This window comes from Astatotilapia calliptera, chromosome 9, assembly GCF_964374335.1.
Source record: "Astatotilapia calliptera chromosome 9, fAstCal68.1, whole genome shotgun sequence".
NCBI lineage: Eukaryota > Metazoa > Chordata > Actinopteri > Cichliformes > Cichlidae > Astatotilapia > Astatotilapia calliptera.
The window spans coordinates 24,571,809-24,643,897 of NC_137430.1; positions in this window are offsets into that span (position 1 = coordinate 24,571,809).

Here is a 72,089-nt window from a genome sequence, read left to right on the forward strand (position 1 = left end):
AATATCTGCACATTCATTGCTTTACCTGTGATGCTGAAATGGATTAGGTGTTGTGAAGTCATGTTTTAAAGGAGCAAACCTCTATTTTGATGAGATTCAGACATTTCGCACAGTTATCAGTTACTCATGAGCAAGCCGGAGGCTGTAATTGCTTTCCAAATTGCCTCTTTGAGCAGTGACTGACCCAATTAGTTTTGGGATTGTGTTTGTTACAGTATCACTATGTGTTGCAGCTCATCTCTTTGAATATTTCAAACTCACATCGACAGCCAGTTACATCTGTATTTGTAACGTGTCGGCCAGAATGATTAGTTAATTATGTTTGTGCTCTTTGAAAATGACACTGCCAAGTGTCTTTTGGCCGATTCCCTGTCCCTCATGCTATACTTCTGTCTTACATTCATGCATACACTCACACATCCCCCCAATATTTTAACCTGGAAGTAAAGTCAATACCCAAAATGAAGCTTTATTCATATCTCAACATTTGGGCTGTGGCTCTTTCTAAGATGTCGACAATCCATTACAGGAAAATTTGTCAGAATGGAAAAACAAATGAAACGGAAGGAAGAGCTTATCACAAGGAGATGGATGCTGGTGGATCCTGGACAGTAAAACAACAAAAGCAGTTTTGTCTTTTTAGGAGTATGAAAAAATATGTAATTGGTATATATTTGACTGTAAGATGATAAAACAGCCAGTTGTAGTGACGTCGTATTTAGCACACACACAAGGCTAAATCAATCCTCTTGTCGGTGTCTTTATATCAACACAGATAATCCCGTTTTATCTAATGAGAAACTGTTCCTTTACAACATAGCATAGTGAAGTTGCCGTATGTATAATTTCACAGTAGATTAATGCCATTTTTCTGGCTTTTAACTTTTACTACTTAAGATTTAGTTCTCTCAGCATGACCAACATAAAGACTACAAATTACCAGCTACAGAACAGTTGTGGTCTGGAGCCCCCATATTTTTTTTTCTCGCCTTGTTTAACAATTCAGTGTGACCCAGATCTTTCTTACCATTGTGATATGCTGCATTGAAATGTATCCTGTAGACTGATTAGTAGATTCTTTGAAAAACACTTTGAAAATGCTGACAGAGGTGATGTTAAATCATTAGTTTGCAGTTCTGTGAAAAAGTACTCCCCCCCTTCACAGTTTCTTTGTTCTGAATTTTTGTCACACATGCATGTTTCAGATTGTCAAATAAATTTTGATATTACACAATTAAAGATGTCTTAATTCATTATGGAAAAAAAGTTAACCAAATTTACCTGGTCCTTTGTAAAAAGTAATTGACCCTCTAAACCTAATAACTGGTTGTATCATCCCGTGCAACAAGAACGGTAGTGGAGCATTTGTGATAACTGGCAATGGGTCTTTCACATCACTGTAGGGGAATTTCTGCCCACTCTTCTCTGCAGAATTGTTTTAATTCAGTCACTGTGGGGGACTTTGAGCATGAATGGACAGTTTGAGGTCACATCCTAGCATCTCAATCAGATTTAGGTCTGGACTTTGACTAGGCCACTGTAAAACCTAGTTTTCTGGCCATCTGGTGGACTTGCTCATCTGTTTCAGTTCATCGTCCTGATACATAATCCAAGTGCACTTGAGCTTCAGGACATGAACTGATCCTTGTGGATTATGACAAGTTGTCCAGGTTCTGAAGCAGCAAAGCAGCCCCAGTCCCAAGCACTACCACCATCATATCTGACTGCTGGTATGATGTTTATTTTTATCCTGTGTTTTATGAAAAGTGTAACAGGACTCAAACCTTCCACAAAGTTCAGCTTTAGTCACATAAACTTTGGAAAGGTTTACCAACGTTCTAAGTTTTCTCCATTTGTGGATAATGGATGTGTTTGGGTAGCTTTTATTTACTCCCAGTATTTACACAGGTTATCATTTTTTAATATTAAACATTTTTTGATAATCCGAAACATGTACATGTAAGTGGGACAAATATGCAAAAAAAAAAAAAAAAAAAAGACAGTGTGTGTCTTATATTTCACGCTTTTGTTCTGCTTTATTTATGTTTCATATTTGTTGGCAAACTTCCATTTCAGTGGAAATGTTGGACCACACTGAGAGCAGTACAACAAAACATGGCAATCTTGCTCTATAATATCATAGAGTAATCTAAGCTGAATCAGCCATTTCTGTTGAAAGGCATTTTTCAAGAGAAAATGCCTTACCAATACCATCCCTGAAACCTGTAGTGGCACACATTGATCTTTTTTTTTTCTGAAAAATGAATCAGTAGTTTGCTTCATTGTTGCCAAAGGGCGAACCAAGAGAAAGTACATACAGACCGGACACAGGAAGATGACATCCTGTCATCCTCTATTTCACTCAGAAAAAAAAAAAATACAAATACACACACATACACACTCTCAACACACATACACAGGCCCCAAAATGATTCTTAATTCCCCCTGGCTTTTCACACAATATTCAATAATGATTTAAAAAAAAACAAAAAAAAAAAACGAAACCAACAAACAAACAGTTTTATTATTTCTATAACCCCTGGTCATAAAATTTATAGCACTTCACATTGTTGCAGATTCTAAGGTTGCAGTTGAGCGCCACTGGCTCTACATTTAGTTAAACACAACAAATCATTTCATTCAGTTTATGCTGGTGATGGTGAATTAAAAATAACTGAAAAGCAATAGGATATTCAAAATTAATTTGCATTCATAAACAGTTCCTCAGTGTTGAGGCCTTAATGTGGCAACAAGTAGGCCTGCAGTGTGAGAGCAAAGTGCTCTAATAGGGTGATATGGTACTACAAGGTCATTAAGATAAGATGGGGCCTGATTATTTAAGACCTTGTATGTGAGGAGTAGAATTTTGAATTTAATTCTGGATTTAACAGGAAGCCAATGAAGGGAAGCCAAAACAGGAGAAATCTGCTCTCTCTTTCTAGTCCCTGTCAGGACTCTTGTTGCAGCATTTTGGATTAGCTGAAGGCTTTCCAGCGAGTTTTTTGGACATCCTGATAATAATGAATTGCAGTAGTCCAGCCTGGAAGTAATAAATGCATGAACTAGTTTTTCAGCGTCACTAAGAGACAGGATATTTCTAACTTTAGAGATGTTGCGCAAATGGAAGAAAGCAGTCCTACATATTTCTTTAATATCTGCATTGAAGGCATGTCCTGGTCAAAAATGACTCCAAGGTTCCTCACAGCGTTACTGGAGGCCAAGGTAATGCCATCCAGAGTAAGAATCTGGTTAGCTACCATATTTCTAAGATTTTCAGGGCCGAGTACAATAACCTCAGTTTTATCTGAATTAAGAAGCAGAAAGTTAGCGGCCGTCCAGGTCTTTATGTCTTTAAGACATTCCAGCAGTTTAACTAATTGGTGTGTGTTATCTGGCTTCATAGATAGATAGAGCTGCATGTCATCTGCATAGCAGTGAAAATGTATGCTATGTCTTCTAATGATGTTGCCTAGGGGAAACATGTATAGTGTAAACAGAATTGGTCCTAGCACTATAGCACTATAATTCAGGTGTCTGTATTATCACTAGAACCCCTTCTACTTGCCACATCACTCCTGTTCTGCAACAGTGTCACTGGCATGAAAATTAAAATCCACATCAACTTTAAAATTCTCCTACTGACATCAAGGCCATCCATAACCCATACGTATCGTAACCCATATCTATCTGACATTCTCCATGCTACCACTTCCTCTCCTGCACGCTTAGATCCTCCTCCTCCCTCAACCTGACAGTTCCCTCTGCTTCCCTCACAACCATGGGGCTCAGAGCTTTCAGTTCCTCTGCTCACTATCTCTGGAACTTTTGATTCACTACCACTTTTCAAAACCCGGCTCAAAACCCATCTATTTAAAACTTCTTTTTCCCTGTAATCACATTTGCACTGCCTAATTTTGACTTTTCTTGTTTTTTGTTCATTTATTGTACAGTGTCCTTGGGTGTTTTGAAGGCACCTACAAATAAAATGTGTTATTGTTATTAATGATAACAAAGTGGAAGATGTGGACTAACATCAAACAGATTTTGGTGTTTTCAGGAGATCTGCTAAGAAAAAAAAGAGTCAAATTGAAATGTAATTGTACTATACAAATGCATTACCCTAGCATGCATAAACAAATAACAAACAATTAAATACATCTGACAGCAACAAGCGTTCAGCAATCAGAAGGTTTTAAAAATGCCAAAATGTATTACTAGGGCACAATCAAGCCACCTCAGGTAGAATTTGCAAAAAAATTATCTGGTTCAGTTCATTTCCTGAAGCTCATCTGCATAGGTATTATGACTTCTGTATTCGGGTGCATAGTGCTAAATTGTCAGTTCTTGTAAGTGTAATATACACACATGAGCTCACACAGGCGCTTGCTGTAACACTCGAATGAACCCATGCTTATTGCTACATCAACAGAAAACAAGTGCTTGACTGACAGCATGTGTACAAAGCTGTAGTGCAGAAACATGAGTTCTACACGAACAACATGACTCCAGCACGAGATATTTTCCGAGTAGTTCCATTTCCTTGAACTGATAAGTGGCATTTCTGAAGTTAATATTTCATGTCATTACCCACATAAAGCTATTTTCAGACCTTGGTGTTTCAAGAAAGATGAGAGATCAGACCATTAGGAAGACATTTGGAATAGCTGATCCCTGCTGAACCAGTATGAGGCTGACCCAAACAAGTATGCTCAACTGTAGGCAGGTAATCTAGGCAAGACTTTATCTGCTTTGCTGCTTCCTGGCAGCATCTGGATATCTACGCCTCTTTTTCCACATTATTTTTTTCCCCCTTCTTTCTTTGTTTTGCTAAACGTTACATTTAGCTATGTCAGATGTGCTCTCAAAAGTCATGTATCAATTTTGCTGGCTCTTTATTCCCTTTTATTTATCCCACAACTGAGGCGCAATTTCTAAGATTAAAATAATGCATAGATAAAAGAATCACTTTGTCTTGACGTTATTTAGGTGATTTATAAGTACCATTTTGGTTCCACGGATTTAAAGACTGTTGAGAAAGTACACGCATGACATTGAAAGCCTTTTAACTTCAATTATTTCCTTGCATCTGAATTAATCCTGAATAAAAATATAAGTGATGGGAGAACTTTTCAAGATTTATAATTTGCAGCTCACTGACCACAGCATGACCAATCTTCAAAGCAACTTTGGTGTGGCAATATAGTGATTAACCCTTTAAAGCCTGCACCAGGGGCGATTCTAGGATCAGAGCTTAGGGGGTGCTGAGCACCAGGAGAGCTGCCCAGCCAGGCAAGATAAACTTTACTTGTCACAGAGACCTCATCTCTGTCAGTCCCTGCATCCCTAAATGTCACCAGTTGTCCTTTTTTTTTTTTTTTTTTTTTTTTGCCTGTCCCATTTGGTTCTTTAGCCATCAGAATTGTTGTCTGAAGACCAACAAGGATACCCAATGGATTTACTTTGCCAAATGGATCATCGTGGCATTGCCGTATTGGTCCATTTGGTCGATCTTTGTTTTTATTATTTATTATATTTTGTTTTCAGATGTTACAGACGGGACAGACATGAGTGAGGGATAGGAAAGGGAGAAAGAAAGAGGAAGGAAAGGAAAAACAGAAGGGGAGAGGGACAGTGAGAAAGGGGGGGGAGAAAAACAATAAAAATCTCCTGGATCACCTGTTGAGAGAAGAATAGAAAACAAGCAAAAAAAAAACAAAGCAACATACTAAACACAACACCATCGCATTAATCTAGCTAAGTGTAAACAGCAGTAAATACTAAATATTCAATGTTGTTGTGCAGCACGCAGGACAGATGTGCTTCGGAGTAGCAGCCAAGAAAGGTGTAATTTGGGTCTACGAGCAGTGAACACCCGTGTGCATACCTGTGTGGATCAGCGCACTTGTATTCCAAAGGTTTCTCCATGTAACGATCTGCTAGGGAGTGTGGGGGGGCCACAGCCCCGTCCTCCGGGGTGTGAAGCGGGTATGGAGGAGATCAAAACTCCAGACATCCAGAGGCCCCCAGAACACAAGAGACCATGGAAGACCAACAGAGGGGCAGCCGCGCCACTGTTCCAGTAAGAGCCGAGGAGAGTCCCAGATGAGGGTTCACTCAGCAGCCGCGGAGCAGAAGCCAGGGGGAGTTGCAGTGACGCGCCCATGAGCTCCGCCGGCCCCCAGCTGTGCCTGAGTGACCGAGCCCCAGGCCGAGAGGCCGGGGGCACCCCACCTCCGAAGGGGCCCAAGAGAGCCCCAGGCTCCAGGTCCCGATAAGCGGCCGCCAAGGAGTGAGCCGGTGTGTACCTGGACGCCCACCCCCAGACACAAAGAACCACCAACGCACCGACACCTGAGGGAGTCTGCCACTGGCAGGGGAAGTGGTGGTGGGCGGAGATAGGCCTCCAAACCTTGGAGGGCCTGAGGTGTCCCCAGAGAGGTGGCGTCTGATACCCAACCTGACATATAGACACAGACATACAGGCACACACAGACACAAACATCCATCCCCCCCCCCCCCCCCCCCCCCCCCCCCCCATGCTCTCATATGCACTCACTCCACACTCAACCAACGTGGAGACAGACATAAAGAGACGCTGTACACACGATCACACTCCCCAAGCGTACTCTACAAACCGGGTCTAGGTACCCTTGCCCCTGGAGGGGGGAACTGCACCCAGACCCAGGTGGTGGTCTCCAGTTGTCCTGAGTTCTCTCTGACTGTCTCCTTGGTGCATTTAAACCCCTGTTCCTCCCTGTCTCCGTTATCAGTCATCATAATTTTACCATCTCTGTGCAAGTCTGCAAATTTCTTTATTAAATCATAAGATTCTTAAATCCATCAAGTATCTCTGTGCCTGGGTCCTTGTCACAAAACATGAGATCACTGTTTTGTACATTTTAACACAATTTATTAAGCATATGCTTCAGCCAATACCTTTTGATTAGCCTTGTCTTGTGGTTTCTTGCTTTGTGGTAATCTTTATTCTGTTTTCACTGAGATATTTGAATGCTAATCAATAAATCAATATTCAATTCTAAAAAAAAAATTCTAATCCCCACATTTGTGAAAGAAAAGCAAAACACTTTTTTGAAAAGTTTGTAACAAAACCACCAAATCTGATAAAGGTTATTTAAATGCTGCAAAAGAAGAATGGAGTGGAATAAAAAAAATACATATCCTAACCTTAACTACTGAGGGAGAATAATGAATGATGCTCATAGTGAGTAAGAACGGAGATTCACTTTTAAAGTGTATGTATAATATAATACAGATACATAAAAATACACTCCAAAAATAGAAGAGTCCTTTAAATGTACAAATGTACAAAATATTAATTAAAAAATTATAAAAATGGAGGCAACTGTGCCTATGGTACAATGTATGAAAAGATCTTTACTGCAGATACTTCTAAAATGGCGTTGCAGATTTTTTCTTTTATTTTAATCTATGTCGCCTCACCTTGAGGTTGGCAAATCTATCACTGTTTGGTGGTCAACTCTCTCAAGCAGTTTACAGTTTCTGTTGTGCCTGTCACTGTTCCCTGTCTGTTTTCTTACCTGGTTCTTCTTGAACTTGTACTTTCTCCTCACGTTCCCCTCTTTCCTCTCTCCCTCTGTGGACTGACAATCATACACAAATAGATTGTATTAGATGAAAAAATTTAATTAATATGAAAAAAATACTATTGAAATCACTAATAAAAAAGTCCTCTCTCAGTGTACTTTCAACCAAAAGGCAAATAACCAAACCACATGTACATCTAATAAAAGATATAAACACTGAAACTCTGATCCAACATTATCCTTTATTAACGGATCATTTGTTCTTACACTTTTACCTGAATGTGGCTCCTTTTTTGAAAAAAACTTCCTTATATCCATTATGAACCTGGCTGTCTCTCTGTACACAAACACACACATACACACCAGGAGTTATACGGTTAATGGGAATCCAGTCAGTTAGCTAGTAAGTACCTTGGGTTTAATATCAGCACATATGACAAAATAAGCAGCTTCTCTCATTCCTTTTCAAACAGGACAGTAGTAACAACAGCAGCCTACAGATAATTTTAAGTTATGTAGAATTTAAATAAGCTATATAAATTTCAATGGGAGCAACAGGACGGTCAAATGTCACTGATTTTACTACAGAGCAGGACGGATTGTAGGGTAGCAAACATCGTCGGAAAACACGTTTTCAACACTACAGGTTACCTGGTGTAGTGTTTTTCAGCTAAAAAGAAACATGGCCTGACTCCTACCTAACTATATAAAGAGTAACTGAAGGTTAAATGCAGCTAACATTTCCTGTTTTAAGCCAGGCACTTCCACCTCCGCTCTGGCACAAAGGGCACCAGAGCCAGAGCAGAGGAGAGGCGAGCTGGAACAAACCATTTTGGGGGAGGGGCATCTATACTTTTGTTGTTAAAATATTACATCTCAACCAAGTACTGTATGCTTTTTATATTTTTTTTGTTGTGTATCACACAAACACCAAATATTGTCAAAAAAGTAAGAAATCTTTGGGGGTGCTTTGATTCATTTTGGGCTAAAATCACCCCTGGCCTGCACCCTGAAAAAATTGCCAGAAACGTTTTTTTTTAAATAGAGTTTATTGAACCAGCTGGCAAATTTGCTTAATTTATTTGTTTGTTGCCGTTGAAGGAAAGGACATAAGAAAATCTACTAAATCATGAAAAATAAAACACTTCCGAGAAAACTAAGCAAAGACACAGAGCTTTGATGTCAGTGCGGCTTCCGCTGTACGCTGTGTGCACTCGCAGCATGTCAGCCTCGTCACAGCACAGGTGGCAGATTCAACGTCAGCATGCACACAGAACACAGACAGGGAGCAGTCACTGTCGGCCCCGTAATGTGTCAAAACAACAACCACCTTCAAAACAAGCCAGTCATACTTACGGATAACTTTGGAAAGAATAAACAGCCATGATTGTTACTTCCTGAAATATTTATAGCTGCTGCAGTTGGAGCAGTGAGTTCTGCAGTGCTTCCTGACAGATCCTTACTATTTCCAAGTCTGTCAACAGTACAGAGTGTGAGAAAGACTGCTGCTGTCATCTGCATCAGTGGCAGCTCGCTTCCCCATGAGACCCAATGCAAGCCTTTCACGCTAATAAAGATTTTTCCGAGGGCAAATATGATAAACTGACAAGTGTAGGTACAGTACACGGGAAATGCGTGCGCGCTCTGAGCAAGACAAATCATTCCCCAGAATGACATTCAGCCTGATCTTGCAGGGGATGCTGCTGTAATACGCTGTGAAATTGATTCCATGAAATGAATCATGATCTAATCTTGTCTACCAAAACAAGGTGGCTTGTTCCATGGAAAGAACATCAAGACAGAAACAGTCACAAAATGTACCATCCCATTTCTGCTATTACGAAGCTCTTTTTGAGGATACACAGAAAGCAGTCTTGAAGGGTTACCCGAACAGCTCTTAAAAGTTTGCACGGATTTCCTGTTAGGTATAACATGTACCAGAATTATCTCTCTTTTTAAGGTGAATATAGATATGCTTCCTCTTTTGAGTGATTTATTGTTTTTTCTTGGATGCAGTTATCACAACATGATGTTCACTTTTTTGGAAAGCAATATGAATCACAGTGACTAAAGCTTACATCATGAATGTCTAATCACAAAGGTCAGTGACATGCCCTTAGCATATTTTTTCCTACTGAGCTGTGATCACACCAGTGACTCACTCACTGCAATCAAATACTGCTAGAAATGTAATAGAAATAAGCCTGCTCTGCTTTTGAGGACCATTTGAGAGTCCAAATAAAGTGATAATAATCCGAGTATTTTTCCAATAGTTTGTAGACCTCATGTCTGTGGAGGGGAAACATTCATCACTATTAAACGAGCCCTGGTTGACCCAGCTGTCAGGAGGCAATGACGTTTGACTGATAGCTCTGCTGCTTCTGTTTCTCCAAGTTGTTCTATCGCCTCATAGTTCTTCATTTTTCAGGCTGGGATAGGGCAAAGAGCGTGTGGGTGGTGGTTTGGAACGCCGGTCAGCAAAGTCATTGTAGCCAAAGCCCTATCTGATGCCTACCTAAGTAAGTTTAATGCAAAGAAAGTTTTTTGTTTGTGTGCGTAGCTTTTGTTTTCTTTTGAATGTAATCCCCCCCCCCCCCCTTTTTTTTGGTTAATCTTTCAAGATTAAAAATTAACGCAACTCAAAGAAAACCCAAAGTCCTCTGAGACCCAGTCCTCATGATTACATCCAGCCTAATTGCGTTGAGTAGATTATAACTGCACCTCCACGCGGCACGAGTGTGCGTGTCAATAAATGCATTAAAGTAATGGATGCAATCCGATCATGTGGTGAAGGCACAGTGATGCTCAGCTATTGTAGCTTGTTAATTGGAAACATTGTCGGCATCTTTGCTCTGTTTAGGTCTGTTCTGGTTGACCACATTTTGGATCAAGTGTAATTAGTCTCAAGTCTGTTCCATTTCTGCTTTATTGAGATTAATTTATGCACCACGAGCATCTGACGGTAACACAAGCAAAAAAAACCAAAAAAAAATGAGGCTTACTTTATTAGGAAGAAATGTGATTGTGATCTTAATCAGATGCCAGACACTTTATTAGGTACATCTTGCTAGCATCCTGTTGGATCTAATGCATCATGCAGTTGATTCCAATTTCACTGCAGGTGCAAAGTTGCATGTGACAAATAAAGGTTTGATTGATTGATTGATTGTTGGACATTCGGAGATGCTCTTGTGCATACCTTGGCTGTAAGTGTTTATTTGAGGTATTGTTGCCCTCCTGTCAACAAAGGTGTCTGGCCAACCATTTTACCCCAGAGAACTGAAGCTCACTGCATATTTTCTTGTTTTTGGTCCATTCTCTGTAAACTCTAGAGATGGTTGTCCATGTGACTGCCATGTGATTGGCTTATTGGATATTTTTGTATACAAGCATTTGAACAGGTATAATAGTAGCTCGAGGGTTTAGTTAGATCAAAAAATAAAAGCAGTTAAATGTGAGAAGTTAATCAGACTATTGTGTCATTTACATATGACAAAAAAGTACGATGTTGATTAATTTATGTGCAAAGATGCAATAAAAATGTTATGTAACAATAGTTTAAATTGAAATTTTCAGATTTGGAAGATAAAAACAAGACAATCCATTCAGTTATACATCAGTTGTGTTCAATTGTTTTTTTTGCTGACATATCCTCTTAGAGTATTTGTGGGAATTACTGGACCAGATCCTTAGATAATACTGAAGGATTCCTTTAATGTGAAAAAAGTCATAATCAACAAGTAGACTACATTTATGGTAAAGTCTGTTTCTCAGTATTTGACATTTATGGTAAAGTCTGTTTCTCAGTATTTGATCTAAAATTAGTTGAAGTATAAATACTCAATGGCAAGATATTGGTGATAGCTCTGTGACAATAATGGCTCATTTCACCAGGGTGGTTCCACATAATGGGCATTAAAAAGCCTCCCAGACAAACCCTATTCTTCAGATATGGGTTTAATTGTCCAGAATATGATTGCTAAGTGAGAGGTCCCCTCACTTATCAAATTAACGGCTTTAAAATTGGGACAGTGAAGTACTTAGCTCTTATTAAAGTGGAAAGGGTCATGCCAAAGGTAAGCTGTTTATCTCATGAAGGAGAGCATAGAGGAGAGGAGAAACATCCCATTGACAGAAAATAAGTTAAAAAAAAGAGCCTTCTTTAAACCTGAAAGTCAGTCATGCTTTGAGAGCCAGACTGTGATATTAGAACACAAATTGGAAATAAATGCAAATTTTCATGTGTGGAAGAGAAACAGGAATAGTGATGAAGATAGACACAGTAATTGGAGAGATTCACATGTATTTCTTGCAGAAACTGTCCATATTTCTTCATGTTTTATTCATGAGAGTAAAGATAGTGTATAGCCACACATGAGCTATCACATATCACAGTGCTCATTTATAGCTCTCCTGCATGAGTCTGGCTTAGCCTAGATAACAGTGAAACCGCCTGGAGGCCAGACACAACTCCCCAAAGAGTAATACAGGCCGCCATGACACCCAGATAGAAGCATGGAAATGCAGGTCAACCCAAACTCTTATCAAAATGCCATACACCTTTCAAAATAGTGAATGAGCAGTATGGACTGGCTGCCAGTTAGTCTGATAACAGTGGGGACCTCTTATGTTCAAGTGTGCCATGTTTAAGGGACACTGGCTTATTATAGGCAAGGAAAATGAAGACATTTAGTGGAGTGATTTTCATTCAAATCTATCATAGCATGGTTTCTTCTTCAGGTCTGCACATCCAACTACTACTGCATCCAAAGAGCTACTGAATAGCACACACTGTAAGTTGTAGTGCTTTGAATGAAGCAATATTAAATCAATTTATTGGTACCATGTAGAATAAGGATAATGTCATTTGCAATGTAATGTCCTGCTGGGTTGTTACTTTGACACACATCTACCCTCTAAATATTTTTCCGGCCAAACAACCCACACCCACTTCTTTAATTCATTCATGCTTGAGTCATTTTAAGCTGTGCAGTACGTTTCTTCTACTGAGCACAAGGTTGCTAATTGTGGCGACTGAGGCATTTAAACGTTATGGCGTGGCATCAGGGCAAAACTCTTGTTTAAAAAAAATGGAACACTGCGCAGAAAAATAGCATTAGTGGGATTTTCGTGAGAGTGTAATTTCCATATTTTTCACACCCTTCCCCAAGATAATCATAGATCAATTGCGCTGGGATTTGTGCAGACAACACTTGCTGGTTAAGTAGTTTGCAGAAAAGAATTTAAGACCTTTACTTAACCTTCAGAAGCAACATGCAAATATTTCAAAAATTATTCCTTGTAATACATTTGAGTTCTCTCACTCATGCAGTCGCTGACAATAATTCAATACAGCCACTAATCTCTTTCTAATATTACAAACCATGTGTTAACAGAGATAAGTGTGTTTGGCAGGGTGGTCATTTGGAATCTCTAACACTCGGGGCAAGTTTTGCCTTGTGGGTTGTCCTGGAGCCATTTGGCTTAAAAAAAATGAGTCTCCGAAGTTTCTGCAGATGCCTCAGTGTCACAACTTTAATGGACACAAAGATTTGGATTTCTTTTGCCATCCAAAGTCAGTAGCAAAACGGGACCTTCAGACAGCAGTAGTAATGAACCAAGAAGAACTAAAAACAAACCAATATTTTCCATCCTTTCTCCTGTTTTCCCACATAAATGATAACTGAGAGAGTAGAATATTTTTATCTATCAGCATTTGAAACAGAATATAAAAAAAGAGCTCAGAGCTGTACTCTTTATCAAGCAGCAATTATAGACAATTTGTTCAAAAAGGACTTGCAGACTTTTCGGCCACCCTTAACACTTTTTTTCCATGTGTATACGTGTTTTGCTCTTCCTCATAAACACAGAAGGAGGCATGTGGGACAAAATAAATATTCAACAGGTTGCTTTAATGCACAAAGAAACCAATTAATTTACCAGCATCAGGCTGGGAAAAAAGACAAACAACAAGGTTGTGTTGCCAACTGGGCAAAGTAGACAACTCCACAGGGGTAAACTTTCACACCATATGAATTCTGTTTATGCAATCTTATTAGTATCAGCTAAGACAGGTGCATAGATATCTTAAAGAGGGGTCTCTGTGACAAATGGTAGTTTTAAGACCTGCCAAGTTTCTCTGCCAGCGTGAGAGGGGGGAGGATGAGGTTTAAGGTTATGTGAAAAATTGGCAAAAGAAGAATGTTGCAAAACATGGGAATAGGCCATGGAATAAAATATGCTCTCCAAGAATTAATTTACATTGGTCTTATTTACTCTTTGACCTTGGACCATCTCTTAGTTAGCTGCTATAGTCTCATGCTGCTCCTCATGCTTTTATATGTCCCTACTGCATGTTATTAGCTTTTGTCCACTTTCTTCCAAAGTTTGTCTTTATATCTGTATGCTCTCCTTTTCTTGCTTCTCTTACTCTGAACCCCCTCAGCTGGTCATGACAGATGGCTGACCCCCCCTCCCTCTGGATCAAAAACTGGTTCAGAAATCTTCAGGTTCTTTCCTTTTAAAAATAATGCGCTGCAAAAAACGTTTAGTAAGAAAACCCAAAAAAATGACATACAAATCATGAGTTAAAGGACTGTTCAGTTGTTAGTTGTTGGGGAAAATCAAGAAGTAGATTGAAAGCAGGCCAAAAACGTAGAACTGGCAGCACAGAACATGTCTGAATAGACTCACAATACAGGCACAATAATTAGAGTGCTTAATATCCCTTAATCTGTACTCTTAGAATTAATGAGTGTGCAGAATACAAACACAATCAGGTGATCGACAAAAGGTGGGAAATGCCTGGGAGAATGTGGTGGACAGGTAGGAAATGGCAACGTCAAGGTCAATCAGTTCAAAATCAGTTTTATAATAATAGGCTGATGGGTTGAGAAATGATAGGTTTATGCACTGCTTTGTTTTGGATCTTTGATATCCAGAAATAAAATAGATTTAGTGATAGTTCTCTTCAGATGCAGTCCCTGAGCTGATCCTTATTCTCCTGAATTTGCCAGAAGTTTTCAATTTCATGATGGTTTTACAGCAGCAGAATTGCTCTGCATGGATAGGACTTTATAGGCCGCAGATATGAGTAAGATTAGAAAAAAAATGATTATCTAAGCAGCAGCACACAGCTTCAGAAAAAATCTATTATCTGTGTGAACAGGGAAATGAACCCAGCGGTATCACCACCCTTTTTCCCTCCTCTTCTTCTTTCAGGTGCAAGTAAGAGCATCTGGCTCGTTAGTTGTCCCTCAGCAAAGTGTCAAAGCAACAGTGCAGGAAACTGAGTAAGTCAACTGCATACTGGAAAGACAAGATTAATTTCCCAGAATGATTCTCCAATTGGTCTCACCTGAACCGAGGGTTTGGTATAGAAAGTGTTTCTCTTGCAACAAAAAAATTAAAGATTTATTTGCTTGAAGGGATTCGGGGACGATTTTTTTGCACTTAGATATTGAGACGAAGCCCCATTTAGCTAACACGGAAAGTTCTCACTCTTGTTTGATAGATCATGATCATGTCTAACAAGATAATTTTGGTCTACTGGAAATGAAGGAAGGAAGGAAAGAAAACAACTAAGGGATCAAGGTCCAGGTTTAAGGCAGGTTTTAAGATTTAAGGCAAACTTTTATTTTAATTATTTCATATTTACTTTTAATTTACCCGTGTTTTCATTTTCATTTTCTTTATTCCTCAGTTTTAATTTCCTTTTGCTTGCAGTATTCCTGTGCTTCATATTGTTTCACTTTAATCTTGAATGTTTTATTTGCTGTTTGTTATTTCTTTGTAACTCAAAGGTGCTTATAAATATATAAATATTATTATTATTGTATTTGCTGTTTGTGATTAGTCTTATGGTGTGTTGTTAAATGGAAAAAGGAACCTTCACATTCAGATTTTCAAATGCTCATTATGCAATTCATTTGACCATCTGTAATACTAGAAGGCCTGCTGTACTCAGCCAAATTTCAACAGTAACCGTAACAACCCAGTACATAATTCAGCGGCTCGTATCCCCTGCAGCTATTTAAGGCTCTCACAAACAAAAAAGAATTTGAGAAAGAGATTTACTCTGGAACTAATTTCGCCACTGAAAACAACTTGCTAGAGTTGCTATAGAACAAGATTTTTAGTTTGAATAACATGGAGTTTTTATTTAACTTTGAATAACGCTGTGATTAATAATTGATTGGTCAAAGGGTTGCATACTTTCTCAGCCATCTGCCTCTGCTATCCTCATGTTGCCTGTCTAAAATAATTTGTTGTGGTATGAGAGTATTCAATCAAAATACAAAAAAATAATAAATAAATAAATGATAAAAATGATAAAAAAAAAATGGACACCTCAACTCAAGAGAAATGATGAAATTATATATATTGTGATTAGGTTTGGCCATGTATGAAGAAATCCATGCAGCATTATAATCATGCGTGTATCTGTGCTTCTTGAGAAAGTAAGCTCAAGTCACTGTGTGCAGATCACAAACACATCTTCAATCTTAACCTGTTAAGCAATTTCAGTGAGTCACATATGTCACTGCTTAGATCAAAAACGGCTCTTAGACTTGCACGTTCAGGGGTAAGTAGCCACTGGACAGATTTCCTTAAGAATGTCTTTAGCAGCTTTTTAAAATATTTTTAGTGTACAGCTTCCCAATATGTCTGTGAAGGTTGTCAGTCATCCAGGTCATTGTAGTCTAGTCTCAGTAAATCACAAGATAGGGTGGGGCTAGGCTTCACAATGTGTTCACTTGAAACCTTGGTTGATTGTGACCTAGACCCGTTTTCATACCTTGGTTTGTGCAAATAGGTAGAGGGTCAAAATGGGGTCCATGACCCTCTTGGGGACACTGCCATTGGGCTTAAAATCTGGGACTATCCACCAGTTGCTCTTAGAACTGAAGAAGCTTCTTGGATGAGAGGTGAAACGTCTTTAAGGAAACTTAAAGAAGTCCAGACGCTTTTCTTTCCAAGCTCCTAAGGTGAAACGAATTTGGGATGCTTGATGGTACTGACATAGTCTCCAAAACTGTGTAGAAAGAGCTATTTATGCCTTACAACAATCAATAAATAAACAGATAAATAAATAAATAAATAAATAACTGTCTGTCATTCTATTTCAGCTTATTAATTTTCTATCTAGAGTGCTTCACTTTGTTTGGACAGCCCAGGTAGGCAGGAAAATAATGCTATAATTTCAATCATATATGTATAAACAGCCTCGACTTCACTGTCAGTCCCTTATTGTCAGTTGTATTGTGGTGTTCATCTTTAAGTTATCTGGTTCCACAGCTAACGTGAAAGTTCTTCTATAATGTTTTCATCATGTCCTTAGAGATGGTAGACATTGATTACTCAGGGTTTTCTTTTGTTAGAAAGTTCACATAATCAAGATTCTTTAAGAACCTATTACTTCTGAAAGAAGTGCAACCCTACTTCCAAAAAGTTGGCAGATTTGTGCAAAATGTAAATAAAAAGAAACCAAAAAATTTAATTTGGAAATCTCATAAAACTATAATAGAAGATATAGCTTAGAACAGCAGTTAAATCAAGAAAAGCTACCATTTTGACCCCCCCCCCCCCCCCCAAAAAAAAAAAATAGATTGATTGATGGCAACAATACATTTCACAAAATTTGGGAAAGGCCCATGTTTATCACTCTTCTTTTAACAATAGTACATAAATTTCTGGGAACTTTGGAGATCAGTTGCTGGAATTTTGTCCCATTTTCTAGCTGATCAACAGTCCTGGGTCTTCTTTGTTGTATTTTTGCTTTATTGTGTGTCGAATGTTTTCCACTGGTGAAATGTCCAGATGGACAACTAGCCTTTCCTGAAAAAGATGCCTGAATGGGTGCATCTGTTGCCCAATGCTGAAAGGTAAATCTGCGTATTGACATTTCATGCTCACTTCTTCTTTGCATGATAGAGCTTTAACCTACATTTGAGGGTCACACCATTTCTTCTTGCCTCTCATCCACATTTACACATTTGGCTTTAGCAAGCAATGCAGCAGTTTGTGTAAGAACAAAGCGACTCTCTTCAACCCTTTAAAGCCAGTCGGAGCGGGCACGCTCCGTTTTGCGTAACTATTTTTAAATCCCTGTAGAACCGGAACCACGTAAAAATTCAAAACACTTACAAAATACAAAACACGTACAAAATACAAAACACATGCAAACTCCAAAACACTTACAAATTCCAAAGCAGTTACAAATTCCAAAGCACTTACAAACCCCAAAACACAGGCAAAACCCCAAAACACATGCAAACTCCAAAACACAACGGAAGTGCTCCAGGACGCTAGGGGCAGTGTTGAGCTTTTGGTACCTAGTAACTACACAAGCCAGGAAGTACCTGGCTTGTGTACTTACTAGGTACCAAAGGCTGCTCGAAATGCGGCCCTCAAATGCGACCTTCATTTCCCTGAATTTTAAGGATGGGTCGGTGTAGCCTTCATGGCCCAACATATCCCAGACTTCATAGCGCGGTGGTGGGTGTGGATAATTTTGCCGAAAAAAACGGTTGAAGCGGGGCGGCTGAACAGTAAACTTTCAAAAGTCAGTTCTGAATATTATGTCAGTTATTTATGCGCAAATGTTTAATAATGAAGAACATTAAAACATGTTCGCCACATGTCGGGAAAGTTATGTGCCATTAGCGATGTTTGTACTAACTTGGTTTTAAAGCCTTTACTTGAAAATATGCACCGTTCAATAGTTGGCCTTAATCTTACAGAGAATGTGATGATTTTATGGATAATTAAAGTCAGTCATATATCCACAAACAAAACAAGCTGAAAGTCAGTGATGCTGCTCGGTTTGCAGTCCTGAATATCACGGCACAAGCAGGATTCACTGCACTGTTAATGTTAGCTATGTTATATTGCTGCCTCTGTTCGGTGGTGTCGAGCCAAACTGACTTTAACGTGTTTGAACGAGCTGACAGTTCACTCGTTAAGCTGAAAGAAAGATGCTTTGATCACAGGAGTCACACATGTGTCCACTGTACCATCTGGGAACTCTTCTTGTTTAGCACTCATAATAACACAAACACTACATCTTCCTTCCCTTGTGCTGTTTTGTAGCAGTGTATACACCTGAGACTGCCACCTGTCTGTCTGTCCTGCACTCTCTCTCTGTTTCTTTCTCTCTGATTGTGGAATAAAAGTATGAACATGTGTTTATAAGTCACACTTGTGTTTGAATCCTGCAGCTTATCACACATTTGATTTCCATGTGACAACTGCAAGTGTCCAGAGTGAGGACAGACTGAGGGACCCACTGCTGCACATCATCTGTGAGATTTTGCACCCCTGATGATCCGCCAGGACAAACTCAGCAGTGTGTGAGGAAGAGGAGGAGGAAGAGCAAGCAGCAGCTGACAGATGGAGAGAATAGACAGACTGTTCCCTGTTTGTGAAGGACTGCTAGAAAAGTTTAACAAAACCTTTTGTCTGTCCTGAATCAGTCTTATTAGGTAATGTTCAAATCATTTTATCATTCCAGTGTTTTCAGTGTGGGAGAAAGTACTCAGGGCCTTCAAGTTACACACTATGAAAGGCAGAAACAAGTTTAATATTCAGAAACCTAAAGTATGTATCAGCAGCAGAATGGACCTAAAAATAAATGTTTGTTTCAGTTCTATGAAGCTTTGAGTATTTTTGGATTAGTAGTACTGCTGTGTTTGTTGCATCATATTGCTGTAATTGTTTATATGCTTCATATATTCTGAGGTAAGTTGATCTATAGTGTTACATCATATTCTATAAGGATGTTATGTGTTTGTATACTTTCTGCCCAGTTTGACCCATTTAGAAGACGTCAGCCTGTTTAGTTTGAGGCTCTAAAATATTCACTGCTGTAATAACTAATAATGATTAATATAATAACTATAATATTGGCCATATTATATTTACATTACCAAAGTGAGAAGACTTTAGTCTCATGAACAACATTAACTAATTGTTATTTACTAGCTAATCTTTAAATGACTGTTCAGTACAGAAATGAAGCCCAAAAATCATGTTTTACAGTCCCGTGGTCTCAGCCTCAGATACTTATTAAATCACACAGCTCATGTAGAAACAAACAAACAAATGAACAAAACATGTTCTCCTTCATTTCTGTCAAACAAAGCTGTTTCCAGCGGTTAGTATCATGGTTGCTAGGCAACCTGGGCAGCGCCACGGAGACTAGACTGTCCCATTTCACAAGCCTCGCGCTTTCGGCCTTAGCGGTCTTTGAGTACGCGCCACTTGTGGACCGTTAAGGCTGCGTACTTTAACCTCCTAGGACCTGGCGTTTACATATGTGGACATCACATTTTGGTTTGTCTAGACCACAATACAATTTTTTTTTTATATATTTTTTCTGATATCCGAGGATATTACGAGGACATTATACTGCCTCCTGGTGGTGGCAGAATATAATTTCTCATTCCACATTAGATTCAAGATGGCTGACAACACACCCTGAAGTTCAGATGGCAACTCCCGAGCCAAACTTCGACCAGGTAAAAAATTCAATCACATTTCATGGCTCATTCTTGTTCAGATATGGATAAAAGTGTTCAATGTTTGTTATGGAATTCAAATTTTACAAAAGTTAGTAACTGTAATGATTTAACATGCTGCTAAACATGTGGTACATGTGTGTGAACAGAGGGACTTAGTTTTGTTAGCTTTGTTTACAATGTGGAAAGAGGGAGTTAGCAACATGTGCTAGCAAATTGTGACAATGAAATAGTATTTTTGGATGATTTAGGTAGAAAAAAATAGTTTACTACAGTACACGCAGATATAGCAAGTTTTACAAAAAAAAATCTCCATAGGTTTTTATTTGATCTTTCTTATGATGTTTTTTCCAGAGCGTTTTTCTTTCGCAAGAGCAATGGAGTTACTGGGGTTAATTGGAGACAACTCAGATGTGGAAGATTTGTCAGACATTGATGATCCTGTTGGGGATGCTGAATATTTTGATGCCTTGCGTACCATATCCTGCAATCAGGATGTACTGGTCCAAAACCTTGAGATTCCCTGCCATCACCAAAAGGTTCACACGTGACAGATTCTTCAGGCTCAGGCAATCACTCAAAGTGCTCATTGACGATGATGTTCCAGAGGATCTGAAAGAGCGTGATCAATTCTGGAAAGTGAGGCCTTTTCTGAACCGCATTCTGAAAGGCTGCAAATCTCAAGCTCGCCCAGAATGCGTTTCCATTGACGAGCAGATGATTCCATTCACAGGAGCTTGTCCGTATCGACAATATCTGCCAATGAAGCCAAACCCAGTTGGCATACAAAACTTTGTTTGTGCAACAGCAGATGGTATTGTGCTGGACTTTGAAATTTATCAAGGGGCACCTGCACTCCTTGAGCAGGTTGAAGAACCAGGGGATCTGGGTTTGGGAGGCTTGGTCATAGATCGTCTGTCTCAAACGCTGCATCCTAATACAAAGGTTTACTGTGATCGGTTCTTCATTTCCATCCAAGTTGTGGAACGCATGATGAAGAAGCAGATATATGTAACTGGTACAGTTATGAAGAATCGGGTCGCTGCAGCAGTACAGAAGCTACCAAATGACAAAACAATGAAAAAGAAAGGAAGAGGGACCTCAGCACAAGTTACCACTGAGGATGGAAAGATTTGTGTGGTGAAGTGGTATGACAATAAACCCATACGGGGCGATCATGGCTCAAGAGTTGGGAGTTCGCCTTGTAATCGGAAGGTTGCCGGTTCGAGCCCCGGCTTGGACAGTCTCGGTCATTGTGTCCTTGGGCAAGACACTTCACCCGTTGCCTACTGGTGGTGGTCAGAGGGCCCGGTGGCGCCAGTGTCCGGCAGCCTCGCCTCTGTCAGTGCGCCCCAGGGTGGCTGTGGCTACAATGAAGCTTGCCATCACCAGTGTGTGAATGGGTGGATGACTGGATATGTAAAGCGCTTTGGGGTCCTTAGGGACTAGTAAAGCGCTATACAAATACAGGCCATTTACCATATTGATGATGTCTGCTGTTCATGCTAGCGAGCCAGAAGACACCTGCCAGAGATGGGACAAAAAACGAAAACGATATGTGACCATCTCGCGACCAAGTATTGTCCGTGAATACAACTCCAAGATGGGTGGAGTTGACCTTGTCGATAGAATGATGAGTTACTATCGCATGAGTGGCCGTACGAAGAAATGGACACTGCGGATGCTAATGTACTTTATGGATCTGGCTTTAGCCAACAGCTGGCTACTGTACCGTAAAGACCTTACTGTATGTGGCACACCAAAGAAGGACATCATGCAGTTTCTTGAATTTCGCATGGAAGTGGCCATGACCTTCTTGGCTCAGTATGCCAATGACAGCTCTGACTTTTCAGTGCAGGAAGATGACCCAGACGTGTTAGTCCAAGGGAAAAGGCGTCCAGTGAAGGCAGTGCCCCATGTCTCATTCCGCAGGAAGGCTAATGCACATCTGCCAGAGGTGGCAAAATTGAAGAATGCAGCACACTGCAGAGCAAAAGGCTGCTCAGTGAAAATTCGAGTACAGTGTGTTACATGCAAGGTGTTCCTCTGCTTACAGGCAGATCGGAACTGTTACACAGCCTTTCACACATAGGTGTAAACATGGGGGAAAAAATTTGAAGTAGCAGTTTTGAAGTGTTAGGTTTCCTGCTACATCCAATGTTCATAATTCTATTACTTTTTGGACTTTGTTACAGACATCTGTCTTCCTGTAACTGTTAGCAGAACTTCAAATGAGCCATATTGGTCAAAGGGGAACAACTGTTGTTTCTAATTTTCTTTTTGTACTCAGGAAAATTGCTGCTGTGTTCAGACAAAAAATAAAGAGTTTTGCACATCATTACTTACTTGTGACTTTATAGTGGTCTATTGGAATTTAAAACGAATGTCCTAATATGTGGCCATCATTTTTCTCAGAAACTACATCAGGTAAAAAGATCATTCTTTGTTTTTACATTCATCAGGTCCCAATCAGCCCAAATAGCAAAAAGAAATTAAAAATGCATGTCATGAAAGAGTTCGGGTCATAGGAGGTTAAAGCTGCAGACCCTGAATTGTCAACATTGCGACATTCAATATATTTGAATGATACGGTAAGCGCCCAGTTAGCTCCTAGCATTTCTCAGCAGCTCTGCCTCCTTTTCGACTACCGGGACATTTAAACAATGGATAATCCGTTTACAAACAAATTCATGCTTTTCTCCTCAACAGAGAGCGTCGTACAATAAGAAGAATGGCGCCTAATTACAGAGTTAATAATACAGACTTTGTAATATCTCACGTGTAGATTCATCAGCCAGATTAAGTGTTTACTGACAATTGACAGTGTAAGCGGACATCATCATCACTATTCCAATCAATCTTCTCCACACAGACAAGCATAAACACACTCGACTATCACTAAATCAAATTTAACACACGTTTGTAATGACGCTAATTCAGTTTACAATAGGGTTCATTCGCTTGGTAAGCAGGTGGCAGTATCCTCTTATACTGGGGAGTAAACTGCCATTAAACGAAGAGAAGAAGAAGAAAACCCCTGCACATGCGCGGTACGGATCGGGTAGACCTGATTTGTACGGTCCGACTTTGCACATGCGCAGTAAGGATCGGGGAGTCCTGATCCGTAACTATCTTTTTATTTTTCGTTTTTGTCTACATTATTTTGAAATGCTTCATCATTGGAAACATGTTAAGAGATACTTATTATTCTTAACATCTTAACAGATACTCTGACCCGTAACTATCGTAAAACGCTTGTGTTTTACGATAGTTTGCATGTGTTTTGGATTTTGTACGTGTTTTGGAGTTTGTACGTGCTATTTGGAATTTGTAAGTGTTTTGGAGTTTGTACATGCTTTGTCTCTAGGGGCCACCGTAGTTTCCTGTCTATAAATCAGTTTTCTTCATTATTCGCTTGCTTGTTACGCACAAGTCTACCGTTGTTTACAGCGCCGTCGGCCGCTGTTTTTTCCGTTTACTTACTTCCAAAAAGAAAACCTAATTTCTGCCGTTCAATACTGAACAAATTTAAAAAATTTTAAATTTATGCAAAATTGTAAAACGCTTAGTTGTGTCTCTAATCAAACCTCTGTAACTTTGCTCTTCTTCACTTCAGCAGCATCAGGTAATGTTCATGTGTTGATTAATGGTTTTCTTTTGTTGAAATAGAGGTCAGCGCCAATGATCGCATGTCCGCCATTACCTGCCCGAAACCGGAAGTGATGCCATTTTCGCGGAAAATGTAGTTTTTTACTTGTAGGCCTTAAAAGCCTATACTGGTGTTTTTAAAAGTCATGTTTGATTTTATGCTCTGCTGAATAGTTTCTGGGATGCTTAGAACTCAAATTGCACTGCTTTAAATTGTTTATTTTGATGCACATGCTGTTTTCTTTGCAAATTTGTATTATGGGATTGTTTTTCGTTTTTTCTGCAGTATATAAAAATTGGTCTATCTCAAAAATAAAACCATGAAGACACTCAAAATAAATTTCCTGTGGTTGGAAACTATTTTTTGCAACTTTTTTGTATTTAAAGTTTTGAGGGATAAACCTCTTAAATTTCTCTAATTAGAAACATATGTAAAAAAACAAAACAAAAACGATTTTCAATTTTTCTGCAGTTTATTGCACTTTTTTGCAATTTATGTGGTTACTATGGATTTAATGCATAAATATTATAAAAATTTGGCCTATAACAGTTGTATGGATGTATAGCAACTTGAAATGCTCCCACAAATGGCACTAGAGCACGTAAAAATATAAAGTAAGCTCTGGTGGACTTGGTTCTATGGTAGGTCTTAAAGGGTAAAGGGTTAAGAGTTTCCCTGTCATGTCATATAAAAAAGTGTGTTCCAGTAAAGCACCAGACAGGCCCTGAGGTCAGTCATCCAGGGGCAAATAAGGGAGTGTCTCAGTGCACTTTCTAATCGAATGACTTTCAGAAGAGCTTTTTGTGGCAGTCAGAATGTCCATGAGACAGCAGAGCTGCACATCAAAATGCAGAAGGAAATCCAAGTCAAGTCAAGCCTATCCCACTGCTTGTCTCTCATTAGACTGAAAATCATGACTGGGGCCCTTCTGTTAGTGTCATATCCAGGGGTCCAGGATACAACGACTAGAAATGAGACATGCAAACAGTACAAATGAATATATATTTAATCCCCATCCTAAATTATTTTATTGCTTAGCATTTTATATGTTTATATTCATTTCAAATAGAAATCTTAATGTTCCATTTGCAAATGCATTCAACTGATTAACTTCATTTAAGTACACAATGCTGCTTAAGAAGGAACCTAATTAGTTTGGTGATTCATAATGAATGTTTAAGGGTTTCAGTATAACACACACTGTTTTAGAATGGTTAATATAATGCTCAGAATTTTCCATAGTAAGTTGAAGGACAATTTATATCAAGCCAGAGATACAAAAGAAATGCAATTGTTTCAGTTGAGTCTGAACTGCATGATGACATCACTGTCTGCTTGTGTTCTCACTCGGTTCTTTGTGCGCTGTCCTCTTTCTGTCTTGCAGTTACACATGAGCTGACAACAAGCTGGCATATAAACTGATCATGAATAAAGCAGAGTATTTGTAATGTAAAAAAAATATGTAAGAGAGACTGGGGAAGGGCCACAAATAAAATACTATGTGTCAACACACTGCTTAATTACGTGCAATCATTGCCATGGAAGTGTGAATGTGCGGACTGTCTTTCCATTTTGTGGCTCCCCCTCCCCCAATTTTTTTCTGCCTTCAGCCAAAATGTGCAACTATATATAGAATTTAAAGTCTAATAATAATAACAGGTAGAAATAAATCCATATCAAACATAGAGGTGTATTCTAATTGCATACGGGGTTACAGTTGCACTGAGAAGCTGATGAGAAGTGCAACTTCTTTTGATGACTGCATTACATTAAAAGCCTAAAATAACTAATGTGATCAGCTGGAATGAGAAAGTTATGAAACTAAATTAATAAGACACAAAAAAGCAAAAATGACAGATAAGTAACTTCAAGTTTCTGGCCAAGTGGTCAACTGGGTCCAATAAATTATTCATGCGTGCATTTTTTTATTTTTAAAAAGTGTTCTTTCTTTTAGCTGGACTCACAGCTTCCCTCAGTCTATGCAAATTTTAGTATGAAGGTCAGACCAAGATGCAACCTCCAAGCTGAAGAGTAAAAAAACATATTTAGAGTCTGGATCAAAGAAATGCTATCGATCCACTCCTCTATGGATAGTTTCCCCTTCATAACATCTCTAACTGAAGTGTGAACTCTTCTCGATTGACAGGTGTCCCGATTAGCCTTTCCATAACCTCATCCACTATTCCTTCACTGTAAGCATGCTGTCGTAGCATTTTAATAGATTATCTGGCTATTATTATGACTTGATGTGTGGTGCAAAATTTTGTGCTTCTCTTTCAGTGTGTGAAATTCCAAATATTTTATTTTTTATGCAACTTTGCATAAGTAAAATAGGGTCTAATTATTGATATTCTTACCTGCTACATGATCTGCAACATTGCAAAATTGGAAGATCCATCCATCCATCACTCATCCAGGTTCAGGTTGTGGGGACAGCAGTTTAAGCTGGAATCAATGTATGCTCGAACCCCAAACCTCCCTCCCTCACCTCCCTCAGCCCTTCCAAGGAACACTGAAGTGCTGCAGAGCCAGCTGAGAGATATAGACTCTCAAGCAATGTCTTCGGGTCTTCCCTGGGACGTTTTTTCAGTAGGATTTTCCCAAAACATCCCGCCTAGGAGACAGGAAGCATCCTAGTCAGATAGTGGAACTGCCTTAACTGACTCCTTTTAGTGTAAGGGTAACAGCTCTAAAGTCCTTTTGTAAATGTGAGGATCAGGTCATCTGCCTCTGACTGCTGCCCAAACCACAATGAACCAAAGCCTTATGCAGGTGATGGGCCAGGCTAACTCTGACTGGAGTTTTCTGAATCACTCTTCATCTGGGCTTTCACCCAGGACAAATTTGATTTTGAAGACACCCTCGTCGACAACACGGTGGCGATTCAAAGAGGGGAAAAGTGAAAGATTCACTAGCCAAAAATTTGCCTTTGCCTTTTACACTGGAAAGAAGTTTAGTCTGCACTGACTCATTAATGGAAGATGGAAGCAGCGTGACTGTACATAATAGCAAAGAATTAAACAACCCTGACATCTGTCAGACTTTACCTTGGTGTCCAAGGATTTTCAACAGCTTTTATATAAAGGACTTCACTCGCCATTAAGTTTCATAATTCCATTTGCTCTGGCATGCAGAGATCTTATTAAAAAATGAAACAAAACAAAAAATGTATGTGGTATAGGACAATCTAATAGTAATGTTTGTGATGGGATGAAAATAGTCGCAGCATAATTTCTCACAAAAGCTGAAGTTTTAGTTATGCACCATTAATAGAGAATAGGAAAGGCTATAAAGCAGAATTTAAGCAACATTTTTTAATATCTAACACCAAAAGTCCTGACTCTTCATTTTTGCTATGTAATCGGGCATTTTACAGTGGCATGCAAATGTGGATGCTTCTGGTACTGGATACAGTGGAGAAAGTCAAGACGTCTGGACCTCAGAGACAGCTAGTTTTTCTTCTTTCCTTCAAAAGAAAACTCACAAGGTAATGAAAGTATATAAAGAATTCGAGGCAACTCCAGGTATAAAAAAAAGATTAGGTAACAGTTTTCATTGTTCACGATAAAATATAAAATTAAAGCATAACTAGAGAACCTCAGATAACAATTTCCAACAGGTAAACATTTGATATTTACTTAAAACCCAATACTGTTATGATTGCAGAGAGATTGAAGTGAGATTCAAAGCAGTAATTTTTGCAGTAAAATACAAAAGAGCAGATGCACAAACTTAAAAAAAAAAAGCCAGCGATGATAACCACAAACACTGCTTTGATTTTTTTTTTTTAAAACCTAACAAAGAAGTAATAGATAAGAAAACGAAGGACTTTTGATTATGTGTCAGGATGATTTTGTGCTTTTGGTATTGTCTTCTCTCATATAAAAACAGAAATTTGTTGTGGAGTGGAGAAAGAGGGTGGGGGAGGGCAAAACTTCAGCAGAAGTTTTTTTCTTTGCTGTTTTTTTTCTGATTTTCATCAGAGTTGATGTGTAATGTATCTTTTAAAGACTTCATCTATTCTGATAAACAAGTGAGGAATGTGCTATGAAACCATCAAAAAGCTCCACAGACAGAAGGCGGTGCATGTGTTGGTGTTTTGCAGTCTCTTAACGTTTACATCAAAAAATAGAAGGACATGTCCTCCTTGTCTCTTCAAGGAGCAGCCAGGTACGGAAACAGAAGATGACAACCAATCACATGATGACATTTCATTTACATATGTTTATCTCTGCTGCGGACCTTAGAAACATACACTGTTTTATTCAGAACATTGAATATTTTACACACAGACACACAAAAAGTAAGATACCACATAAGATAAGTTTGCTCAACTTAGCTGGTCTGGCCACTTGCAAATGTTAACATTAATAACGGAATCTGCAAAATCACTGTTTTGAACAGTAGCCAACATGAGAGACAACATTTTAAACACAAACATACTGCAGGTGTGTAAATTTTGTTGTTCAGCAAGGAAACATATAACCGATATTGCAGAGCTAGTCATATATAGGGACTGGTGTAGAGCAACTAAACACATCAACTTAAATACTTTGTATATATAATATAGTTTTTTGGAGGTTTGCACTTTTCATGAAAAATGCACGTATTACATACTGTTTTTTGTTGCTATAATTTAAATCTTTTTAAATTTGATATAAAAATAAAAAATACCATTTCGTGCTTTCAAAGATTTTAGCTGGAGACCCCTTATAGAAAAGACAAGAAGTGGACAAGAAGACACGTCTTCATTGGCTACAGTTTTTGCAGCATCTATCTATCTACCTGAAATTTATATTTCAAGACTGCTTTTAGTTAAATTTGCTTATGCTATATTTGAAACTACAATGGGTAATTTTGCACTTTACACAGTAACCAAACCACCAAAACATCAGACATCTCATGCCAACCCTGTATCACGGCAAAGCAGGCCGGTCCACCGTGTCCATTTCACACTTTGCGTGCAGAAGTTGCAGTAAGCTGCAGTACCAGAAAAGGGAGATATTTTATTTCAAGCTAACATGAAAATAAACACAGGAAAGTGTTTAAAGAGATTTTATCAACCCATATACATGTAAATACATATTAGCCACCTTTATTGTTCGTGTCATAGAAGGACACTAGCAACTTCTTGGCTGTAAATATATTATCTCTTTCTGCTGGTACTGCAATGTGACATGGACACGGTGGACCAGCACGTCTATTACACGCTTTGCCGTACTAGTGGGTTGCTCATGCAAATAATACAGTTACTGCTAAACTTGTCCAATTTTTGTTTAAAAGGGCATTTTACTGGGTTAATAACTTGCACGCAAACCAATTGTGTATACATGGTGTTAACACTACACACAGTGAAAGCCCTGCAATTTTATGCAACAATAAGGCAGATCAGGCAGATCACACAGAAGGCAGATCTTGCCTTCTTTGTGGCTCAGATCACAGACTTCATCTACAGTTATATAGCCTTAGATCAGTGGTTCTTAACCTGGGTTCGGTGAGTCGGTCTCAGGGGTTCGGCAGAGCCTTCGCCATGACATGCATGGCTCATTTTGTGCACCAGTAAAAAAAATCACATTTTATTTTTCACTAAAGAGGGGTTCAGTGAATGCGCATATGAAGCTGGTGGGGTTCGGTACCTCCAACAAGGTTAAGAACCACTGCCTTAGATATATATATTTTTTTGCCTGCAGGGCTTGTGGTTTGCAAATTTGAAATTATGAAAGTGAGTGAGAAGCTGAGAATAAACTCAGTTCAGTTTGTTATGCTTGGCAAATGCATTTTCCACAAATATTAATGATGTCACAGATAACATGTAACATTTCAAGTTCAATAATGTAACATTGTTGCATTAGTACTAACTCTACCAGTGCCGTTTGTTAATGCTGGTCACATGGGCCATCATAATCTGCTCTCAGGTATCAAACATTCATGTACTTGTAATATTGCAGAAAAACAAACTCTCTGTTTTGCACTCTTCATTTTGCCATTAAATTGAATTAATGACACACGGCGCTGCCCGTAATAGTCAACCTTCTAGGAGCCTGTCATTTAATTTCCTTAATTTCTAACCCTTCAGGTGCTAACAGGTGCTAGCGACTCTTCACATCTTATCACATGCACAGTTGTGATGAAGTGTGTACATTTCATGTCCATTTTCTGACTATATTAAATCTGCTTTCACAGCAGGTTAATCCCCTAATGCATCACCTGTTAAGAACACAGACTTTTGAAAACCCCCACGAGGCTGCGCTTGATTTAAGGGCCACGTGTTGCTGCAAATGCTTGTTCACAGCAGGAAAAAGGAATCTAAGCCATTTGCAGCTTAAAAGGATTTCAGTAATCATCACTGTTACTTGCATCAACTTCTTGTTTTAGAAGCTTGGTGTGAAAAAAAGACATTTTGACAAAAAAAAAAGAAAAAAAAATCGAGAACGAGCCGAGGTAGAAACTCTGTGACAGGTGAAACGGGAACATGCTCCGCTTTGGTCTCAAGTCTTTGATTTTTGATTCACTTTTTATATGGAACCGTCTAGACTGTAAACTTCACTTTTCTTTTCATCGCTGTCAGATCCTCTTTGACTTCTTTTAAAATGATAACAGGTGGAATCAATGCCTGCCTTGTTTTTTCATTTATTCCTGATTGTTCTGCACACTTTACCTTAAATTGCCTCATCAAAACTATCATTTAAATCCTTACAATAACATATCTGGGATTTTTTTCTTTTGGGTGCAGACACCTAAAAAAAATAATAAAATCTGGCCCAGTGTTAGGTGACTGCTATTCTTTAAAATGTGTGAAATCAAGTCATAAAAATGAGATTATCCCATTTGACTTGACACTTTAAAGTAATACATTTTTGAATAGTAACATTATTGTAGGAGGCCAAAATGTGGCAGGCACTCAACTGATGAAATGCATTGCTTTTTTATAGTTACACTACCATAAAAAACACTAAGTAGGTTTTCAATCATTTTATACCTGCTGAACTGTTGAATCCACACCAAATGACTGCCAAGACACGTAGACTATTTGTAGATCCTCTAGGACACTCTATTTTTTATGAAAGGGTGGCTGAGTAATATATTAACAAAAGGGAATTAACATCTTTAATGTTTAGCTATGTTCATCCATTTCATTCATCCATTTATCAATCCGTTACCTTGGCACATTTTAAGGATTTATCACAGTCTAGTGCCTAAGAGGGAACCAAGCACGATGGCAGTATTTTTCCTGGTTTTTGTTGGAGTTCAATAGGTGATTCCGGGCCAGCTGGGAAATGCTGTCTCCTGGATTTGCCCTCAAGTTTTCTCCCATTTATACGAGACCTCGGGGGAATCTTTACATGATGGAGAGATCAGCCTGTTGATTTATAAATCCTCCTGGGTCATCCACACAATGGTATGTGTGCCAGTCAAGGCACCAAATTCAGTAGTCAGTTTAGCATTTTGTATTTTCTTTTAAACTTTGATCAAAAGACTGCTCAGGAAATGGGGATTTCTTCTTTGAGACAATATTCAATGACTTCAGCTACTGCTAGCAATCTCATAGATTTTTACATGTGATTCATGACACACACTGACAGAAAATGATTACTACCAAGGAGGATCAGTTTGGGCAGATTTTTCAGAATGGGCTATAGAAATGCACAACAAGCAGCTTGGGTGAGAAGTTGCTGAGAAATTTCAGCCTTGAAGGCAGATTTTGCGATTTCCTCCTGTATCTGAGATCATTGTTTTCTTAGATTTAGTTCAATTTTCATATGTGAGTTAGTACCTTTGAGTGTGGGGTATTTCACAACCACTGACTACAGGTATGTGTGCAGTCTGAGTTAATTATGCGCAGCAGAGATCTCTGTGTGTTTGCACTTTGAACAGGATGCAAAGAAGTGAAAGACCACAGCTGCCCTAACTTACCACTATTGGTAATTTCACTTTCTTTTTTATGTTTCTGTAATGATTATTCCACCATTATGCTCAAGCTCTTTAATCAAAATTATATTTTTCATTCTAGAATATAATTGGTGTTGTTATCCACTAATTTTCAAATTTACTGCTTTACAAAAAAGCGAAAAAAAAGTAAATCACATTGTCATTTTTTGATTGTAGTTACAGTTTCCTCATTGCATTCCTGAACAGTCAAATTAATTTTAGTGATTGAATGCTGTGCTTGATTAATTTTTGATGTCTCAAAGAGGTCCAGAGTGCTGGCTCAAATTTGGGTATAAAAACATTCATTCAGTTCAGTGAATGCAGCAAAGTTATTGAAAAAGTTCTATAATGTGTGGTTTTTTTACTGACATGTGGTCTAATACATCTGTAAAACAATGTATATTAAAACCAGCAATATTCATTTTTATATATAAAAAATCAAAAAAAGAAAAACAGGCACAGTCTGTTTTTAGACATGCTGACTGTTTAATATGTTCAGACCTTCTTGTTGTTTGATTGTGCTAAGCAACCTTCTAATGATTTGAGAATTTTACAGGACCTTCCTTTTAATGAAATTAATTTTGTCATTAAACATGTCAAAATATGGCACTGTATAAGATGTCTTTAAACTTGCCTGCATGACTCTAGTGGATCTACAGACCAGTATTCCCATAGAAACCCTGAGACCATTGTCTTCGGCCTTTTTTCTCCCCATTCACACAGCATATATAGAAAGGATTAACAAGCTCCCTTGGCTCTTACTTTATCTGATAAAGACTGGTCTACTCTTCCGTGACCAGGACAAAATCTACATTTTATTTCCCCCTGAAACAGAGACTCTGCCAGGCTCTCCCCCCCTCTCTCTCAGGAAACCTTGACAAAGTATCTCCCAGAGATACTTTGTGCATAGTTCAGGACATATGTATGCTACTCAGGTGAAATGATGGAATAGTTTGAGTGTTGTTTCAAAAAATAAATGCATATATTTGTAAATTATGTTTGCAAAAGCACTGGGTTGTTTACATGAGTGAACCGTCTTCTCACAAACACACATCCATATTCAACTCACATGCTCAGCAGTCTGAACTGAAAGTATACTATACAAATTTGATCAGGTGGTAGGCAGTTCTTTCTTACTTGTTAAAAAACAAACAGCTGTAGACGTACGCCATCTTTAGTAAACATGCACTTGTCATCCAAGAGTAAAAAGCATATGTGATGAGCAGAGATGGGCAGTAACGCGTTACTTGTAACGCGTTACTGTAATCTGATTACTTTTTTCAAGTAACGAGTAAAGTAAGGGATTACTATTGCAAAATCAGTAATTAGATTACCGTTACTTTCCCGTAGGAACGCTGCGTTACTGCGTTACTAAAACCGTGATTTTTTTTGCGAGAATGTCTCATGACAGTGACGTAAGCAAGTGCGACGTTGGTGACAGCAGCTGTGTGCACATCAACAATGGATAATATATCGAGTGCGGGAGAGAGTATGAGCGTGCAGCGTTTAAAGTGTGGAAGTACTGACCTTACTTTGAGTTTGATTCCATAAAAAGTGACAAAAACATTAGCGTCCATCGTGCGTGGGAAGAAAACTTCTTTTTACAGCGAAAAAAACCCCTAAACTTCCGAGCAAGCACCGAGTAGCTACGACGTGATGGGAAACTCACAGAGACACTCGCGCGGATTCTTCAACTGACCGCAGCACACCTGCACCAGGGTAACCCTCCGCCTACCCTGCTCCTGCTTTACAGGTGAAAATAGAGCAAAAGGACCGCTGAGTCTTTGACTTTATTTATTTTCTGCTGTGTTTTACTTGCATCTGTTTGAAAGAGTGAGTGAAAACACAAAAAATATTTTATTTTATGTGCTGGAATGTGTAGAAAATAGGTTTAAATGTTAAACTAATTTATTCAAGTCAGAGAATGTTGCATATAATTAAATGTTTTGCTTGATGCATAAAGTTAAAAGATTAAAACTGATAAAACAAGTTAAAAAAAGAGACTTTTCCATTTGATTACATTTTGTATGATGGATTATGTAGAAAAAGTAGAATTGGGCTGAAAGATCTATCACTTTATCACCTCTTCAGGTTGTAAATCGTGTTTTTAAAAAGTAACTAAGTAATTAAGTAATTAAGTAATTAATTACTTTTGAAAATAAGTAATCAGTAAAGTAACGGGATTACTTTTTTGGGGGAGTAATCAGTAATTAGTTACTGATTACTTTTTTCAAGTAACTTGACCAACACTGGTGATGAGTAACAGCTGCTTCGCTCACAACATGTTTTGTTTCTTGCTGCTGACTGGATATGTCATGAATCTAGCTAGCCAGAAATCATGAGGTTTTGTAATTTAAGCTAAAGGAGACATTACTGCTCATCATCAAAGTGAGCACAACAAAGATCGTGGTGTGTCACAGAAAAGACTGTTCACCAACACACAATGACGCTTCACATCAGACTGAGACTATGACGTGCAGTTTTTGCATCTTGACTTAGTGTATGTGGACTTTTTGTTTCAGTAAAATAAGCGCTCACTGTTTCTTTTCAAAGGGCTTAAGTTCTGCAGCTTGGGGACCGACATTATATCACAAGCAAGACACACAAGCAACCGAGTCTTCTGCTTGTCTCTGATGAAAAAAGCAGTCAACAAAACTTTTCTTTTTGTGTGTGTGTTTTGGGGATTTTTTTGCATTCCCTTACCAGTTTGGTATTTTTGTTTCCATCCTCAGGCACAACTGATACAATAACAAGGAGACGTTGCTTTAAGCCTTACAGTTTATTTTATTTTATTTTTTTGGGGGGGGGCTGCTTGTATGAATTCTAGTCTGGTAAAAGTCTCTCTGTATTCGAGAGTTGCCAATTATTTTAGCTCAATGGGAATTCATTTATTTCTAACTCTATTTTTGTGCAGGCTTCAAGAGGACCTTGGGCATTTTCAAGTTTTTTGCCAACACAGAAGTGAATAATTTACTCGTGTTTTATTTTCTAATTGGAAAACGGATGCAGTCACAAACATAAACTGGAGAGGTTGGAGACAAATTATAAAACAATGAGAGGCAGCATATTTCAAAACCAAAACCCTTTCACACTTTAACCGTGCACAGATATGGCCCTTATCTCTTGACTGGCTGCCTCTAAGCTGTAAAATTGACTTTAAGGTGCATATAATTGTTTTCAAATCACTTCTCAGATTACATCAGTGACCTCTTCAAAAGTTTATGCTGTTAACAGATGTGTGCAAATGCACACTCACTGTTTCTCACTTCAGTGCTAAAGCCTCCCTACAGTCTCCCTGTAGATTTCAGGGTGTGTGCTTTTCTTTGAACTTTTAAAAGAAAAGAATATTTTCCCACTAGCTTTTACCCAGACTCTTATACTGTACCCATTCTCACCAAAGTACTTCTCTTAGATTGGATATTTAACAGCCTTGCATTAAGCTGGTTAGTGACCAGAAAATGACCAGAAAAACAGAAAATATCCAGTAAGCAGCAGTTATCTGATGACAAAGGAGAATAACCAGACTACTTCAAGCTGATAGGAAAGGAACATTAATTTAAATAAACACGTTTTCCAACCAAGGTATGCAGAAGAGAATCTCTGAATGCACAACACATATAAACCATGAAGCAGATAACCTGCAGCAGTAGACCGCACTGGGTGTGGCTGGGCTGGGGAAACTGGCAAACATTGCCTGGTTTGGTGAGTCTTTATTTCTCTTGCAACATTCAGGTGAACGTGTCAGAATTTGGTGTAAACATGAAAGCCTGGATTCAGGTGGTAATCTAAGATGGTGTGGGACATATATTCTCTGCACCGTCTGGGCTCCCTTATACCAATACAGCATTTTTGTCCTCCCATTCCTTCAGGACCACATCTTCTCATGGCTGCTTGCAGCAAGATAATGCACCATCTTTTTGAACCTCTTTTTTTGAACATGACAGTGAGTTCACTGTACTCAAATGGCCTCCACAGTCACTGGTTCTCAATCCAATAGATCACCTTTGGAATGTGGTGGAACAGGGGATTCAATTAATTAACAAACAGCCGACAAATGCAGCAAATGTGCGACGCAATCATGTCAATATGGACCAAAATCTCTGAGGAATGTTGCTAGCACCTTGTCGAATCTGCACCATGAAGAATTAAGAGAGTTCTGGAGGGAAAATAAGGTCCAACTTGATACCAACAAAGTGTGCTTAAAGTGGCTGGTGAATGTATTTCCCAATGTGTATGAGTTCAGGAACATCTTTTACTGTGTTTGTTTGCTTTACTCTTTCTTGTTTTTACAGTTTTCTTCACATATGTTAAAAAAGAAAGAAACAAACAAAATCTAACAATCACAGTTGATAACTCTTAAAAATATTTCATCTTTCAAAGGAAAGAGACATTGGGGCCTTTGCCTGTGTTTCCCTCTCACATTCTCAGTAGGGGTTACAGTAAGTGGAAAATGACAAAGTTTGACATTGGAACATTTATAAAAAAATAAATAAAGAACAGTGCAGAATAGGAGCAGGCTGCTGCAGTGGAGACAGCCTCTTGATGATGTACACTAGAGCATCAGTGACATTTCACACTCCTGCCTGGATTTTCTGGCCTTCCATTCTTTAATGTGACACTCTCAAGATGATAGTACGTGTGATGTACAAGGAGCTCTAACCTCTGTCTTCTCTACCTGATTTGGTGTCAAATCCATGTTCTCCCAATTTACTTTATGCAGCCATCCCTTCCCTTCCCCCATATAATAATTGCAGGCCTTCAGGTTTCCATGGTAACATGTGGAGGAGCTAATATAAGGGCAGAGGTTTTTTTTTGTTTTTTTGTGATTTTCTGGAGATTAATATAGACATAACATAAGCTCCGCATGGGATAAAGAGAATGTGACAATGGAGGCGGAGCTGACTTAACTTCCTTATTGTCACTAAGATGACAAATATTGGCTCATAATTCATTACACTGCTGCAAAGCATCTGTTCAATATTTGTCATTTTAAAAATTAGAATCATTCTGACGTGAGATGGCAGTAATGGCAGACACATTGTACACATTATATTTATTTAGCTCAAGTGTATTGATGTACTGTAGCTGGTAATGCTCATTAGTCTTAATTACACTGTAAAAAGGCCAACAAGCTAACACTTCTGATTTAACTAGTTAGAAAATACTGCTGCTATAGTGCATTGTAGTGAAAGTGATGCAAATGTCGATTTTAATTTGAAGTTATATTCATAAAGGTCTAGGTAATGACTGATTCAGTCCACTAAAGTGATATTTTTGAACTGTTGATGATTACAATAAAAATCTTAAACACACAAATTTAGCACACACTCAAGCTCAACCACATCTGCAATAGCACAAAATTTCCTACCAATTCTTCTCTGTAAACACCACAATGACGACACAACACATCCGAGATCAATGTTGGATTAGCATTAGCAATGCCTTTGACACTAAAAATACATTCTTCTCCTGTCTGACTTAGAATTGCTGGTGGCCTCTTCCCCCCCCCCATAGGTATGCTGATGGAAAACTGTATCGCAATATGCAATCAGCTTTTTGGTTGTTATTAGCATATCTGCTAGGCATGTGCGCTCTGCAGAGGAAAGTTCAACACCATTTCTCCTATCAGTCGTCTCCAGTGCGCTTGTGAGATAGAGAATGCCCCCGGGGCATTGTGGGAAGTATAGTTCCCACGTCTTCATTGTTCACGATAGAATGATTGTCAATCGTAATGCAAAGGGAGAGGAAAGTCAAGACAGGCATGTAACTCCCTGGCAGCTAGTTCTTTCTTAATTTCATCACTTAAATTGTCTAGGAAAGCCCCCTGCTGAGGGTTTTCCTCCCAACTTTGTGTCCTCCGCCAGGATCCAGAAATAAATAGAAAAATTGGCCACAATTAGCCTCCCTTGTTCCTTCCCTAGGAATAGGTGGTATGCAGCAGCATCAGGATTAGGGTCTTTAACATACACTCAGTTTTGAATTTGCCGCGTTGTGTGACAAAGCCAGCACTGTTTTCCAACTTACCTGTGAAAACATCGGAAGTTGGTAACGGCCCCTACGGGAGCTTTGATACTCGAAGGGGGTCATTTTCCACAGGCGGCAGAGGCATTGGAACCTGAGAGGGTGGTGGATTACCGAATACCAGGCTGAGAGGACTCAAGAGCAGGCTTCTGGGAGGTCAAGTTAATTGTGTTTATTTACAGTGAACACCAATGTGATATATACAGTGGGGCAAAAAAGTATTTAGTCAGCCACTGATTGTGCAAGTTCCCCCACTTAAAATGATGACAGAGGTCAGTAATTTGCACCAGAGGTACACTTCAACTGTGAGAGACAGAATGTGAAAAAAAAATCCATGAATCCACATGGTAGGATTTGTAAAGAATTTATTCGTAAATTAGGGTGGAAAATAAGTATTTGGTCACCTCAAACAAGGAAAATCTCTGGCTCTCACAGACCTGTAACGTCTTCTGTAAGAAGCTTTTCTGTCCCCCACTCGTTACCTGTATGAATGGCACCTGTTTGAACTCATCATCTGTATAAAAGACACCTGTCCACAGCCTCAAACAGTCAGACTCCAAACTCCGCCATGGCCAAGACCAAAGAGCTTTCGAAGGACACCAGGAAAAGTATTGTAGACCTGCACCAGACTGGGAAGAGTGAATCTACAATAGGCAAGCAGCTTGGTGTGAAAAAATCAACTGTGGGAGCAATCATCAGAAAATGGAAGACATACAAGACCACTGATAATCTCCCTCGATCTGGGGCTCCACGCAAGATCTCATCCCGTGGGGTCAAAATGATCATGAGAACGGTGAGCAAAGATCCCAGAACCACACGGGGGGACCTGGTGAATGACCTGCAGAGAGCTGGGACCAAAGTAACAAAGGTCACCATCAGTAACACACTACAACGGCAGGGAATCAAATCCCGCAGTGCCAGACGTGTTCCGCTGCTGAAGCCAGTGCATGTCCAGGCCCGTCTGAAGTTTGCCAGAGAGCACATGGATGATACAGCAGAGGATTGGGAGAATGTCATGTGGTCAGATGAAACCAAAGTAGAACTTTTTGGTATAAACTCAACTCGTCGTGTTTGGAGGAAGAAGAATACTGAGTTGCATCCCAAGAACACCATACCTACTGTGAAGCATGGGGGTGGAAACATCATGCTATGGGGCTGTTTTTCTGCCAAGGGGACAGGAGGACTGATCTGTGTTAAGGACAGAATGAATGGGGCCATGTATCGTGAGATTTTGAGCCAAAACCTCCTTCCATCAGTGAGAACTTTGAAGATGAAACGAGGCTGGGTCTTCCAACATGACAATGATCCAAAACACACCGCCCGGGCAACAAAGGAGTGGCTCCGTAAGAAGCATTTGAAAGTCCTGGAGTGGCCTAGCCAGTCTCCAGACCTCAACCCCATAGAAAATCTGTGGCGGGAGTTGAAAGTCCGTGTTGCTCGGCGACAGCCCCAAAACATCACTGCTCTCGAGAAGATCTGCATGGAGGAATGGGCCAAAATACCAGCTACTGTGTGTGAAAACCTGGTAAAGACCTATAGTAAACGTTTGACCTCTGTTATTGCCAACAAAGGTTATGTTACAAAGTATTGAGTTGTATTTTTGTTATTGACCAAATACTTATTTTCCACCCTGATTTACGAATAAATTCTTTACAAATCCTACCATGTGGATTCATGGATTTTTTTTTCACATTCTGTCTCTCACAGCTGAAGTGTACCTCTGGTGCAAATTACTGACCTCTGTCATCATTTTAGGTGGGGGAACTTGCACAATCAGTGGCTGACTAAATACTTTTTTGCCCCACTGTATATATAAATTAGTGGCGGGGGAAAAACTGGGCTCCTGGGAGAAGGGGGTCCAAACATCCGAAAACACTCCACACTTAGTCAGCTCAGGCACCCTCACCAAACACTACAGGGAGGGAAATCCATGGAAGATCTGTACAAAGGGAGAAACACAGGGAGAAGAAGCGAGGTCTATACTTTTAAACTAAAGAGCCGGAGTTTTCCTACCTGTGTAGTTCGACATTCTAGCAAAAAATGCCAGCCAGCCTCAATTATTGACCACAGATGAGATCATTGCAGACAGGTGCATAAATTACCACAGGTAACTGCAACTGCAATTATGGCCATACTAAAACCAAAAAAGAGTAGTATCAAGTTATGCTCACTAGCTAACGACTCATTAAAAGAAAAGGACTAGCTCAGTCATTGTGTAATGAGTTTAACTGTCTGATCCACCTCTTCCTCATCACATCGACTTTAAAACACCAAGATGAAGATGGTGAAAAACCTCAGCTCACAATTTGCAAAAAAAAAAAAAAGTGACTTCATTATTGTGACATCCATCTTTTGTACCATGTTAATTCACTTATTTAATCCAGGTAAGTGAAGAAGTAAGCAGTTTGGTGCGGTGTTAGTTCAAGTAAATTAAATGAGCATGTTCACAGTCGAGCAATATGTTTACCTTACATAACACAAAGTCACTTTGAACAAAAACACGTGAATTGTAAAGGAAAAAAGAAAAAAATATGGTATATTTTAGGCCAGTAACAATAATAACAATAATGCAATTTGATAATAAAACTGAAAAATAATAAATAACTAAAATAATATCAAAATAAGAGTGGAGAAATGAACCAAGAACAACAACAACAAAACTATCCTTATTGTATTTGTTTCTAAAGTACTTTTTGATCTTCTGAATCGACTTGCTTATGATGATGTGACCCTTCACAACTGCAGCTTCAAAGAGCTCAATCCCCAAACTTCAGCTTTAAATTACCATAGAAATGACAAATCATTCCTGAAATCTCCTGCAGCTTTTCACCCAACAGTCCCGAGCACACGGAGTGAATGCTAGAGTGATTTAGCCTACGGTCACAGTCTGATCATGCCTGTGAGGCTGTCGTCTTCAAAGGAAATCGCTGCTGAAGTTTAGGTAATTAGACACAAGCGCTATCTACACGAGGCATCATCATACAGTACAGACTGTTGAAAGCCTAGGTCGTCTCATCTCTCCTCTCCTTCTCCTCTCAGTAACACATATCAAAGAGAATTTCAAGGGTGATTAAAAGTTAAACTGGATCCTTAAAGAGGTATGCCAATGCTTTTCAGCTTCATGTTTTTCACTTTTGACCACAGCCTTTGCTCACTTCATTAGGGCGAGATGTGCTAAGCCTTCCAATGCTGCATACTGTACATGCAACCTAACACTTATTTAATTTCAATTCACAGCTCTAGTGTGAAAAAATGTATTTATATATTATCCATTTATTCATGGCTGTGAAAGCACAATAGCCTTGCTTTACAAGTTTTTTTGTTACTTGTGTTATTTTGCTCTTGTTTGACAACCACTGAAACAATTTTCCCTTCAATTCCGCTGCTGGACAGGGCACTCAAAAATGCTTCTGTTTCCGTCAGTAAAGTGCACTCAATACCACATTGTGGAGGTAATTTCCCCAAGGATGTTATTCTTTTCCCTCCATTTCTCACTCTGAAACATCCACAATCAGAAGCACACACATGCACACACGCTCTACATGCGTGCTTACGTACTTTATTTATCTTTGTGCTGAGCATACACCCTGCTGTGTCTCACGTGTTTCTTGTGTCATGATGATGAAAGGCACCTGCTGTTCTCAGCAGAAACCCCTCTCCACCCTATGTTACTGACATCCTGCCTGCATTATTCACAAGTCGAGTGGTTGCTCAGTCACTTCTCGGAGAGGCTTAACTTTTGTGACATGGGCTGAAGTGAAATGCAGGACAGTCGAGTGGGGTCCGTGACCTCAGGTAACCTTTCCCAAAGTCAAGAAGATTGTGGAGGATTTTATAGTCACTTTGTGCTCACCTTGTGAAATGTTAACATTATTCTCCCTGTACACTTTCAGATAAGCCTTCTTCTTCAGACTGCAGGAAATAATTTCTTTTCTTTTTTTGCAACCTGTAACTTAATAATATTTCTGTGTTGCATGGCAGAAATTACAGCACCAAACGTGAATCAACCAGCTTCTGTGCAAGATTTATTGTTAGTGGTTTATTTGTGTCATATTTCGTTGAGTAAGAACGTGCAGAGGTGTTTCTCAATCCAGGTAACAATGGGGTTCAATCTGATTTTAAAGATGAACAACCAACACAAACAGTGGACAGCCCTTATAAATGTAAACGCCTGTGTTTGTGTGCATGCTGTGATGTAATTTTTGGCTTTCTGGGCTTATTACTAACAACATTTGTACATAAACGGTGCAGAGTAGCATATACATAGAACAGCAGCAGCTTTATTGCTGTCTGTCTGTTTCTACACAGAATAGCTTTATGTTCCATTAAGTCCCCCAGTGGAGCCTATATACATTCTAAGAGCAGATGATATGAAACAGATACACTGTTAGATACTGAAAAAATGCAGTTAGGTAAGTTTTTAGTAGTTTGGCCTCTCTATGCCTCCACAGAGGATTTTAAACCCGACAACTACAGATTTTCAGCTTTAATTCAAGGAATTGCATTAACTTTTTAGGGATTAAAGCTCTTTTAATGCAGTCTACAATTTTCAGAGCCTGAAAAATAATTGGATAACTAATGTTATCTAATATCCTGAAAATCCTTGTCTGATGATGTCTAGAACCCATGGTCATCACCCAATCCGCATTTTCTCCCTTGATATGCTCTGCAATGTTTTTGATGTGGCCATCTTCAGTTGCTTCTTGTTTTGTTTTCAGTAACTGAAGAGCATGCTCTATTTGTGTTACAACTAAAGGTTGCTTTTGTTGTATGCTTTGGGTCACTATCCCTTTGAACTATCAAGAGCCATTATCGGTTTTCAGACTTTGGCTGAATCAGACAGTTTAGCTCTGTAAACTTCAGAGTTCATCCTGCTGCTTCAATGCCAGCCAGATCAACACTAAATGCAATCCACTGCCAATCATACATGCCCTTGCCATAGCATTGCCTCCACCATGTTTTACAGATAATGTGGTAAGCTTTGGATCATGACCTGCTCCTTTCCTTCTCTATGATTATCTTTTTATGTAGTTCTATTTCATGTAATCAGTCTTTGTTTTAGCTGTACAAAGAATATGTTACATAACTCTGCAAGCACTTGCCTTCTGGAAATTAAAAAAAAAGAAGTTATTTCTCGTGGTTTTTCAGGTCTTCTGATGGTGTTGATGGTATCTATCTCTCTGATAAGATTATTTTGGGTTTTCAATCTATCGACAGCCCCCATTTCTTGCTCTGATATCTCTTTGAACCCTATATTGAACGTTCCAGCGGAGAGCTTCCAACTCAAAGTTTTAGCATGTGGAATCAACTCCATATATTTTCTATATTTCATTTTTAATGGAATAATAAGGAAAAAATATCTGATAATGTCAGTAAATTGCCCAACTTGTAAAAAAAGAATGCATTTCCTATATAGGTAATTCAACATTTTTATTCAATTAAAGCTCAAATTCTACACTTGAATGATAACGATTTACAGATGATGGAGACCCTCCCCATTATACCTTTCTCCTAACCCTGAAGCATACATACTGACAATCACTTGACGCAAAAATTACAAATTTAGACTATTACTCTATGATGACATGATGCAACTAATTTTTGTGTAATTTGACATAACATTTTCTCCCTGTTCCTTAAGAATGGCTTCTTAAGAGCAATACTTCCACTGAGATAATTTCTTTTGAGGCTTTGGTGAACAGTAGATGCATCAACTGAAGGGCTAGATGCGTCTCTCAGGTCCTGTACAAGCACCAGACTAAAAATGAGTGAAAAAGAAGTCAGTGTCTGAAGCCTAGAGACCAGTTTGAAAAATTACAGGAAAATCTGTCTCCCTAACAGCAAACTATCAATAAATGCACAGGAGTGTAAATATAGTTTTCCTATATGTACTCATTTCATTCTAATTTAGATTCATACACATATAACCCACTCTGATGAGTATGTAATTGGGGCACAGCAAACGTTAGCTGTGTTTCAAGTCTTTTTGATTGACTGAACAGGAATGCCTTTTCATTTTCTAACCTTGCAGCTACATAATTTATTCAAAAGACAATATAGGTCAATATACATTATGTTTAAATGTATGTTCTATACAGCTGTTCGCTCATGTTGCAGTACACAGGGAAATGAAACAGACATTTTTGTCTCACACTGTGACTGTTTGAGTGACAGACTGATGTAGAGATAGAGCAGAGCAAGGTAATAGTTGAAAGCTAATGTTTAGTGATGCTCCTCTTCGACATTTAAATAAGGTGTCAAGGACTGAAGAGAGGTTCATCTGTCCTTCTGTCATCACGGAGTCAAGAGCCTCCCTGTGCTAATATTAGACATCTCTCTTCCACCTGAGCTTTGCCTGCATTCTGATGCTTGAATTTGTGCATCACTGACAGTTTTGTGTCCACTTTAAAGCATTAAGAATCAGAAAATGCATTATGTCCTTCGTAACCAAGAGTCTTATTGTGCATTTTTGAGTGCTGCTTTGATTTAAAACTTTTGAATGTCAAATAAATTCAAACCCTATCTGTATTTCTCTTCTCTAGTTGACACACAGGTTACGGTACATAAAACATGAATAGTTTTTGATTTGTACTCATGCTGTACGTCCACATTACAACTCATCAACACAACAGCGCCAATGATGCAAACAGCCTAATGTGTTTTTCTCTTGTATTTTATGAGATTCTCAGCAGGTCACAAAAAGACTCCTCCACCTCCACACCTACCACATTCACTGCTATGTTTTTTTTCTCACTCCTTTTTCATTTAAATGTATGCAAAAATGGCTTAAAGACATGCACCAGCAGACACAGTTTGCCACAAGTGAAAATGCAGGTGCGGAGATGAGAGAGCAGCTAATGTGTCATTCTGTCCTCTGAGGCTCGCTTTGGGGAAGAGACAAAACCCGAGTTCAGTGTAAACACAACTTCAGGTAAAAATTCTTCTTCCTATTCAGAACTTATTGTTTACACCCTTAAATGGTTACTGAAAAAAACAACAACTATGAAACCTGCCACTTTGCAGGCTTAAAAGTATTTTGACGTTATGACTTTTATGGTCAGTTGTCAGGTCTGTAATTATAGAGTGATAATGCTTATAGTTCTAAGATTTTACATATCACAACATAATAATAAATCAGCTGGTTTTTAGGGGCTCCTAAAATTACTTAAATCAAACCCCAGGTGTAAAGCAGCAAACCAGATTCCACTGTTTCGTGATTTGTTTAAAAAAAGATGAAGCCAAAATGGAGAGGCAGTGTGTAAAAAGCTAAGAGCAACCCACTATGTTTTTTTCTCTATCACTATATCAATCTCTCACATCTTTGTTGAAGAGTTTTGACTTTTCACAATGCTGCTTCAGTTCACTGATGTTTGTGAGCATTCATTTATGCACAGCTCTCTTAAGACATTTCAATCTGGTTGAGGCTGGACTTTGACTAGGCTATTGCAATGCCTTGATTCTTTTAATTTTCATCCATTCTGTTTTAGATTGTTGTATATTTTTTCTACTACTTCTACTTCTATACCTTTTCTATGCCTTAATAGTTCTACTGCATGACCCAATGTAGGCCGAACTTTAGCAGTGAGACAAATGGCTTCATATCTGGCTCTAGAATAATTTCGTATACTGAGGAGTTCATGGTCAACTCAATGACTGCAGGATGCCTAGGTCCTATGGCTTCAAAACAAGTGCAAATTAATAGCCCTCCACCTCCTTGCTTGACAATTGGTGTGAAGCTTGTGAGTGTCTGGGCAGGCTGGGGCAGTTATTTTTGGTTTCTTTTTTGCTTTCCTCCATGACCAAATGCACTTGTGAAGAGGTTTGTCTTCCTCAGCTGTGTCTGACCTCTATCATCAGGAGAGAGTATTTAAGAAGCAGACCAAGTGGCAGTTCATCGTCAGATTGTCATTGTGTGGTAATGTTTAGATCTCTCTAGTTTATGATCTTATTTCCATGCTACAAGTTGTACCTTTATCCTCCTTTGGTTTCCCATTCATTTAGCTTTTTCCAGATTCACAAAATCATGTTCAAACTCTCAGAAAAACTGTAAACCTTAATCCTCCTGGATTAACCCATCTGGCTTTCCTGCTCACCTGTCTTCCTGCTCTCAGTTGCTCATCTCCCTGCCCTCTCTTTGCAACCCTTTTCCTCTCATACTACAGTGTGACACCTAAGTGCTATTTGTTTTTCCTCTGTTTAATTTAGTTACAGCCAATCCTTTATTTCGAGCTCTGGTTTTCTCCCTCTTTCAGATTATCTCGCTATATCTGCTTCTATTGTGCCTCACTAACTTTAGTAGTTGTTTCACTGTATGCAAATGAAATTGTTTTCAGTGTTCTCCATTTGTGTGAGTCGGCCTCTTGGGTCCACCTTTTGGTTCATTCTGATCAGGAGTTTTTGCCTATATGCTGTATTTTGGTTTCTTCAAATATCACGCTGTGCATTACTGTCAAGCATCTGCACTTTAGTCTTGTCTGTCCAAAGGACATTGTTTTAGAAGTCCTTTTTCAGTTTTTTCAGATGCAATATTGTGATGCTAAGAATTGCAGCAATGCTCTTTTTAGAGAAAAGAGGCTTTCTTCTTGCAACCTTTCCAAACAAGTTCAACTTATTCAGCTGTTTTAACATTTAACATGCTAACCAAGCCTGCTGAATCTGAAATATAGCTCTTTGGATTTTTGCAGTTTCTCTGAACATTACATGGGCTGACCTTACTGGGACATCCATTACTAGGAAGAGTGGCAACTATCTGGAATGTTTTCCAGTTGAATAATTCTTCTCACTGATTCTTTGGAAATAGCCTTCACTCTTCACAGATAGATGGGTATCAGTTCTCTAATATCATTGGTGTAGTCTTTTCTCCCTGGCAGTGTGAACAATGATCAACAAATCAGCAGTGTCATCAACCCTCAAATTTATCATGTGTTGTTCATTAGAAGAGGTTGAATTTATCTAATTTTATGATTTGCTAAGGACCAAATTCATTTTTTTTATTATTATGTTTGATATGTAAAACTTAAGAATGATAATAGGGTGCACTTTCCATGACTTCCAAGAAAATAACAGTGATGCCAAACAGCAACAATGTATTTATTCTATTTTGGCACAAATAAGAGATGTGATTTGAAGTACTGGATTTGCATTAGCAGAAAGGGAAAAAAGTAAATACATGTAAAATCTTTGGCACAAATGTTGATGATTTCAGTGTGTTTGCTGTTTTGCGAGTCAAAACTACAGAAAGTATCACAGAAGCCAGAAGGTGTTGACTCCACTGACTTATTTCAAGTATTCAAGATGATTCTGTAACGTTCCTGTCAGAAGTCAGTTCTCTAGACTCCCCCATCAATACTCCCAATTGCCTTTGTGAAGAAATCCACACGCAATGTGGGTGTAATAACTGCATGTTCAATTGCTTTTTCAGTTCTTCAGTTGGAGAATGCTACGGCTCAGCAGTGCACACATTTATCATAACAAACTTGAAAAAAAAAATAAGATGGTAAATAACCAGAATGATCCAAGAACAACTAAGCCAAGTGGTAATGCCAACTAGAGGGATAATTTTCATGGTAGAGTCTCTGGTGAAAATCATGAATATTTATTGTAAGTAGGAGCACCAGAGGAAGAGGGATATGCGGCTTTTATGTCACATTAACCTACACACATATTACAAGATTACATTGTCATCTTTCAGTTGGTAGAGTGGTGAATGACTGAAAAGATGAACATACTGTCAGGTTTGTCATATCGGTCAAAGCAATGCAGCATATTCTGGTTCACTGTAGCAGATGCAAGGAAGTGTGAACTTAAACTAATTGTCCTGGCAGTTCAACTACATTTTGCAGCATCATATTAGCATATTCAATCCATGTACTTTAATTGTTTGGGTTTTTTAAGGAAAAAAGGCACATTTTTATTTAGCATTATTTCCATTATCCTGACTGTATTTTAATTACCTTCCACAACATAAGATGCTGGCCATTGGGTCTACTGTAGGCACATACAGTAACATTTTTTTTTTCATTTGTAGGAGTGTTTGTTCTTTTGAAAGTTACATAATTTAATTGCACTTTAAAAGTAAGCTCTTGGGCTTTGTTTTTGGTAGCAGATTAGTGCACGCACCAAGCCAGTCCCACAAGACCAAGTTGTTAATTGTTATATCATTAAATTCTTTTGGTTATTGCTATTTTCCACATTGCTTACAAGTGATTCCAGTTATATTTACTCTGGCTTTCCATACTTTACTGTTTCTGTCAATGGATTCTTAGACAACTAGCTACCAACCAATTCCAGACGCTCAAAATATTTTTTTTTTCCTTTGGGGCAGAATCAAAAGTGCAGAAGTAGTTCAACATGATTGCATTAAAAGTGGAACTTTTACAATGGTCTCATCTGTATGAAGCCATATATCATTTGTTCACACCTTCTGCAATTGAATCGCGCTGCTAAAGTGACTCTCTGTGGTGCCTTGTTGCAGCAGCATTTTCCCATCTGACTTGCAGGGAATGAGCAACGTTATTGCCCTGCCTGGTTCCTCCAGAGGCATGCTAATGGAACTATTTGGCAGCTTGCCTCCAGAGGGAGGAGGGATGGACTTGTTTCACTTGATGTCAGTGTGGGGATCTGGAGGAGAGAAGAGAATTACAGGTTGGCATTGCTTCAATTGGCAGGAAGGGAGCAAAAGAAAAGACACCATGCAATATTTCACCCACTAGAAAGAGCCAAGTGCAGATTATTTGGGGGGATTGTTTTAGTTCAATTATTTTGGGTGGCTTACGGTTTTGCCACCAAGTTGGATCCGTGAACTTCATTCCCCCCGATCAAAAAGACATAAACAGCTCGATTTAAATGCAACTCCACCATCTGTTAAAGGTGAGTCAGGAGTATGAATTTTCACATTTTCCATCACAGTATAGTAACAGTCTGGATTTGTATAGTGATTAAACCATTGAGCACTAATAGCTCACACATATGGTGCTGGCTGGTTGTTAGTACCACTCGGTGTCTTCCCTGGAGTAAACAGCTGTGTGTTGATTACCAGGAACGGCCTTGAAATGACTTGCCAGATTTTTTTTCCCTTCTTGCCGTCACCTTGCCTGATTTGAAACAAGTGTTGACACTTTTTTTCTGAACTGACTTATACTTTTTGTCTTATTTCAATGACTTCAAAATTACAGAATTTGCAATGCCCCCCAGATTATGACTTTCTAAATGAGCCAAGACTAATGCTCGTTCTTACGACTGCTGCCGGACACAAGAGTATTATGTTGGCTAAGTGACGAGACCCCTCTTGTCTACAACTGGCTGTGGCAGTCGTGATGAGAATATTGATGTGTTACCTGTCTGTCTTTCCCTAAAGCACTGGCACTGTGTCTGAATGTAGCTGCATATATTTTCATTTAAAGTGGACCATCTTGAAGTGTGTATGTGTCTTTCCCAAGTACAATTCTCTGTGGTACAAGCTTATAATGACATTATAATCTCTGAGAATACTGATAGTGCTCCAGTAGCTCGCCTCTTTGGTGTAACCTAGGGCTTCAAGCATGAGACTCGAGTGAGCTGAGCGGTGATGCTTGGCAGTCCTAGATGCCTGCAGCTCTCAACCATCTATCAGCTCAGCTTAGGCAGTTTTTGCTGCTCAGCACTGAAGCACAGGCTGACACATACTGCCCTGATGGGAAATTTGGGGACATATAACTCTTATATATGTTAAGTTTTATTACCCAACAGGAAGCATTTTCCTGAAACGGTCTGATATTCTTCTTAGGAAAGTGACACAGTGAATGCTGAAATACTAAAATATCTGTGAGTAGACTTGTGAATACAGTTGACTTCCTGGTGAAATGCCTGTGCTGTAACTAGCTATGGTTCTGGTCCCCTTTTGGAAAGGTTTACCACAGTTTGTGTGAAGTATCATTTCCCTTTTAAGGGGTTTGACAATCAGTCCTAACACTGACTCTCAATCTGCTGGAGTAGGAAGAAAAAAATCGAAGTTCATTACTAAGAGCAACCACAGCCTGAAGAAAATTAAGCCTCGATATCACAGGGAGCCAAGATGAGAGGATTACTAGCCTGTCGGCATGCTTAGACGAAATCAGACAGCCCAGAGAAGCTGACTGTGGCATCAAAAGGTCGTCCTTATTAAAGATTATTATGAAAGGGCTCGAAGATACTGTCAGATGAGTGGATTACTGTGAAAATATAGTTTGAAATGGCAACATGAGCCAAGAAGGTGGAGGAAGGTCAGGGTAGCTGGTTGATCAACAGTGGGGAGTGGATGTCATGTTGGGTGCACACAGCGCCTCTGTCGAATGTGCCCCAAAGGTGCTCCTAAGTATATTTGTCACTGATGATTAGGAATCGCTGAAATATAGAGCAGGGTTTATGACTGCCAATACCGACTGCTTAAGGTGCTTCATCAGTGTTTACTTAGAATCCAATTTATTATCGACCTGCAACGGGAAAGTCAGCAAAATTGTCCACTTATACGGAAAGTGCTGCATCAGAGAAACCCTAATGGCTGCTCTAATGCCTGGAGCTGGAAAATGGCTCTATCATTGAGCATTGATCAAGATGAACTAAATATAGAGAACTCCATTGTTGCATAAGTGATATTGCTTAAATATGAGGCATCTTCAGCGGAAAAAGACATATAATTCAGTTTGTAAAATGTGTCTTCTCATAAAAGTTCAAATCTGCCTTAAAAAAGAGGAGTCAGAAAAAGAAGATCAAAGTTTAACAGTTATGATGTTAGCCATTTGAAGACACCACTGAATCGAATCCAAGCGGTAATAGTATATTTCATTTTATGTCCTAAGGATGCTTCCAAAATGCAAAAGAGGACTGGAGGCATAGCAGCTTTGTAGAGATTATCTGGCTTGTATTAGAGTCTGTTTTTTTTTTTTTTTGAATAGCGCTGTGCTACAGCTGCAAATTAGAGTCTGTAATGGGATGCAGAACATTGACAAATAGCGTCTTTTACAGTATATAGGCTTGTCTCCCTGACTTTGCTTCTGCCCTTGACATTTACTGTTGGAGGCCAATGTTCATTATAGTTTGACTTATAATGGCAGGGTGTTATAACACTTAAGCCTTTTTCATTTTTTCCTGTATGTCCACCTAAACATCTTCATCAGGATTGTCTCCCTGCTCAGTATTTCTATTCCTGAACTTATATTTGTCTCACTCATAAATTTCTGGCCCTAGTTTTTATCACCACTAGACTGACGTCAACAGTTATCGATATCCATCCATCCATTTTCTTAACTGCTTCTCCAATTCATGGTCATGGTTATGGATGTCTAGTCACATGTATGGAACAAATAGCCAGCTAACACAGTAATATAATCAAATATGCTACTTAAGCCATACTGTTTGTATCTGGGTATGTTATCTTGATTTTATCTTTGCATTTACATCTGATATTAATAAGCATCCTTGTTATCTTGATTCTGCCAGCAATCTAATCATAAATCTTTATGCAAATTAGTTAGGTGATGCTGGCAGACTTGTCAACACATGAACAAAGCAGGGAAATAATGCAGCTGCATGAAATGTATTTTCTTTCTTTTGTGGGTAAAATATATAGATTTATATATATGTACACATATATATGTATGTAATGTAATGTATATACAAGTATAAGCATCTTGACAGACAAGCAGGGCATGCAAGTGATCATGTGACCAGAGTGAATCAGGGAGAGATGTTCTATAATGTGCTACTTAAGACCAAAACTTGCACCACTACAAGCAATACAAGTCAGTTTCATGAACATTAATATGCAAATCATCATGACCACTAATCAATGGCCATAAGTGCCATTTACAGAAAGCTGGGGAATGGCTGCAATGTAAGATTTGCCCTTAAACCCCCTCCTCAGTTCAGAGATGGCCTTTCCCTGTTCTCATGCTGTAAATGGGCTCTTTGACTCCCCGCTTGAGCCAGCGTCCCTCTCTGTCCAGAATATGTACGTCCTCATCATTGAAAGTGTGTCCACTGTCCTATCAGTGTAAACAGACTGGAGAGTCCTGGCCCGATGAGGTAGCTCTTCTGTGTTGTGCCATCTCCTAAGCCAGAGGTTGTTTGGCTTCCCCAAAGTAAATCACTGTAATCCTGCTGGCACTTAACAGCGTACACTATATTACTCTGTTTGTGCCGGGGGGACCCAATCCTTGGGGTGGATCAATTTTAGTGTGTTTTAAGCTTTGGAGTTTGGAAATAGAGTAACGTTTAAATCCATGAACTCTACGCCATTCAGTCAGATATGAAGCACAGTACTAGATCCATAACTAGACTATAAGTCACTACATATACATTACCTACAAAATACATTCAAAACTACTATTATACAAACAAGCCATGCCCTGTGGAATTTGCAGTGCATTGTGGGTTCCTTCACTCTTAAAAGTGATAAACATGCACAGTTTTGTATCTTTTTACTTTTTTTGTTTGACTTTATTATCTATTTATTATATTATTTTTTATCCAAATCAAATCTTTTTATAATTATGACTGACCTTGTAGCTGGCTGGCTTTGTTCAAAGCTTAAAACCATTTTTTTCATAAACATCAGTGGAGAAAATAAATGGGAAATCCACTTCAAAGCCCTTGAAAGGTGGATGGTCACTGTTGCACTTTAGGAAACAGAAATTATAGACTATAAAAGGACATCATTGCCATAGGAGCACTTTGCCATTCCCCTATTTTTGTGTCAAAGAGCAACATTCTGTCAAAGCTGCTAACGCACAATGTATCCTTTGGTGACGGTCCCGTGAAGAACCAGGTTAATGTAAAGGACCTCTGTGAGGTTTCTTATGATAGATTAATCTTTTGAAAGTGTATATCAAGACTTAAGATACAAAAACTTCTAAGTCAGTCTGACTATTTCGGTGTCACATGATCTGGTTTGCATCTTTTCATTAGAGGTGCTGTAGTGGCTTTTCCTGACAAATGCTAGTGGCATTTAGAGTTAATTGGTGATGTTTGAATGAAAAGCATCTGATTACTCTATACTTCCACTTGATATTTTTTTCTGATTTTTGACAGAAGTGGAGTTCAGAGGGTTTTACATCTGAAGTCTTTATATTGTAATCTAACCCTACATCGTTATCTAAACCTCTCCAAGTAGTTTTTGGGAACCTAAACAGCCAGTGAAAGCTGGAGAAATGGGAATTTACAGCAAGTGTGGTTTATTCTCTAATCATACTATCACCGAGGCTACAATGGAGACATTTTCTGTTACTGGAATAGGATAAGCACCTTTTCATATCATCCAACACAATTTCAGAGTGTTTTGCATTTGATTAATCTGATAAAATATTTTATTTAATGATTTTTGTGAGACCCGAAGAAGGGCACCAGTCTGATGTTCAGGTTTTCACTACATCAAAACGTTTTCTTCTTCTTTTTCTTCCACTTGTCTCTTTCCCCAGGGCAATTTGGTCATTAAAGTGAACTAAAGGAGATGCAGACTATAAAGCCTTTGTGGCAGTGTTGACAGGGAGAATCTTTATGACAAAACAAGGTTTATATCTACATAATAAAACACAACCTTCTCGTCCTGAATTCCTAAGAACAAAATTAGAAAACCAAGAAAAACAACTAGCATGTTGGAATAATGTACATTTAACCATAAGATGTAAGCATCTGTTAAAAAACAACCATCTCAGCTATCTGATGAACTTTTAAATGATTAAAATCATTCCTGTTTTTAATCATCCGAAGCTTAATGGCATGAATTTATCATCTCTGTCATTGTCTGTCCTTCCAGATGTGCTGTAGCTGTGCTTTGATGATAACTTTGTGGGATTAAAATAAATCTTTAAATTGTCTGTCATTTCTGGCAACTTGAATCAATCTAAATAACACAAAAACGAATCTCATTCAGCAGCCAAATGGCATAATAAGCCAGATGTGGAAAAAGTATTCAGACCTAGTAAAATGTAGTAAAAACAGTGTAACATAGTTCATCACAAAAATCTAGTTACCTCATGGCCATAACCATAAGATAACTGAGGTTTGAACCTTGGAACATTTTTTTTAAATAGTTTTAAAACAAGACAGTACAAAGGGACACAAATGTGCCACACTGAAGCTGGTTTGATTTGGACATGACACAAAAGGAATAATTGGTTGTTTTGCTCACAAGCAGTGAATCAGAGGCACAGTAAGGCCAGGGCTCTTAAGTTAGTAAGGTTTTCTCTTGTGCAATTTTCATTAAGTATCTAAGTGAATGAACAATTTTTTATTTAGTTTTATTTCATGCGCTATATTTTATATACACAATACTTCTGCAAAAAAAAGCTAAACTGTACAAAATGAAGTGTTTCACCATTTACAAAATTTGGTTTTAATTTTATTCCAATGTCTTCACGTGTAGCCTTTGCAACTGCTTATTGAAGCAGAGATGGCAAAGGGGGAAAAAAAAGCTTGACTTCACTCATTTCTAAATCTTAGTTACTGTCATGGTCCTGAGTCTGAGGACTCAGTGTTTTGTGTTTCCTTATGCTTTTGTTCATTCCGAGTGTGTATTCTGTTGTTATTTTGCCATTTGTTAGGTTTCTGTTCTTTGCCTGCCTGCCTGCTCCCACTTCTCTGTGTTCCCTCTGTCTGTCCATGGTGTTATTGTGTCTGCTCATGAGTCTGCCTGTCAAGTTCAGTGTCCTGTCTGGTTCTCTGTCTGTTAATTTCCTGTTTTATTCTGAAGGTTCATGTCTGATGTGAGTGTGTTCAGTTTACATTTCCCCTGTCCCGTCAGCTCTGATTTCTCCCAGCTGTATTACTCCATGTAAGTCCGCGCTTTTCTGCATTCATCTGTGTCTCTCTGCGTTTTTGTATCCTCCGTCAGTCTGCGTCTCTCTTAAAAAGTTAAAAGAGACCGATAAGACCAATAAAAATCACTTCAATAAAGCGATCTATTTAAAACACAATCCTGTGGATTTCTAGTTGCTCTTTAGTTTTCCCAGTTTAGGTTTCCGTTAGTTTGTCTCATTATTCGTTTTCTGTTCCTGCCACTGACACCTTGTAAATAAACTCCACTAATCTTTTCATACACTGCTTGCTCTTGGGTCCTTTTTCCAACTCCACACGGCTTGCCTCGGCAGCCGTGACAGTTACAGCACCGGCTAGAGCTGAAATGTATATGTAAGAAGAAAAAAGCAAGGTAAAATACACATGTGGAATGAAAAAATTGCACATAAAAATATCAACCCAAGAAGGTTTCTTCTTGAAAAAATGTGTGAGTGCCCAATTGTAGCTGGCTCCAAGTGAGTGAGACACACATTGTAAAAACGCCGAACTTTACCAAAAATAGAACAACAACTGTAGTTCAGTAAGGACAGATCATTAAAAAGAATGAACATGATTTATTGATGAACAGAATATAGATAGGTGTTTGGCGGCTAGACCCTGATGGCCCGTTTCGGCAGAATAGAACCCCAGCTGTGAAAGGGATTAGAGCAGGATGCGGCATGAATGCTGATTGGCCTGGAGAAAGCCGGAAGAAGGTGATTGGACTAGACCAGTGATGACACAAACAGCTTAACAGCGTTGGAAAGTGGCTTAGGCTTCATTAGGTTAACAACTGATAGTAGAAACTAGCAGGCTGCTAGACCCAACCTTGACCAACTCAAACTTTTGAAGTGGACCATGAGCTGGTGATGGCTTGTTGGTGTCTTTTGGAGAATTTTTAAGATAATTACCTGAAAAATAATAAGTGTGTCCAAAAACCATTGAAGTGAAGTCTATGTGCGTTTTGTGTGTTTGCATTAATAAGTATTTATTTGAAGTTGTGCAATAGATACAGCTTGCCAACCAAGCTGGTTAATGTTAGTTGATAATTTTCTTGTCCAACTGTGCTCACTTCTGACGAGCATGGTTGTGGCCAAAATACTACAACCTTTTAAATATACTCTGTGATACAAAGACACGTACACTTACATACATTATGTAAATGTAGTACATTAGCATACATCTGGCTTGTGATCTGAAAATGTAAGGATCTGGCTGAGAGCTTCATACTCTCCGATGCATCCAGTCTGCCTTTTTTTTTAAAATCATTCTTGTTCATATTTTAGTAAATCTCGAGTTTCATCAACTTTTCTTTTCTTCACTTTTAAAGTAGATCACGAACCAGCAGGCAATGAACCATTTTTTTCTTCTTTTGTTCTTTATAGCAAAAATCTTCATATCATTCTGTGTTTTCTCTCTTACTTTTCTCTCTTTTCCTCCATCTTCCCTCGGTTTGGTTAAATGTATTCCCATGATGAGGTCTGCAGCTTCAAATGCGCTGACTTCAGCATCTGATCTGAGTGCAACTCTTGTGATCAGGCAGGATTTTTACTTGTCAGGATCGCCTACTGCTACAGTACTCTTTCTTTCTACCCCCCCTTATTTATATCACATCCTCTTTCTTCTCTCTCTCAGCATCATTTCCTTTCATTCTGAAGCAGCTCGCCTGCAGTCTGTTCTGTCTGCCTCTTCTTTGGCTTTATTAATACTTCTGAGTATTATAACACGAGCTTCAAACTTTTCAAGATGGCTAAGCCTTTTGGAAAATTGCCCAACTTAAATTTAGTGGTATAAAGAGCATATGTGAAACTGACTATAGAACTGATAACTCCTGTTTTTATCTTATGTTTTAATTTGGACAGTACTGTATTTTCATACCAAACAAAAGAGACAAATAAATAATCATATTTTCTTCTTTCAAGGGTTAAAAATAAAATTAGTTTAAGTTAATACATTCAATAATTTCCATGTTTTAATGATTTGGGCTACAACATAATCAGCTCAGTCATGCATTAGTCTAACTCAGACATTTAAAGAATTATGAACGACTCCACAGAGGATAAAGTGGGAGACATTGGCCTGTGTAACCCAGATCTATGTGGACATGACAAAAGCTAAGTGGTTGGACTGTCACCTCATATTAGGAATCACTATCACTTGCCACCACAATGCTTTCATGTGGCGATCACATATTCTCCATCTTGGCCTTGTGTTCCAGTTTCCTCCCAGTCTCACAGGCATACAAGACAACTGGAGATCCAGAATGACTTTGAATATCAATGTTTCCCATATTCCAAATGGTTTGTTCAAACTGGAGTCCTTCTCTCACGCACTGGTTGTTTGAGAAATAAGCAGATACTATATAAGCTTCACTGCACCTCAGGACTTAACAAAGCTGAGCAAAAATTAGCTGTCGACCCCCCACCTACCACCATCTGTCACCGCAAAACCATGTATGCCGTATACTCACCAATGAATATCAAGTTCTTAACCTTGCTAACGTGTCCATATGGTATTTTTCTATGTGGCAGAAGACATGTATTGAACAAAATAAGTAGCGAAAATCCCGGTTAGGCATTTTACCTTTGAAATGCTGTGTAGGCCAGTGATGGTTGTTTCATAATCAAAGTCTTCAGAAATGCACACGCTACAAGAGGCACATCACAGGTAAGGAAATTAGAAACAATATGTAGAAACTGTGGCAGGATATCTAGGGTTCAAAAGTAAAATAACAAACAGAGCAAATTATAGGGCATAAAAAGGAACCAAACAAAAGAAACAAGCATGAGACAGGAGGGACCGGCACGGAGAAGAAGACAAAAGCACAAAGACTCTGGAAAAATGGTATCTATAGCTAAAAATGTGGAATGGTGTGAAACATTTGCTGGGTGTGTCAGAAGTATAACCATTCACCAGTAATGTGTATATACATGCCACTGTAGTGAAAAGACAATAACATATGCACAGTGCTGCCACAGACAGCAGTTACTCTCGGGTAATAACTGGGTGTCATTGATGCTGTTTAAAAAAATGTTTTGCTTTCTTTATTGGGGCTGAGCACAGCTGAGACTATCAGCACTCCAGGGAGAAGAGTAATAAGACACAGGTAAACTTAATTAGAGAACAAAGACAGCAGGGAAAGTGAGGGGGGGGGGGGGGGGGGGTAGTGTGGGGCGTGGGGGTACACAAAGAAATAACCTTCAAAATAAAACAAGTACTTGAAAGAAGGACAAAGAAAAACTGACACAAAAAAGACCCAGATGAGAGAGTTAGAAAAAAATGTTGAAAAGAAAAATCACTCAGGGACATAAAAGGCGAGGCAAAAAAAGAAGAAGAATAAAAACCAAAGATTGTGATGGAGACCGTGACACAGAGCCCAAGGAACTGACTCCATCAGCTTGCACAGGGAAACTTTTGTCATGATCAGGAACAAGCTTTATCAGGCATTGTTAGCTGTTTGTTAATGTAATCAATGTTATCTGTTACACTTACATTTTGAACCTTAAAGATAGCTGAAAATAAAATAGAGACCATTCTCACACATCAACTAGAATACAAATGAGGGGCATTTGCTCAACTTCTTTTTCATGTATGGCTGAATTACTCCAGCATTAAAACTTGCCAGTGAGTGAGTAGTTTTACAGAGTAAAGACATCCCATTTCCATATTCTTAGTCATGCATACTCAGTTTTGCAAAGGTGTAAAGGTACGTCTACACCATTTTCATGGAAAGAACTTCTTAATGTGCACTTTTGTATAACAGACACGTTTTTAGATGTTAGTTTATTCACTGCAGTGAGGAAGCACAGATTCTACTGTGTTTAAACAATGCATAGCTTGTCTTTATTTGGGGTCATTTGATTGGACATGCTTCTGCAGGAATGCACATCAAGCCAACAGTCTGCGAGCACAAAGTAAACTAAAATAATCCACCTCTTCAGGCCAGATTTTAATGCAGATTGTAGATGAATGATTCAAACTAATTCAAATGCAGCAAACATGGGGCTTTTTGGTGCCCACGGTGCACTTTTCTCATTTTCCCAGTTGGAACAAACTCTTGCCTCCACACAGCGATAGGCGGAGGAACTGTAAAAGCATGCTGAACAGGATGGTTCAGTATTTGTCTGTGAAGGTTCTCAGTCATCCAGGTCATCGTAGTCAAAGGAGCTTGCAAAGAAAAGCGTCTGGACTTCTTTAAGTTACTTGAAGACGTTTCACCTCTCATCCGAGAAGCTTCTTCAGTTCTAAGGTCAAATGGTGGAGAGTTTATATCTGGGACTCGCCACCATTTGACCTTAGAACTGAAGAAGCTTCTCGGATGAGAGGTGAAACGTCTTCAAGTAACTTAAAGAAGTCCAGACGCTTTTCTTTGCAAGCTCCTTTGAATGGTTCAGTATTCTTTTTTGTTAGCAACATACTTTTACTTAACAGCTACAGCCTTGATTCTTGTTGCTGGGCCATTTGACAGTTCCATTTTGAGACTGCTGCTCAGGTGAACAAAACAGTGTGATGAATGTTACCTGACATTAAATGTTATTTTGGGCAATTTGTTCAGGGAATAGACTTCTATAATCTTCAAAAACTCTATGAAAATGTGCTTGTTTACTTCAGGAACCATAGATTCACCTCTGAGTAAGAATGAATGCTGCTAGAGAACACATCAAGATTTTTAGCATATAAGGAAATCATAATGGTCATAACAGCCATTTGATTTTTGTCCAGAATTAACAGGACATGGACTCCAAATAGTCTCTGTGTACTTCTCTGCAAACATCTTCGCGAGGACCAGAAATTAGCATGTCACCATACTTGTGGGGACCAACAGTCACCTGTGGGCACCAAATGCTGGGCCTCACAAATTTTAAGTCAGTTATGAGGCTCAAAATGTGGTTTTAGGGTTTGGTGTGTGTGTGTGTGTGTGTGTGTGTGTGTGTGTGTGTGTGTGTGTGTGTGTGTGTGTGTGTGTGTGTTAGAGAGAGTCAGAATCATAAGGCCATTTTAGTCTGGAGAATCTTTTTTATGTTTTGTTTTTTTTGCTTTGAATAGGATTTTAATCTCCAAACCTGCACTTATTCCCAAAATCTCAAATGATCCTCCAGACTGAGGGCAGCTTGTATAATGCAGTATAAGCTTTGGGAAATCAATAACATATTTTTAAAACTAAGCCTCCTGTACTGCGTGGGATACTTTCTAAAAAGCTTTGATTTACAAACAATCCCCTGAAGGCAGCTGCTGATGTAATGTAAACCTACACAACTTTTAGGGAATAACATTGCAAACTGTAATATAAATTATGATTTTTTTTAAATAAATGGAATAAATCACATCATTTTAAACAGACAGTGATCTTAACAAAATGCTGTGACAATTAAAATGCAAAGGTATCATGCCGACTAGTGGTTAAGCACAGACATAAGGACTGGTCAGCAACATCCAGCTTCTAGGGAGAATTGTTTTTTTCTCTCAAACAGTTGGTGATTGGTTGCTGGAGGTTGTTGGTAGTCACCAAGCAATAGTGAAACTTCACTACCGCTCAGTACATGCAAAGTATGGGTGGCATGCATGCAAGCAACCAAAGCAACCAAGTTTTGTTTGCAAGGTTTGCAGTCCAGCAACCAATTTTACCTAGTAACTGCCAGCAACCACTTGTCAGCCCTTTGGGGTATGCACACTTTTCCCCAGTGGTTGCCAAGGTGTTGCTGACCAGTCTTTAGGCCTGTGTGAGTGAGGCCTTAGATACATACCAAACAACTGCAACAAAACTACTGACCTTTCTCCATGTTCTGTTTTTCTCTTTACACATTTCTATGTCAGTCCTCAAATAATCCAAAACAATTCAACTCAAGATTTGCATAATCCTCTGAAGGGTTTATTGTATGATTTATGCCTGTTATGCATTATCTGCACTAAATTTTGCTAAATGGAGACGCATTAAGCTGACTTCATGATGCAGGATGCATAATACAAATTTGCATTTAGGAAGCCCAGCCATAATAGCATTCTCCATCTGTAGACCAGAAAATAAAGCACAGACTCGTGAGACCAGGAGGAAAACAGCCTACAAACTATACTCTGGTGTTGGTGAAATGAAGCCAGTAAGAGAAAGATGGAATGTCTGAGATGAATCTCCTGGAGGAAATGCTGGTGTTGGGCTCTGCAATAACAAATCAATTGGTTTATGGGAACATGAAAGAGAAGAGTTAAGGTCAGATGTGCTGCTGCCAGAATTTGTAAATGTAAAGACTTTGACAGCCTGGAAGAGCAGGAGTGATTGGGAATAGCTGGAATAAATTGGAGGGATTCACTTGTAAAGGAGTAACAGTCGAACTTAAGAAAAAACTATATTCTTCATTGAACTTTCCTTCTCTCGATTTCAGTGCCATGTCCAGTGGGTGCATTTATACATTTCTGATCAAATAACAGTTTTACATCTTTTGTGTGGTTTTGTGTGTGTGTAAGAGAAATAAAAGGCTACTGACCAACTGTAAAACTGTGATTCATCCTAAAACATATTTTTTATGGTCCTGATCTATTTAAGTTAAATATTATGCTGCAGACTAAAGTACATTCACAGTAATTGAATGCATTTTATGGCACAAGGCACAAGCCAGATAATGTCGTTCTCCTCCGCCCACAGCTGGCAGAGTAACAATATTCAGTTTTTAAACATAACCTCCCCCTTTACTCTGAGCATGTTCCAGAAAGCACTGTACGAATTAAGCAAAATTTTGTGTATGCACTGAATGTTTATGTTTTTATGCCCAAATAAGCTTGTTCTACATAACTGCCTTTAGTTTTGCACTTATAATGCATGCTCACTGTTTGTAAACTGTTCTGCACAAGCTCATTCTCAGCTTTTAGTTTCTATATTTTTCGTAAAGATGATCAGAGAGCAATATTGTCTTTGTTTTCTATCCCATTTACATCTACATATAACCACATGTACAAATCACAGCTCTGTAAAGGCCAATGAACCTATTTCAGTATCGCCAAACGTGACACTTGTGAAGTTGCCTACATTAAAATAAATAAAAATTGCGTGATTGAACAAACATAGAAGTCTGTGTCGTTTTAGGAGTGAAAAATCTCAAGTGGCTTGCTTCTAAAGACTGTCCCCTGTGAAACTTTATGTTCAAAATAGCGCTCTGCTATGACCCAACCTAATTTTTAGCCCTGCTGATGCCATTTAGAGATCCTATCTAAAGATATTTTCAGGGCATTTTCTATCCATAAAATGATGCACAGTGTTTCATATTTGCAGAAAACAGCATGCTGGTCCAGAAAACAACACAGCATGAGATCACTTAAAAAAGGAAAATGGAGAAGCTGATTTTGTAACTGTCTTAACATGTTATGGGACTGAGTATAAAAAGCATGCAGACACGTATCCTATGTCACGTCAGTGATCATTTTACGCTTTTCTCATGTTGTTAAAAAGAAAACCGTTACATGTTTTGTGTCAGGTTTAGTGTGTCATTCATCAAGACTACATGGCGTGAAATGACGTATGAAAAGCCAAAAATCAGTAGTGATAACCCTACAAAAGGATTTGTCACTTGCAACTACACAAATAAATATTTGGGAGAAACATAATAACACCCAGGTTTGTATTTTTTTATATAATACTTGCAATACTGTGCAAAAGTCTTGAGCCACCCCTCATTGTTTTTTTTACATTTTGGCAGGAAAACAGAAATAGTGTCATGGTCCGGGTGAGTGCGGGGTTTTTCCACTCTGCTGGGCTCCACCTTCAGGCAGAGGCTCCAATCAGCTTTCGCACCTGATTCCAATCAAGTCACCAGCATATAAGACTAGCACTCACAACAGACCTCTGCCAGATTTACTGCTGACTCATGTTAGTGCTAGGCAGCCAAGCCCTTGTGAGAGCCCTTAACAATTCATTTCTCCTCACCGTGTTTTCTTTGTCATAGGACCCACCTGGCAGTCACGCTTCCCAAGCTGAACTACTCACATCTCCGCCTGGACGCTGGTTCTGTCATCTGGTTGCTTGCTTTTCATCATAAGACTCCACCTGCCTGCCTCCTTGCCAAGTCCCTTGATCCAAGTATATTCTGGACCCTCTCTGGACACTCCTCACCCGGACCCCCTTGGACACCCCCTCCTCGCATGACACTTTCACCTGCAACGCGTAAGCCCTAACCACCACAGTCTAATCCTTCGACTATGATTCACTAGACTGCCACTGACTGCTTGTCTTCTCTCATTATAGTGACTGTGTACCTCCATCCAAGCCGCTGCCCCTTTTTCCATTCCCAGGATCCGTCCATGAAATCTTGCACCTAGTCATACCACTCAGATAGAGTTTCATGTTCATAGTTTGGCCTCATAGTTCTCAGTTCATAGCTTCCACAGTTCATAGCACTCTCCGTTCATAGCATTCATAGTTTCCTGCTTTGTAAGTTAACTAGGCACTGTAAATAAAGCACTGTGTTCACGCCTGTTTTGCCTCCCACTGTGTCTGCATTTGAGTCCACACCCACAGCCTGGCCCTCTTGGCCGTAACAAATACATGCAAAAATATGTGGAAATACAGCATATCAATCAATCAAGGCTTTATTCACCACGTGCAGGTTGCTCTGCAGTGAAATAGGACCCCCCCCTCCCGACCTTACACACACAACACAGGCATCACATGGGGATACAGGTCGGAGATTGGCATATGAGACAAAAACAGAGTTTGTACAGTCTAATGAGCCAGTATTTGGTATTTGGTATGACCATCTTTATTCTTTAGAAATCCTTTTAGAAAAGCTTTCTTGTCATTTCTTTAAGTAGTCTTCAGGAATAGTTCTCCAGGCTTCTTGAAGGACTTTCAAAACTGTTCTCTGGATGATGATGATGATGATGATGATGATAACACTGCAGGTTTTGCTTAAATTCATCCACAATTTTTTGCAGGTTTTGTCTTTAACTTTCATCAACCTGAAATACCTGACTTCCAAATAAATTAGTGTAAGGAGCAAATATAAGAGTGAAACTTATTTATTCTCACAAAATTATTAGTTACATAATCTAAAGGAAAAATTAATATTTTTATTACTAATGCAAAGTTACAGTAAATTTTGCGTATTTCATAAATGAAAAATACAAATGACAGTTTTTAACTATTTGATTCCAATGTAAAACAATCAAATTCACCACAATAAACATGAAAGATATAATCTCTCCCATGTCCCAGGTTTGCTCCTGCACCTCCTGCGTGTAGGTTATGTCCGAAACACCTCCTCTAGGAAGCATTCCTGTTGGTACAACCTCAACTGTCTACTTTCGATGAAGCAGCTCTAGTCTGACTCCCTTCCGAAAAACCACCTTTTAACGGGTATCACGGTTTCAACGGTAGCGCGTTTTCATGAGCAGCGCATTTTCACAGGCAGCACGGTTTCACGGGTAGCGCGGTTTGTCACACCTGTCACACTGCGCTGCTTGACATAACACTGCAATGTTTATGAATGGGGGATGTTGTTCGTGAACTGACCATGTGAGATCCTCGTGTAGAGTGAGTACACGAGAGTTCAGTGTACACCCCTTACGTAACACCACGCAGCCATCTGCGAAGGCTGCATGACCTTACACCGAGCCACACCAGTCAAACCGGTCACACAGGTCACACCGCGCTGTCATCACACCCGTCACATCAGTTGCACCGTGCTCCCGTCACATCCGGGCTTTACCTTTGGTGATAAAACACACCACTGTAGTATTGTCGGCAAACTTCATTAATGAAATTGGAGATACTAGTGGCCATGCAGTTGTAGGTGTAGAGTGAGGACAGGAGAGAGCTCAGTATACACCCCTCACGTAACACCGCGTCGCCTTCTGTGAATGCTGCATGACGTAACAACGCGGTGCCGTCATCAAAGGCTGCATAACGTCACACCAGTCACATCTGATACACAGGTCACACTGCGCTGCCATCACACCGGTCGCACCCGGTTATCACCTTTGGTGATAAGACCCACCATTGTTGTATCGTCCGCAAACTTCACAATGAAATTGGAGATGCCAGTGGCCATGCAGTCGTAGGTGCAGAGTGAGGACAGGAGCGAGCTCAGTATACACCCCTCATGTAACACCGAGCTGCTGTGTGCGATGGCTGTATGACATAACAACGCGCTGCCTGAGAAGGCTGCATGACGTCACACCACGCTGCTGTCACACTGGTCACGCCGGTCACACCTCGCTGCGGTCATGCCTGTCACGCTGCACTGGTGTCTATGAAGGTGTATGCTGTTTGTGTGAACTGACCATGTGTGATCATCCGCCAAATGTAAAGCTAGGAAACGGAAACTGTTCCCTCTTTACACAGCAGTGCCATTGATGGTGATTAGGGTATGTGCCTGCGCGTTTTAACTGGCAGCTCGGTTTAACGGGTATCACAGTTTCACGGGTAGCGCGTTTTAACGGGTAGCGCGGTTTAACGGGCAGCGCGGTTTAACGGGTAGCGCGGGTTAACAGGCAGCGCGGTTTCATGGGCAGCATGGTTTCACGGGTACCACACTGTCATGGGTAGCGCAGTTTGTCACACCCGTCAAACTGCGCTGTCTATGAAGGGGTATGTTGTTCGTGTGAACTGACCATGTGAGATCCTCCGCCAGATGTACAGCTAGGAAACGGAAACTGTTTAATCTTTCCACAGCAGCGCTGTTGATGGTGATCGGGGTTATGCTTTACTACACCTCTAGAAGACCACTATCATCTCTTCTGTTTTTGTGAAATTGAGGGTGAGATGGTACACCCCTGACATAACACCGCACTGCCGTCTGCTAAGGCTGAATGACTTAACACCGCGCCACCTTCTGTGAAGGCTGCGTGACTTCGCACCGGTCACACGGCACTGCCGTCACACCGGTCGCACCCTTCATACCACTCAGCCTGACGTAACAAGGTGCTGCTGTCTGCGAAGGTTGCATGACGTCACATCTGTCATACAGATTAGAAACACCCTGCCGTCACACCCGTCACACTGTCCGTCACACCCATCACACCGTGCTGGCTGCGCGGTTTGACTGGCTGCGCGGTTTAAGGGAGAACAGACGCTTTTTGAGGAAAACAAAGTTCTAGTGCTTGTGTTCACAATCTACATACAACATACAAATTTGACTCGTGCTTCGCTCGAGGCATGTTGGCGTATGACAGGAGGGGCAAACAGTTGCTACCTTCCTGTCTTAGTTCCCATAGCAAAGGTAACACCTTTTTCAAGTAGGTGTTGGACAGTCACATCAGCCGGTGGGGTTTTCCTCACTCTTGGAAGTCTCATTGCTGCTCAGTTTGGGGCTTTCACTGTAGTATAAGCTCTCTCTTTCATGTGTAGCATAAACCCAGAGGTCTCGGGTAGATCTAGTGAAGTCGCCAAAGTTTGGATAACTTCCAAGCTGGGAAGCTTCCTATCGACATGACAAATAGAGTCTTTATTCTTAAAGATGACTGACAGTGGCCCTACTCTCTTTGATGCTGTATGATGTATGAGCATGTTTTCACGGGTAGCGCGGTTTCATGGGCAGCATGGTTTCACGGGTAGCGCAGTGTCACGGGTAGCGCAGTATCAAGGGTAGCGCAGTATCAAGGGTAGCGCAGTTTGTCACTCCCGTCAAACTGCGCTGTCTATGAAGGGGTATGTTGTTCGTGTGAACTGACCATGTGAGATCCTCCGCCAGATGTACAGCTAGGAAACGGAAGCTGTTCACTCTTTCCACAGCAGCGCCATTGATGGTGATCGGGTATGTGCTTTACTACACCTCTAGCAGGTCATGGGCAACCGTGGCTCATGGGGTTGAGAAGCGCATCTGTGCTGGCGCGATCTGTCAGTCTGCCCCAGGGCAGCTGTGGCTACAACTGTAGCTGCCTCCACCAGTGTGTGTGAATGAATAGTGGCATTGTAAAGCGCTATATAAATCCAATCCATTATTATCATTATAAGTCCACTATCATCTCTTCTGTTTTTGTGACATTGAGGGTGAGATGGTTCTCTTAGCAATAAAGTTTAAAGGCACTGAGATCCTCCTTCACAATAAAATAAGAGATACTAGTGGCCGTGCAGGCGTAGGTGTAGAGTGAGGGCAGGAGAGAGTTTAGTATACGCCCCTGACGTAACACCGCGCTGCCCTCTGCCAAAGCTGCATGACTCCGCACCCGTCACACCGTGCTGCGGGACGTATACAAGTTCAGAATACAATGCGCTGCCTGAGAAGGCTGCATGACGTAACACCACTCTGCCGTCTGCGAAGGCAGAATGGTGTTACACCGCAACATAGCATTCACACCGGTCACCCAGTTCACACTGCGCTGCCGTCACACCCGTCACACCAGTTGCATCTTGCTGCTGTCTGCGAAGGTTGTATGACGCCACATCAGTCACACAGATTAGAAACGCGCTGCCGTCACACCCGTCACGCTGCCCGTCACACCATGCTGCCTGCGCGTTTTAACTGGCAGCTCGGTTTAACGGGTATCACAGTTTCATGGGTAGCGCGGTTTAACGGGTAGCGCGGTTTAACGGGTAGCGCGGTTTCACGGGTAGCACGGTTTTATGGTTAGCGCGGTTTCACGGGCAGCGCGGTTTAACAGACAGCGCGGTTTAACGGGTAGCGCGGTTTCATGGGTAGCGCGGTTTTACGGGTAGCGCGGTTTCACGGGTAGCGCGGTTTTACGGGTAGCGCGGTTTCACGGGTAGCGCGGTTTAACAGACAGCGTGGTTTCACGGGTAGCGCGGTTTTACGGGTAGCGCGGATTAATGGGTAGCGCGGATTCACGGGTAGCGTGGTTTCATGGGCAGCATGGTTTCACGGGTACCACACTGTCATGGGTAGCGCGGTTTGTCACACCTGTCAAACTGCGCTGTCTATGAAGGGGTATTGTCAAAGGAGCTTGCAAAGAAAAGCGTCACACCGTGCTGCCTGCGCGTTTTAACTGGCAGGGTAGCGCAGTTTAACAGACAGCGCGGGTAGCACGGTTTCACGGGTAGCGCGGTTTAACAGACAGCGCGGTTTAACGGGTAGCGCGGTTTCACGGGTAGCGCGGTTTCACGGGTAGCGCGGTTTTACGAGTAGCGCGGTTTCACGGGTAGCGTGGTTTCACGGGCAGCGCGGTTTAACGGGTAGCGCGGTTTTACGAGTAGCGCGGTTTCACAGGTAGCGCGGTTTTAAAAGACAGCGCGGTTTAATGGGTAGCGCGGTTTCACGGGTAGCGCGGTTTAATGGGTAGCGCGGTTTTACGGGTAGCGCGGTTTCACGGGTAGCGCGGTTTTACGGGTAGCGCGGTTTAACGGGTAGTGCGGTTTCACGGGTAGTGCGGTTTCACGGGCAGCGCGGTTTCACGGGTAGCGCGGTTTTACGAGTAGCGCGGTTTCACGGGTAGCGCGGTTTCACGGGCAGCGCGGTTTAACGGGTAGCGCGGTTTTACGAGTAGCGTGGTTTCACAGGTAGCGCGGTTTTAAAAGACAGCGCGGTTTAACGGGTAGCGCGGTTTCATGGGCAGCATGGTTTCACGGGTACCACACTGTCATGGGTAGCGCGGTTTGTCACACCCGTCAAACTGCGCTGTCTATGAAGGGGTATTGTCAAAGGGTTAGGGTTAGGGGTTAGGGGTTAGGGTTAGGTTAGTTGCTACCTTCCTGTCTTAGTTCCCATAGCAAAGGTAACACCTTTTTCAAGTAGGTGTTGGACAGTCACATCAGCCGGTGGGGTTTTCCTCACTCTTGGAAGTCTCATTGCTGCTCAGTTTGGGACTTTCACTGTAGTATAAGCTCTCTCTTTCATGTGTAGCAGAGGTCTCAGGTAGATCTAGTGAAGTCTCCAAAGTTTGGATAACTTCCAAGCTGGGAAGCTTCCTATTGACATGACAAATAGAGTCTTTATTCTTAAAGATGACTGACAGTGGCCCTACTCCCTCTGATGCTGTATGATACCCGGATTTAGATACCCATGGTAAACATGACTGAATAAATAGTTCCATTAATGAAAACGGCACAGGTCAAACTGGATGCTTTTAACAGGGGTCCCCTATGATGAAAAAACATTTGTATTTTTAAAAACACTTATTAAAGTAGAAATAGAAAACAATGATGTGAGACCATTAGAAAATTGAATGAAAAAGTAGGATGCAGGACAATGGTTCAAACCTCACGTATGGAGTATTTCTTCTGGTGTTTGTTTTACCTGTAGGCCCCTATCTTTGCATCTTGTTTTTCTTTTGCTATTGCCTTCAGCTGCCATCATTTGTAACTCGCCAGTCATGAGGAAGAACTACAGATTACAGGGTGACGATTAATGAAACAATGGAGAACATTTCTTACACAGTGTGAGATAGTTCTTCATTGTGCTCTTTCCCAATAAACCACAAAGACACTCAGAAAGCACAAAAGGCTGTCTGGAGGGTAAAGAACAAGCCACTGTATTTCCTCCCCGCAGGCTGCTCAATACAATGTGTAATGGAAGATCAGAGTCTGGAGCCTGCTGGGGGATTACTGCAACCTCTGGCTGAACCACACACAAACAAATGAGCTTGAGGAATTATGTGCAACCAAAATCTCTATTTCGGAAAGGCAAAATCTATGTTTTCCTTTACATGTGATATGTGTAATTATGGACTTTTAATTCCGTGTAAATCCAGGTTAAGCTTGGAAAACTGTAAAGAGTGGTTTATATTGTTTTGATAAGTGTTTTAAAAATATTTTCAATATATTAAAGTCAATTAAGTGATTTTTGTGAGTAATTTGGAATTCATGCCCCTTTTATACATAATGTAAGGTAGTTTTCTTCTGAGTTAAAGGAAAATAGTCTCATTAATTGACATCTAACTGGAAATGGAGATTCTCTAACATGTGTTAGGTTTATTAAATGCCATCAATTGTTGAATGAATACCTACCAACAGCCTTAAAAGAGTGCAGAGGACGCTTTAATAGAAAGACTTCATTATGTGATTTTTTGAGCCGGTCTTATGTCAACTTGGCAACAAAAAAAAAGAAAGAAAAATACCCCTGTCCTGCATCTGTACTCAACTCTTACCCGTATGATTCCTGAAAACACAACACAGCTTTTTTGGCAGAATAAATTTTTGTCCTTTTTTTGTCCTTTCTCCTTTTTAGGACTAATTAGCATTACTGTGTCAGACAGATACATCAAGAGACTGACAAACAAATCCTTGGAATGCAGATCCTCAGATTGAGAGGAAAACTTTGTTTACAGAGGAAATCAGTTAGACGAGAATATTGTTTTGTCTCAACACAGTTTGAAGGACTACATGATTTATGTAAAGCAGCAATCACCATGCAGTGTGGAGTGCCAAATTCTCGACCCGGTGTGGTTGTGACCTTTCATGCTAATCCGCAGCTCTTCATTACAGACAAAAAGACTTGCATCTAAACAAGACGGACTGATTTCCATATGCAACACTTAACCATTTATCATTTAATTGTGATCTGACTATTCTTCATCGGTGGAAATGAATAGAGGCTCTCAGGAAGCCCGGCAAAGTCAAGAGAATTCCTTTACATAATCAAATATGCTAATTATAAGAAAAGTGGATGAATCTGCAGCAATACACGAGCCCTGGATTAGTGCTGCAGAACAATAGGCTGAGGATGCCAGAGTTTACTAATGTTTGGTTGACACTTACTGAAACAAGCCATTCTGTTCTTTCTGCAAATGTTTGCATCTGCATGAGTTGCTGTTTTCTTTAATGACATGAGGAGGAAATCAGTCCAAACTGGTCTCCAAAGAGTAAAAACATTTTAACTGGGAAATGCTCTAAGGAAATGTCCATAGGGATTCAACATGTTAAAAGCTGTAGGAAATCACTATTTTGAGTAGAATAGAGCAAATATGTTGCTGAAGAATAAATTTAATTCACGTGTGACTTGACCTTGTATGGGAGAAAAACAGAGGTATTAGCAAATATTTGCTTCACAATAGGGATCGTTTATGTTTTGATGTTAATGCATAAATCTTTCATTGACATTCCTAGATGGCTCAACGGATTATGTGCAGATTCAATTATTTTCAAACCTCTTGAAATAAAGCTGTAGTTAAACAAAAACTGATGCATTTGTCTGATTATTTAAACGTTACTAAAGTGCCAGTAATATTCATTTCATTGTTGATGACTGTACTGTTACTATGTTACTATGGATTCTCCTACTTGACATGACCTAGGTTTCATGAGGTCAGAAAGATCAGCATGTGTACAAGAAGTTGCAGAGGTACCTTAGTTTTTCATGTCTGCATAGGAAATTTCTTACATTTGTTGCACAGTGAAAGCAAAAGTAAATTTATGTGTATTAAAAGGGAAATTTGAGAACCGTAAAAATATCTCACAGTATGTAATGTCAAAAAGAGCTTTTAAGGCATTTTGAGTATCTGGTAAGCAGAGATGGGCAGTAACGCGTTACTTGTAACACGTTACTGTAATCCGATTACTTTTTTCAAGTAACAAGTAAAGTAAGGGATTACTATAGCAAAAACGGTAATTAGATTACCGTTACTTTCCCGTAGGAACGCTGTGTTACTGCTTTACTAAAACCGTGATTATTTTGCGAGAATGTCTCATGACAGTGACGTAAGCAAGTGCGACGTTCGTGACAACAGCTGTGTGCAGATCAACAATGGAGTATGAGCGTGCAGCGTTTAAAGCGTGGAAGTACTGACCTTACTTTGAGTTTGATTCCATAAAAAGTGACAAAAACATTAGTGTCCGTTGTGCGTGGGAAGAAAACTTCTTTTTACAGCGAAAAAACCCCGTAACTTCCAAGCAAGCACCGAGTGCACAACTCACAGAGAAACTCGCGGATTCTTCTACTGACCGCCTGCACCAGGGTAAACCTCCGCCTACCCTACTCCTGCTTTACAGGTGAAAATAGAGCAAAAGGACCGCTAGTCTTTGATGTTATTTATTTTCTGCTGTGTTTTACTTGCATCTATTTGAAAGAGTGAGTGTAAACACAAAAAAAAAATAAAAAATTATGTGCCGGAATGTGCAGAAAATAGGTTTAAATATTAAACAAATTTCTTCCAGTCAGAGAATGTTGCATATAATTAAATTTTTGCTTGATGCATAAAGTTAAAAGATTAAAACTAATTAAACAAGTTTTTAAAAGAGACTTTTCCATTTGATTACATTTTGTATGATAGATTATGCAGAAAAAGTAGAATTGGGCTGAAAGATCTATCGCTTTATCACCTATTCAGGTTGTAAATCGTGTTTTTAAAAAGTAAGTAAGTAACTAAGTAACTAAGTAATTAATTACTTTTGAAAATAAGTAATCAGTAAAGTAACGGGATTACTTTTTTGGGGAAGTAATCAGTAATCAGTTACTGATTACTTTTTCAAGTAACTTGACCAACACTGCTGGTAAGTATAGGTCTTTGGTGTCTCCACGCAGTCTCCAACTAGGAGGATATGTCTAGATAGATGCAGAACCCCCTGTAGTTATTATATATCTATCTCAGAAATATGACTGGAAAGAAGGACATTTCAAATACTCTACTTAGTTTCCTTTCACAACGATTAAGCAGAAAATAATAGATAGCTGGATGGATTGATGGATGACATGATGTTTGATACAAGCCGGTCTTCCAATTCTTTTGTGCCATGTCCCCCTTCTC